Raw genomic sequence first — 72,089 nt, forward strand, 5'->3', positions numbered from 1 at the left:
TGTCAGTTTATTTTCGACTTATGAGTTTGATTGTCCCTCTAGTATCTTTCGCCTCTCTTTTACAGTGTATCTATATTTCAACAGTTAATTTTTTCCATTTGGGCATAAATGAAAACACCTATAGGTCAACGGTTTTTAACCATGAGCAAATCTCATACCGAAAGCTTTACAAAGCATCGTAATGACATAATGTGAAATTATATAAACGAGAAAACCAGCGCCGCTTTTGTTTTGATGAAAACAATATACGACAGGCAAATATTGTATAAAGAAACCAGGGTACAACTAAATTACAAGTTCCTGGCTTAAAAGACTTATGCGTGGTAAAATATGTTTATGGATTTCATCTGTCCCTTAAAGTTAATCAGTGATGTGACAGCACCACCACAAATCAAAGTGTTAAAATCATTTGGAAAGGGCTTAGATTATAAGATCAACAAGAAACAAAAAGCAACTTCGAAAAACGCAAAAGACAGAACGTTCTAATATGAAAGTACGCAATGTTACTGGAAGTAATATATTAAAAAATTAAATTCACAGACAATTAACAATCTTAATGAGCGAGGCTGTCTTTTAATAGCATTTCTCACATTCGATGTTTTTGTGGAGTTAATACATCACTAGAAAATGAAACAACATCTGCTAGGTTATCAGCTCGAAATTTGTTGTTCAGAATACGAGTATAGAAGTGAAAATTTATCGTCATTCTAAATACTTATCAAAGGGGGTACATATTAAAAATAGTGAGACGAGATATAACACAAAATAAGTAAACATTGAATTAGAGAAATGCATTACAAATTGTGTCAACAGGTCAAATTAACACGAAAGTACGATTTGAGAGTACTCGCAGTTACTGAAAGCTAGTTAAAAGCCAAAAACAATTAAGGGGGCATTAGCTACGAGATATAAAAAAAATTAAGATATGATTTTGTTTTGTTCAATCATTAATGAACGTGAAATAGTGAAATAATAATTCACTTTAAGATGCCAGTTTAAGTCAATTTTGTCAAAATAAGCTCAAAAACATCGCTGATGAATTATTCACTTGCAAGTAAATAACTCGACCTCATTGAATCCGTATTCATGTTACTTTCGATTTAACCCCTTAGCTAGATATGGATTACGCATGAATAAGGCGTGTTCAGTTATTAAAAGGAAAAGAATATCAACTTTGAAAGTGAAACAAGGGTAAACCATTTGATTGACTGATTTTGATCGACAAAAACTCTTTCTTATACAGGTAAACACGATGATTAACATACATTTTTAATCTATAGTATGAAATCAAACAGACATAGAAAAATCCAATTGCACGAGTTCGCTATCTATTTATATCTATATTTATGTTTATATCGGGTTATATTACCGTCGGAAGTCTTCGGATGTCCCTTCGACGATTAGTTAGATGGCGTCTAGACTAAAATACCAAAGAAATGCTGATACATATTATCGATCCCATGCATTGTACATTGTTTATTTTAGACTTTTATAATTTGGATGTTATAAATCAAATATGAGAATTTGAGTCAAATCGATGAACACGAATTTGACAGCTAATGCCCCTTTAACAATAAAAAAAATCATGCATCAGAGACTAAACCAATTAAAACTCACCCCAGGGATTTAGTGTGTTAACGCCATGGACAGTCAAAGAAGATATTACTTGTGCAATGCCAAAATAAAAGTATCGACAGGCAGTAGGATCGTTAGGATTTAACCTTATAGTAAATATGTATCATGTTGTATATGAATAAAACAATCTCTAAATAGAAAATAAACGTGGATGTGTATTTATAAATCCCAAAAACCATTCGAAAAGAATACAAATGTCGTCGTTTTAATTTGTTGATGACAAAATCGATGTTAGTGCCAATGTAAACAATATTTAAAGATCTTATTACAACATTCATAAAATAAACTTTACTAATAAGTTTGTTTAAAGTTTCGATGAGTTTACACGGATCACAGAGTAATTTCCGCGCTTTTAGTTCAATATTACAGTAAAATTTAGGATGTGAAATACTGTTTTTAATAAGTTTTCTACAGGTACAGCCAAATTTGCTAATCAAATCTTTGTATCTATGAAAGAATTTAGTAAATGTTTCAAGTAATTTATGGTAACGAAATCCCTGACTTAATAATTTACCAGTGATGCATTGATTACGTTCGATAAAATCTATAACATCACTACACACACGGGCATATCGAACGAGTTGGGATATATAAACACCGTATGATGGAGCCAAAGGAACATCGCCGTCTAAAAAAGGAAAATTAACAATAGGGAATGAAAAATCGTCTGTTTTGTCGTAAATTTTAGTATGGAGTTTCCATTTAGAAATTGAAATGTCTAAATATAGAAAAGGACAACTACTGCTGTTTATGTTAGATTTATTTAAAGTAAGATCCTTTGGGTAAATGTCGGTAGTATATTTAGAGAACTCTGGATTATTTAACGAAAAAATATCAAGATAACGGTAGATATTGTTGAATGTGTCAACCAAATGTAATAATGACGTGTCTTTTGTCGGAATTTTTAAATTTTCGTCAATTTGTCTGAATCTAAAACCATGTTTATCTGGTTTGCGCTTCCTCAAATATGCTGTTCAAAATTTGTTAACGATATAATGTTTATATCATATTTTTTATCAACTGACAGGTGAATTATTTGGATTAGAATTTTGTCAATCGTTTTTAACATTGAATCAAATATGCAGCAGTGCATGATCGGGAAATTCTTAACCAATAAAGTAAAATGCCAATAGCCGATATTGAAAATAGTTCTGCCAAGTGCTAGAGGGTGTTGTCTTGCTTTTAATATGTTTATCGTCAGGTTAATTCTATTTATTATTCGCTCACTAGAGGTTTCTCAACATCTTACGAACGAACGAAAATCGCCCTAACTTGACGCAATTTGCCGTAACGAAAAGAGGGGGCGTTTATTTATTCACTAATTATGGACTAGCGGCTGTGCACTTCCTTTAGAAATGTCTTTTACATGAAAAAAAAAACAGACATGCAGGGTTCTTTTAAACCATTCTGAGTTTTAGACATATTCTATTGACTACAAGTAATCTCAGATCTGTACTTAGTGTATTTTTGTTGGGATGGGAGAGGCAATAAATATTTTTGAAAACTTATTTTGGGTCAAATTAAAGGTAAAAAGTCAAGCGTAAAAAAGAGGTAAAATAGATCTTGGAGTGAACGCCTCTAGGGATAAGCCGTTTTTTTTTAATTTGAAAAAAAAAACATCCTCGCATCCGAAATAACTTTGTTGCCCCAAACCTTTTAAATCTTATCGTGAGATAAACGGTTATACCCGTATATAAATAACATGAAAAGCTATATGTACACACACCTTATTTATCAAAATAAATTTAAAAAAATCATATAGACATTTAGGAAATCAATGTTTTTTCCATTTATCTTATTTTCATATTTTCTTTAATGAATCACTCTCACAAGTGACTGCTGTGTTTTCATAAACTGGAACACTGGTTTTCATTTTCATGGAAAATCAGCTTAAATAAGAAAAATACCGGAAAGATCAAGTGTCATTTTGTGTAAACCATCTTTAAAGCAGGTAAAAATGTAAATTACAGATGGCTTGTCGTTTTTTATTCTGTTGTCCGAATACAAACGAGAAAAATCTAATATTTTTCGTGTTGACAGGTAACATACTAATGTTTTTTTTTCGAGTATTCCTCCTATTTTTGGGTACTTATAAGTATATAAAATATAACAATGCTATACCATTTGGAAGAGGAAAGTTAGGGCTTTGGGATGACATGTATGTTAGACGTAACTAACGCAATTTTCGCACCGAGTAGACCTCTAAAGAAGCCATTACTGATTGCAAACACCAGGGAAAAATATCACTGCCTTACGGCACAACAGTTCAGAATCCATGTATAGCGAGAGTATTATGTTATAAAATTGATGATAGCGCATATCATTTTATAAAAAAAGTTTGGAAAACCCATTGAAAGCAAAGAAATCCAATGTAAAAGACCTAATCCCATGAAAACTTCGACATCATTACCAAAAAACCTAGCCCAAATTAAGTGCATTGTCACAACAACGTTTAAAAAAAACTGTTCTATAAAGAAATTATCAATATTCAGTAAAACTTTGCAAAACATTTCATGGAGTCAGAAAATGTAACATGCCTCCTAATCTATAACATTTGAACGGCATTTATGCGGACAGCGATCTCATTTTTAGCATTAAACAAAAAAATACTAAGGAAAAATTCCAAAAGGTCTCCCGTCTCAAAACTTTTGACCACCGTTTTACTTTAGTAATTCCGGAGTGGGTTACAGAAAACAATGAAAAAAGATATGTTATGCATTTTAGAACGGAGAAATAAAGCCAGTATAATAAACTCCAAATAAAACAAAAAATATTCTATGCATTCAATTATATTTTTTTCGATTAGTATCGAATATCAATGCGTTGAAAGGGTGTCTACCAAAATGTCACAATGTTAGCGTCTTCATTATTTCTTTGAATTATTAGGGACAAGTTGTTACAAATCTTCAAAAAAGAGTGAAAACAACATCAGTTGTTTGAAAAAGATAATTATTACATCAAATTCCTTTGCAAAAGGAACATTTCGATATTATTAAAATAAGGATTTATGCACAAATCATCAAAATAAAGCGGTCCCTTGGTGGTCTACCAAAATGTCACAGCATCTCTAATTTAATGTAAACTATATAGACAACGTATGCTTGCATTGTGGTGTTTTAGTAACGTATCTATTTTAATAAAAGAATACCTAACATATGAATTTACAATATGTTTTTTTTATTTCACCTTGGTAAAATGCGTTCCTCTTTTTCATATAACATTTTTTTTTCATAAAACGTGATTTGGGTACATCTCAATGAGACAGCAACTCAACAACAAAAATAATACATATTTACTAAAATATTCCGAAGACCAAACTTTAAGTAAGAATTCAAATATTACTTACATCAAACAAGTATAATATTAGTATCAATTAAAATGTTGATAGTTTTTTACTTATGATAAATTAACAAAAATTTGGGTACAACTGCAATAAATCAAATTCGAAATTTATTTTTCAACTATACCAAGGTGACCTATAATTGTTAACTTCTATGGCATTTAGTCTCTGGTAGAGAGTTTTCGCATTGGCAATCTTACCACATCTTTTTATTTTTCTGTTTAAAGAATTTCCGAGGCCTCGTTTGCCGAGCGATCTAAGAAGTTTATCTACAGTAATCACTAGCCTGTCAACATTGACGTTGTTAATTCGATGAACCACGCTCGTAGCAAGGGCCTTCCACTCCGGTCCTTATTTACTATGATTGCCAGTCGGTTTCCTATCGAAGGTCGGTTGTTTGCTTCCTCCACCAATAAAAAAAAAAAAGGCGCCAATTTTTATTGTGTTTTTTGGTTGATTAAAATTATGTCTTATATTGTAATACAATTGATGCTATTTGTGGGCCCATTTGATGGAAATAAGACACCTTCTTCTCCTTCTATAGTAAATAGTGCTGAAAGTGGCGTTAAACACTAACAATCAATCAATCAATCTTCAAAGATTTTCCATTTTATCTCGTGTTACCGCACAAGCTGGGATACTTATACATTATTCCTAGCAATACTTGTTATTAGTTTAAAAAGATTTTTCAATATGTAACTCATCCGTTTACTATTCAAGAAACATGAGGAAGCGATTAAGCAGTGCGTGTCTTGTGTTGATCTTTTTTACGTTTTGTAAAGCTTGGAATTTAAAGAAAAACTAAGTTATATTTTGTTAAACATAGTTTGCACTATATAACCTTCACTTATTTGAATCATACATGTACTTCTTTGCTTATTCCGCACTCCCTTATCTAAAACATACTTATTGCGCACTGTGTACAATTTTTTTGTTTTCGATATTCTTTATGGAAACACATGAGTTGTTTAACTTGGTGACATCGCAACTGCATTCATTAATCGAAAACTAAATATTTTTATTTGAATCACCTCAACTAAAAAACAGACGTCCTTGGAAATCTGAACTAAAATAACAAATTTCAGTTCAAAGTTCAGCAAAATGTGTCTCTTATATATTTCACCGGTTGTAACTGTGACCAAAATAAAATCAATATTTAGGATGACATATTTGAAATGCGCGACATATTCCCTTTAAGTATTCATGGTGAAGAAAACACAATATTATGTTTTTTTTTAATTTTTTTGTGCAAGACGAGCATGCTGACATTTTCTGAAAGTGTCCATTATTAGTTACGCATATCTTTAAATTTAGATTGCCGACATACACAAACTACCTGGATATATTTTGTTATAAATAGAATACAATGGTTGTTTCTGTGTGAACAGACGAAAAAAGGTAAATCTGTTTTATATATAAAATGCTTTATTTGATATGCCTTACCACTTTTAAAACGCTGTATTGCACTGCTCAAATAATTGCACAAACGTATAATATATAGTCTATAAATATCAATTAAATACATTATGTGGTGTGGATACAGGTCAGCCATACATTTGAGAAAACACATTTATCAATTTTCGTATTATTAACCTTGACAGATAATATTGTTTATGGAATAAGAGTAAACAAAGAAAAAAAATACTGAGGCGTATACTAATTATAACACTTGTATTGTCTGTTATTGTTGGCAAGAAATGCAAAGTGCGTCGGCCTGGCCTCATGCCAAGTAACAACATGAACAAGTTGAAAATCAATAATTATCATTACTGGTAATTTAAAACAAACAAATCGTAAGATAAAAATTAAGCCTTTGTTTAATTTTTTTTTTTTATCTAATTGTATTTTAACCTACTGTTTGCCATTTTGTATTAATCTTGATGTTTCGGTTCAGGTATATGTTGTAAAAAAACACCTATCCATATTATCAAAATGCAGTACAGGTAAATGAAAATGTCCCTTTTAAGTGTTAATTTCATTTATGATATGTTACACTCAAAGTATGATGTTAAAGGTCGGTTATTTTATCCGTTTATGTATTATTCAATATTCAAACGAGGCCGTCTACGGCAAAGGAGCATAAGTACACGATTTCGATATTGGATTTTTTTACTATTTTCACAGAACTTTCAACTTACTATTTTCAAACCACACACTTAACCCACTCTAGAAAATAAATTACTTTGAATAAGTGAAAAAAAGTCATTCAAATACTCACATTTAGTAAATGAATTGTCAAAATTATTGATCAAAGGTATAAATGTTTAGTAAAGACTACGCCATACTAGTAATTCATTACAATGTACTTAGTAATGCATGAAAATTCTAAGTTCTCAATTTAATTAATTTTAGAATCAATACAAGAAATTGCAAGCAGTGCTTTTAGTAGTTCCAAATAATGATTTCAGTAATTCTAAGTAATATTTTGAGTAATTCCAAGTAATGTTTTAAGTAAAACTTATTATTGTTTTAGTAATTCCAAATAATGTTTCTCGTAATTCTGAGTAATGTGTCTAGTAATTCAAAGTATAAAATACTTCCTGTTTGATAATACTTGCAAGTAATGTTCAAACGTTAACTTTTTAATTTAAACAAGTAATGATACAAGTATTGATAAGCTATAACTGGTAATATTACAAATTATTCCCAAATAAGAACCAAAGTAAAGTGGTGTAGTTCTAGCGGATTGTATTTTCATATTGGTCAATACATGTGTTTATCAACCAAAAGTAATATTGAATGAAGATGCTTTACGTAGATAATACAGTTTCATTGATTTATAAAGATATGTATATATAAAGAAGGTTCCAGCCTCGGTCGGGGGGATGGTGGGGGGGGGGAGGGGGGGGGAGGAGTCGGATTAAAGAATCAGATCTACTCTAACATGGTTAGGTTGATTTTTCTAGGTTATTTATAAATATTCTAAAGCGTGGTAGATCTTAATCGTAAGAAATCCGATTGACAAGGTCACTACATATAGGCAGACATATCTAATTATAAATTCATAGTGATTGTATGCTTCTAAAAATAGATTAGCATCCTGTAATTATACCGAAGAGATGAGAAGATGATCATTTTTGTACACTTAAAATACTTCACGTATTGTGATTATATATCCTTGTTTTTACCAACTCTGAGACAACCCCCATTTTACTATCCACACTAAGAAATAAAAAGGCAACTAACTCGACGCCATCTTGCGTGCTATAAATAAATAATAAAATTGACCTACCTGGATTCCCCATCGATTTTTATGGAAAACGTGCCTTTCTCGCAGTCTGATCTCATACGTCGTTTCTATTTATCAAATTGGTATTGTTCGTAACAATTTTAGTCTTAAAATGAAAAGAATTAAAAAAATAAGCCATGGACCATTTGATCTGATAATGTTTTTTATTTTTTTTTTAGTTTCTTAGTGTAGATATTGGAATAGGGGTTGTCTCAGAGTTGGTAAAATCACTCGAAACTAGGTGAGACATGCGCAGTAGCGATAGATACATGTATAGAAAATTGAATATTTTAATCAACAACAAAAAAATCCAAAAAAAATATCTGTATCATATACCCAAGCGCCTGTGACATTGTTAAGTTGATTTTCAAGGCACTTTATAAATATTATATAGCCTGATATTTCTTATTCGTAAGAACCCGATAGACAAGGTATAATTTAAAGTTGTCAATACATGTAATTAACCGTTTATTTAGATTTTGGATTTTGGGCCCTGTTTTAAATTGGTCCACATTGATGTCCTGAAGGGTTAAAAATTAAACTGTATAAATAAGAAGATGTGGTATGAGTTCCAATGAGACAACTCTCCATCCAAGTCACAATATGTAAAGAGAAAACAATTATAGGTCAAAGTACGGCCTTCAACACGGAGCCTTGGCTCACCCCGAACAGTAAGCTATAAATGGCTCCAAAATTACTATTGTAAAACAATTCAAACAGGAAAACCAACGGTTTAATCCATATAAAAAACGAGAAACGAGAAACACTTATGAACCACATCTGTCAACAAACGACAACCACTGAAAAACAGGTTTCTGACTTGGGACAAGTGCATACAAATGCAGCGGGATTAAACGTTTTAACAGGGGACAACCTGAAACAGTAGAGTAACAATACAAAATAAAAAGACACACTATAAAATATCAATTGAAATGGCTTAAGTCGATCAAAAAGACATATAAACAAACACAAGTAAACATACACTGAACGAATGAGTTTGATCTATGACACAATATAAATACAAAATTAATAAAAAAAAAAGTTGTAGAACAATGTCAAATAGACAGCTCTAACCTGGGACAAAACGACGATAAATAAAATAAAGTACACAAGTACATTTAAATATAATAATTTAGGTTCATTTTCTAGGCGCTTTATATATATCTATACTACTAAAATAACGAGGTCCAATTTGTTAGCCGGCATGCATTAGACAAACATTAAAATGACCAATAAGTTAACTCTGAGCATATCTAAATTTGCGAGCTCGGTAAACAACACCACCGTAAATATCAGGATGTGCCATCCCGTTTGAAATTTTTTTTTTCTAGGGACAGCCAAACCTCCAAACAAATATTTATATCTATGGCATAATTTAAGTTTTAACTGTTTTGTGGTAACAAGATCCTTGACTTAAAAATTTACCAGAAATACATAGAGTACGCTCCTTGAAATCCAACTCGCCACTCCACCACGGGAATAGCAAACGAGTTGCGTTAGATGGTGTCAAAGAAACACAGCGTAGTAAATACACAACCTGTCTTGTAAAACAGGCATACTAATTCAAACAAATCATTCTCTGTAACTGATATTATTAATTTGATTTCTTGATTGAGAACATATGTGTTGCGTCTGGAGGACAGGGTTTTCAGCAAAAAATCGGCATTCCCATGGCAACAAGTTGTGTTCCCCTTCGACTTGTTCCTTTATTCAAACGAGGATTACTTAATACAGGAGCGTCTTTGGAAGAATAAAAAGTAGCTAGCATTATCTTTTAACTTCACTTTCAACTACATAGTTGAAGTCCCCTAACTATACAATTTCGAGTTTGGTGACTATGTTGATCGCATCTATCCAACCGAACTTGAAATAAAGGAAACAACAGATACCATGGATACAGTAAAAAAAAAAACATATCTTGACTGACATCTAGAACAACAGTTGTAGGTTGAATAACTTTACGACAACAAAGATGATTTCAGCTTCGAAATTGTGAATTTTTCATTTCTACATAGCAACATTCCAGCAGCGCCTGCATGTGGACTTTATATCTCCAAGTTGATAAGATATTCCGGAGACTGCATTCCCTATCATGATTTTCGTGATAGAGGGTTGCTGCCAACATCGAAGCTATTAAACAAAGATTTCCGAGTGGTGATGTTGACATTTTACGGATGCCATCACCAGTTGGTTGACCGTTATATTATAACACAGACGACGACGGATATGTTCAAAATGTCATTATCACAATCCCATCCTCTTTTCAACGAAATTGACTGATCAAATTAGACGTATCATTGGGTTTTAGTTTGCATGAGCAACACGACGGGTGCTACTAGTAGCACAGGATCTGCTTATCCTTCCGGAGCACTCACTTTTTTTTGGTTCGGTTTGTGCTGCGCAGTCTCAATTTTGTTATATATTGTGTTTTGTAAACTGTTGTTTATAATTTGCTTTTTTGTTTCTTACCAAGACGTTATCGGTTTATTTCAACATTTGAGTTTGAATGTCCCTTTGGTATCTTGCACATCTTTTTGGTCCTTTTTTGAGCGCCCAACCCTCCCGTTAGCCTGGGACAGTGGTGTAACAGCACACCATAAGAACAAGCTAAAGTTTATTTGTGTTTTGGGAATATTATAACAGCTTCAACAAAGATGTACAGTTATGAAGAAAAAACATACAGTTTCCACGTATATGTAGACCTATTAACTATAAATTAAACAAACACCATTTGTAAAGGCTTACTATTCGGTTTTTTTAAAGTTATTTCCCTTCGGCATTTTTATATACATTTCAGACTAGAAAGAAGTAAAAGATACCAAACGGACATTCAAGACAAAATTATTCGACCCGCAGAACAACAAAATAACAAACAACAGTCTACAAAACTCTATATAGAAAACTTAATTATTAGAAACGCGAACACCTCAACAACAGAGATGATCTCGTGTGCTTCAGATCGGTATGCTGAGTCTACCCTACGTGTAAATTCCGTTGTGTTGCTCAAGTTAAGTAAACATTCTGGCGAAAATAGTTTACAGATATTCAAATCTCGTTTATCGATACGAAAGTGACAAGTTACGGTAACAACCCAAACCGGATGGAATCGCATGCACTCCAGAAGGAGCGTCAGGGGATGTGTTACAATGATATTTCATAACGGCCGGCCAACCTTCCACAAAACCTTTAACTTTTACCACTGGGAACCCTCGGTTTAAAAGCTTTCATATAAGCAACAAATAGCTATCAAGAAAAATATGATAAGAAAGTTTTCATTTGGGAAGTTGAAATCATCTCTTTTGTCGCTTTCTTTTCAACCGACTTCACTGTCAATCTTTAGATGTAAATAAAGACTTCCTTGATTTTAGTAATTTTCGTTTTGTCTGCGTAGATGTGTTGATAAATGAATATTGAAATTTCTATGGTATAATTGTTTGACGAGGCGAACTTAAATAGTAAAGATTGAATGGTTAAACTAATTCGAATGAAATTTGAAGTTTTGTTAACTTCTGATAGAGTGTTGCAAATACGTTTGTTAAAGTTTCATTTCGTTTCACCGACAAATACGGTTTAGTAAAGGTAACAGCTTTAGTTGATAATGAAAATGTTTTTTTGTAAATGTGAAAAGACTTCATAGGTTTTCAAAATTAATTAAGTAATATGGTATATTTGTTTTAACAGGGGGAATTATCAGAAATCGGCAGAAAGGACAAACCAGCCAATAGTACCCCAAAAGGACGTTCTTGGTGAGTTTGATATAAAGTCAAATTTAAAAGTAAGTGACACAAAGTAGCACATGTTCTAGACCTTTGATACCGGAATTCGTAAATAAAATTGATTTACACATATACATCTTTTGCATTTTGAAAGAAGTCAATCGGTGATATCACTAAGTGTAATACCACCATTGTTTTTCTCCTATTAGTCTTTCTTAAATTTACACTTTTCAAAAAATTAAGCAGAATTAATATTTGTTTCAAATAAAGAAATACTTGGCATGAGTAAAGTTTTATCATGTCCTGTGTACTTTTATAGATAAAAGATGGTGCTTTGAAACACCCAAAATATGACTCAGAAATTTTTAACTGCAATGAAATGTAGGATTAATTTCCTACAACTGTCAAATTCAAGGGAATATTTTTTCGACCCTTTTCCGTATGCAACCGGATATGACGTACTGTGATTTGGTGGTATAACACCTAAAGACGACTTTTTTTGTTGAATTAACTGAGTGAGTTTTTTCCTTTGTAATACTGGTTATTTCAAGCATTACTGTCAAGTTTGTCATAATCAGTTCAGTAGTTTGAGAAAAATCTAATATAATGTAAGACGACATCTTCAGCGATTCGAGGAAAATTTCTTCGAAAAATCCAAACCGAGCAGCAACATGATAAAATATAGTGTGGACAAATAAATGGCCAAATATTTATCTCATCTGCCTACAAACAGTTGAATATGATACAAAAGGTGATTCTTGGATGATAAATAGCATTAATGGACCTCTTTGTCTTCATTATAAGGTCCCTTTTGGTCCATTTATACCTCTCATTTCTTAAAAATTTCAACTTTTTAGGCCAATAAATCAAAATTTTGGGGTAACTTTCACACATCTATGCAAGAAATGTGATAATAAATGAGTAAGTAGTCAAGCTTAATGAACTATCCGTATAAAAGGTGACTGACTCCATGGAGGTTTCAATAAGTCCTTACGTAAAACTTTAATTCACGCCGCGCTCCAGAGAGGGACAATAACTGCTTCCCTTTTAGTGAAAAATTTGTTGTTACTGCTTCAAAAATAATTTCATTTACTTATAACTGTATATTTATTAAAGTATTACTGCGGAAATGGTTTTCTATTATAGTAAAATATAAGAAATAAGGAGAAAAAGTCAGAAAAAGCTCCCCAAAACATGTATGGCTTGCTCTGTCTACTAATATTCATGGTATAGTCCTATTTCAAGACAATTTTCTCTTAAAATGTGGTTTTGAGACTCAATCCACTCAGAATATTTCATTTTTGCAATATTTCACTGAAATAGCATGAAATTGTAACAAATGAGAGTACATACAAGGTCAAAGGTGCATGTGCAGCTTTCCATAATAGGTGTAATACCACCATTGGTTTTCCTCTATTAGTCTTTTCAAAAAATTGTGCAGAATTTATCTTTGTTTCCAATAAAGAAATACTTGGCATGAGTAAAGTTTTATCCTGTCCAGTACTACAGACAAAATTTCATATAACATTTCATTGCATATAAGATAATAACCATCATTGGAAGTTAAGCAATCAAATGTCCACTCCTTTATATCCTGTTTACAAGCTTTAGTAACCATGTAACCGTAACCTCAAAATATTCTATGGAAGCACCTAATAAAAAAAGAATGATGCTGTGAAACACCCAATATATATGTTTGTGACTCATAACTTTTTTACTGCAATGAAATGTAGGATTAATTTCCTACAACTGTCAAATTCAAGGGAATATTTTTTCTCGTATGCAACCGGATGTGACGTACTATGATTTGGTGGTATTACACCACTATCGAGCAAATGTGACGGGATTGTTGTTACGACAGGTGAACTATATCCATTGTTGTCTGTAACACAGCCACTTATAAATAAAAATTTAGTTTTCAGCGATTAATGTGATCAAAACACTTTTGAACAGTCTTACAGTATCAGCAGTATGTCTTGATAAGAGGTTTATTTCTTGGGGGGGGGGGGGTACTTTTAGACTACTTGCTTGCAGTCAATCTAATACTGTTCAGTACCTTTTCAAACAATTAGCAATAGCAAATAACAGTCGCGATTCGTCGTTAATAGTTTTTTACCAAAATTTTGTAAGCATGTCTTCGACTTATGAATTTGAATATCCTTTCTTGTATTTTGAAACTCTTTACAAATTGTCGTCACTTTTATGCTTGCACAACATAATGCTTTTCAGACTGTTTGTGTCCTCTCTCCGTGTACTGGGAAATATAAGCAAAAGGTACCTTACTGATGTTTAAATTTAATAAATCGATTAAGAAGACAAATAAAAGTAACAAACATAATCCGAGGGAATCGAATGAACTTGAAAAGGAGTTATATCCGTAACCAGTCCGTCGACAGGGTAAGTGTCGCATGCTCTGTGTTCAACACCGGCTTGCGAATCCAACATCGGTCGAAATGTCACAATTGGAAATAGGACAAAATCGGTCGAATAACAGATCAGACGACTATTTTGATAACTAGAGATCTCAGATTTGAACCAATAGCTAATTGAGATACAAACATATCATATCGAGCAACCAATTCGTTATGTGGACCGTTAAATTTACGTAATGTCGGTGATAGTGGTTTTTCTGCATAATAATTTGGATCAGTTTAGTGTTAGGGGAATAACCCTGTTAATGACAGCCGTATAGTTTGATCAAACATTAAAATTTTATTAAATGTATCAATTGAGATATGTAAACGCCATACGATGGAGCAGAGGTATGTTACTGCTATGAATTGAAAGCTTACTATTTAAAAAGTCAATCATAATTTGTGTCATGGATTCCAATTTGAAGTCATCACGCTGTGTCAATATTGAGGGAAATATCAACACACGAAGCATACCTTCAAAATAGGGAGATCATCGATGTATCTCAGAGTGAAATCAAAAAACCTCGGAAGATGATTTTTATGTCTGTCTTGGAAAGGCTTTCAATGAATTCTTCTTTAAATGAGAACAAAAAAAAGTCGGCCACAATAAATACCGACTGTCTGTTTTAATACCGACCAAACAAACTTAAAAAATATGTTGATGAAAAATTCAAGCGATTTGATTACGTCGTTCTCGGTGTACTTGCTGTACCGAGAGTATTTTCTTCCAGTTGATTGGATGAGTAAGTCGAAATTTGGGACCCGCAGCTAACAAAAATGTCACATCCGGTATCATATGATAGCTTCTCTGGTGTTTATATTGAAAAAAGAGAAATAATTTGCTAGTTCCAGTTTGAGTTAGGTCGTCTCTGTTTTTAAATTATAGGTTTGTGTACTTCGATTTATAAAAAAAAACACATAGGTTCTATGTTTTTCTTCATGAAAGAAGCGAAAAAACTATTATTGATTTACTCAACAACATTTCCGGTCGATATGTTTCAAGGTCATATGTCACCAAACAAGACCACATAAGTTAAATATGTACCAGATTGAAGTCATAAGCAATTGACATGAAATTTAAATGTAACATATCTAAATCGCAATTAAAAAAATATTGTGCACTTGTTGTTTTTATATCTATCTTAAAAAGTTTCAGAGGAGATACAGGCACTAGGAAAGTCTAAATCAAAGAACATGATCGAAATCTGACCTTGAAATAATTTTCGTTTTGGCGGATCCAAGGATTTAAAATCAAAATTCCTTAGCTTTCTATCACTTACGGTTCATGATTTACATTTTTGTTTAGCTAGATAACTCTAACAAAATAAAGCTCGGTTAAACAGGGTAAGTTACAAAAGCGCAATAACTGTCCGATATCATATGTCAAATATTGAAAACAAAACATTGTCCAAGAATAAACAGTGGAAGCAGAAGAAAAAAGTAATCGGAACAAATCTGAAAGGCTTTCCCACGAAAATGGAAGTACCAAATAATAATAAAAAAGGCCTTCTTACGTAAAGTTGAAAAAAGCTAATATTATTATTCAGAACAAAATAAAAAGAAAGGTGGGAAGACCTAATAGAAACAGACTATTCACAGAAAACAAATAAAGGTCTTCCAACCTCAATGCAAATATTGGATGCTAAACTATGAGGTTGTAAATCAATTTCTATGTCAGATCCGTTGATATAAGTATCGTGGCCTATCGTGCTGTACGCTGTAAGGATATCTTTGTCTTATGCGCTTAACGTAGTTATTCATAACCGAACATTTAGCATCAATATTCTTATTTTCTATAGAATAACTCCCACGTACTTTAAAATTGGGGAGGGGTATAATATTTAATCCTGATTCTGAATTTTATCTAAAAAAGTTGTATTGCCAGACAAAAGAAAAAAAAGAAAACAATTATTGTGAGTAGCTCGTTTGAAAAAAATGTTGAAAAATTAATCTGCTTTTCCTCGATAAAAATGTCATGAAAACAAAAACAAAAAAACTTGGCATTCGACTTTCATAAACAAAGTTGATACAATAAATTACTTACAAAGTGACATGCATTTTTCATACACCGTAACAATTCATGTATATCTTGCTTCGTGCAGTTACAGTAATATTTCTATTCATACTGGAAAATGATTTATATCTAGATTAATTAGTGATTTTTATTACAAATTATAAATGAGCCGTAGGGCGTATTAAAACCTGAACGCACCAGAAAAGAATACCCCACCTTATTGCGGTCGGTAAAATAGGATGGAAATACTGAAAATCTTTTCAGAAAATAATATTTGATGGGTTATAGAACTACTAATTTGGGTCCGGACGGAAAGAACATACAAGAAAGTAGTACATATTATAAACAAAATAATTCCTACGCATAGCTGTAACTTTGTCAATAGGTGAAATATTTGGGTAGTTTTTGGTATCAAATGAAAGCTTGGGGACTTGGGGTAACTGTAGAACCCTTTTTGAAAAATAAAAAAGTTTATAACATTATAATAGAAGGACACATTTGCCCTGTTGTTCAGATCAGAAGTACCTATTTTTGTACTATTACACTTCCGGGAACCAGTACGCTTTAATATGCAATTAAAGGTATGTTGAATTTTTCAGCACAAGCCAGGATAAGGTATAGTTTGACATGAAATGACTGCCACTTTATTTGAACTTAAGACAAAGTAGCCATTGATGCTTGCAATTGCAGAATTTATCATAGAAAGCAATGGGGCTATGAATTAGTTGTTGTATACCTATTTCTGAAAAGCATGTGAAATTCAAATTTTAGAAATCATACCCATTACAATGACAATTGGTCACATTTGTTGTTAGAAACCATGTTACATTATTTTTTTTTACCTAACAATTATGTTAGTGTCAAATTACAGCCCTCAAATTGCTACAATAGGGTATTTCAGCCTTTTTTGGTCATTTAGCATGCATACAAAATTTTTGCATTATCTAAGACTGAAACCATTGAAACATGTATATTATGACTGGTTTATAGTATAACTATATCTTTTGGTCAAATTATCTAGTGATTCTTCATGTTTCATTGGGTTTCATAGTGTATCATTTATTTCAAAGGAAATTGATGTATACTTATATAGGAATTCCAAAATCTCACTTGAAATGCAATTTATAATTAGTTTAGCAAGTTGTCTAGCTTGGAGATAAATAAATTGCTATTTTTGATCCATGTTTTCACATAAAAGTATGTTTTTATCAGATCTCTCTCCCTTTTCAACATGTAGAAAAAGGGGGGGGGCAAAATTATTAATTATATTTTTTGTTTGGACCACTATATTTATATTCAAAGAACAATCTCTGATAAAAATACATATAGGTAAGAACATTATTATTTGAGTAGATATTAACAAATAAGAACTTGTAAAAATTGAAAAAGTCTCATATTTGTCATTATTAGTATCCATATGGAGTTTGCTTTGAATAACGCATATGTTACTACTAGTCCAATTTGAGCTTGAATTCAGTGATACAGTGTTTTGACAAAATCTGTATGTGTTTTTCTATGCTATAAATAGATCATAGAAGGATATTAATTAAAGCAGAAGTCAGTATAACACGTTTGGTGCTGTTTTAGGTATAGAACTACTAATTGGGGCTTGGACGAAATGAACATACAAGAAAGTAGTACATATTATAAACAAAATAGTTCCTACGCATAGCTGTATCTTTGTCAATAGGTGTAATATTTGGGAAGTTTTGGTATCAAATGAAAGCTTTGGGACTTGGGACCACTGTAGAACCCTTGTTGAAAGTTTCTTTTGAATAATAAAAAAAGTATATAAAATTATAATAGGAAGGCTTTCGGAACCAGTCCTAATATGCAATTCAAGGTATATTGAATTTTTCAGTAAGAGTCAGGATAAGGTATAGTTTTGACATGAAAAGACTGCCACTTTATTTGAACTTAAAACATAGTAGCTATTAATGCATGAAATTGCAGAATTTATCATAGAGAGCAATGGGGCTATGATTTAGTGGTTTTATACCTTGACGGTAAATAAGTCAAATAATGCATATTTTAAGGTTTTTCTTTTTACCAATCCTGATACCCCTCAGTGGGTTATACTTCAAGAAAAACCTTAAAATATGCATTATCTTTAATAGAAATTTACCTGTGATAATATAAACGTCACAACCAATACGTCGCTTTTTGTGACGTTGATCCATTCATGTGAGACACAGTTTATATTTCGTTTGTGGTGTCCTAGTGTGCTGTCGTATATTCATGGGAGGTGTCCGTTGTTATTCTGCGGTTTACATGCTATAATATATTATTATATTATGTATTTATGTATTTCTCTTTGCTGAGTGTTCTTGCGTTTGATTGTACTGTATTCATGTCACTTAATGTTGTCATATAAGCGGTATGTCCTCTGATAGTTGAAGTATTTCTCTCGATTTTAGTTTGTTTCCCGGATTTGTTTTGCTTAATCGAATTATGGCTATTGCACAGCGGTATACTACCTTTGCCTTTATTACTCATAATAATCGGAAAATTATCAATTGACCTTGTGTCAACATTCTGCAATACAATAGACTATTTATTTTCATAGCGTATTGGAACATTTGTTACCCCTGATAATTGTGTGTCTATTATTCTATTTTTCATAACACATATTAAAGGTATATACAATAAAGACTGTAAAGGTTTGATGAAATCTAGCACTGAGAACGTTTGATGATGGAAAATGAAAAGAACTCTTTGGAAAACGGTCATAGTTCATTTCATGATAGTTATCTCATTTAGGAAGTTTTAAAAGCCTAAACAAGACAAACTGTAAAAGAATCAAACAAGAAAAGCAACAGCTTGATTTGTGGTAAAACGATTAAAAAAAACATATGACAAAAATCAACTAACGACAACCACGTATTTTACAGGATAAGATAGAATGCAGTGAACTGACAACGCCATGGATGTAAACGAAAATTGACGAAAAGATAAACAATACTAAAACACAATATAGAATACTAAAGATTGAGAAACTCAAACCCACCAAAAATCAGGGGTGGTATCAGGTGCTCCGAAAGTGTAAGCAGATGCTGCCCATGAACATACAACCCCGGTGATAAGTCTTATTCGGCAAGTCACATTCGATTTAAAGAGTGAAACAAATATTCCAGAACAGTCAACCAACTCGTGATGGCGTCATTAAAACTTCGGAAAGAACAATTTTAACTCAACCACTTAGAACTCTTGGTTTGATAGCCTCCTTGAAAACAGCTATCGATGTATTCTGCGCTGCTGGAATGTTGATACATGGAACGCTTAAAATTATGTAGCTGACGTCATTCATTTTGTTGTAAAGTGTTTTTCTCAAAAGATCCTCAATGTCAATAACTACATGTCAGTCAAGATCTAGTCATTACATAATTATCTTCACTACTATTTGTTTTAAACTTTAGGGAAGGCATGGCTATTCCAATAGAGAATAATAATGGCATCCGAATTATAAGTGTTGGACAAACAGGCAGAGGGAAAAGTGAAATGTGTAAAGCAATATTAGGCATTCGGAAATTAAACAACGATTGCTCAATACCTGGTATGGATGCATGCAAGCATCATTCACGATTACAAAATGCAAATCGATACGGGACGGCCATTACCATAGTAGATACTCCTGGAATTAGAGACATGGCAGATGTATCAGAGACAAGTAAAAAGATTAAAACAGAGCTAAAGTTGTGTCAACAGCATGTTGCAGTTTTCTACACAGTATATAAAACAATGACTGAAATCGACAAAATTTGTGTGGAACGAATTAGGCGAAACATGGATTGTATTACACGCAGAAAAATGTTTCTTGTGTTGACTGACTTCATAGACATCAACGATGATGAAAACAGCAGATACACTAAGTCAAAAGTAGCCGTTCTTCGGTTAAACAGCAAGCTTCAAGATAACGAAGATGCTGAACTCCAAATTAAAACCATAATAAGGAAGATACAAATTCGAGAAAATTTGATGAAAAGGTACTCTGCAGTAGTCGTCGTGTAAGTAAACATTCCGTTAACAATTAAAACCATCATTTTTTTTCGGAACGCATTGCATAAGATTAATATAGATATTAATAATTTTATATTTAAATTTGTGTACTGATTGGGTCACTGTCAGTTCAAAGGAACAAGATGAGTTTCGAATGATGATGCGTTAAGTTAAAAAAACTTTTACATATTTTCTTTCAAATGCATGTCATAAATGAATGATAAGTATTACATAAGAATAACTCGAAAAGTCCCTAATCAAACATTCAAAAGGCAAAATCAAAAGCTCAAACACATCAAACGAATGGATAATAATTGTCATATTCCTGACTTGGTACAGGCATTTTCTTTTGTGAAAGTGGTGGATTTATACTATACAAACAATTGATTCTTATTCAGTAGAATTTAAAAACATGATGTGCTGTACAGGTGTAGTAGGAACAGCTTACCCTTTCCGATGCACTTGAATCAATATTAGATTTTTGGTAGAGTTGATGTTGCACATCCTTTTATCTATGTAGTGTTCTACAGGCTGTTGCTTTTCCTTTCGCCGTTTTTGTTTTACATTTGCTAGGGTTTTTGTCTGTCTCTATAGGACTTATGAGTTTTGATTTATTTCGGAATTTTCCATCTTCTCCATATACGTCTCTTCATAACCAGAGAGCTATTTGTGTTGAGATAAAAACCATCTCATTGTCTCTGTGTGCATTCAACGAAATTAGGGTGGTCTTATTGTGAAATCAAAGCCTTTGATCGGATATGGCATAACGGACTTTACTGAAAATTGAATTTCTGGATATTATAAATTGGATTAAAAGGACTCAACAAGTGGTTGGAGCATTTCAACATCGAAACAGATAAATGCAGATGTCTCGCAGAGCTAAATTTTAGGTCCGCTACTTTTTCTAATCTTTATGTAAAACATGATAACTGCTATTAAACAACTATCAAACTATTTGCAGACGACAAAAGTATTTATTTACCAACAGAAACGCCTAGAATTGCTGCTGAAATGCCGAATACATTCAGTGGATTGTAATATTTGATTTACCGAAAATCAAAATCAAAGATGATTTCAAGAAAATCCATAAAACCTAGTCATCTAATCTTAAAAATGAATGGCAATGATCTTCAAGAAGTTGGTAAACATAATTATTTAGGGATTTTTTTTCTAAATAATGGGTTGTGGAATAATCACATTGAATATATAGCTAAACGAGCATACACTATGATGAATATCCTTTGGAAGATGTGTTTTATCCTCAACAGGTCCACTAAAGACAAAAATGTATTTGTCATTTATTCGACCAATTCTTTAATAGAGGGATCTCCTAACCAAACACAATATTTGATAAATAAAGTGAAAAAATATTCAAATTTAGGCAACAGCAAAAAGGTTGGGAATCACTTTTATAAAGAGGGGGAAAACACAAACCCTCTATGTTTTATAAAATGGTATATACAAATTATTTGCAATAAATGGCACTGAATCAAAAAGAAAATTTATATAACCATTTCTTTTTTCAGACTCACAATACTTCGGATCTGATCCCTACTCCTATTTCCTTCCTTTGAAATTTTGGAATAAGTATTGCAATGTATAGCAAGAAAAGTCCAACTCTATTTTTAGAATATAACACACAACGTAAACTCATTCGCGTTTTTTTTTTAATCATCCGTATGTAATCCAATAATAGTACTTCCGGTTAGTGCTTCGAATACGGTATATCATTAAGCCATTATTAAATCTGTTTCACTAATTAGCATCTGGTGATTAGATATTCCTCTTCAGTTTGCTTATCTGATACTGGGTCATAGTACAATGAGAGTCATGATCAATTACTGGCTGAAAAAATAATGAAATAATATCAGAAGAAACGGAAAGACGCTGTAGTGTTCATATTTAAATGATTACTTACAAATATTATAAGTTTATATATTGGTTGTTTGATGATACAAATGTCAAAATATTGACAAAGTTATGTACAATGTGTATAACATTATTAATGTAGACTGTCTGTGCATGTTGTAAACAAATGTTGTGTATATAATGTATTAGAAAACTTTACATTTTCAATTTGATATTTATGGCAAACAATGGATGTACCAATACATATACATGTATGTCCATTGTCAGGGTCTTTGTACAAAAGATGAAAGACAAAGGCTTCATATATGAATGAAGTATCAACATTGTAACATTTGTTTTGTACGAGAAAGTCTTTTCACTTTTGATTTAGAGACAGATTTATAAAGAATTCAGTACATAAAAACAGTTTATGGGTGGTCATAGTTGGGAGAGATATAAATGATACGCTATCGTATATTAGCAGCAAAAAATACAGCACAAATCAATTAAAACAACAACCGTTCAACAGTTTCAAAAAGTCATTCAAAACACATAAGTTGTTAGAGATTTGAAGAGATCAACAATGTAGCAATATACAAAATAAATTAAAAGAAGCTACTCGCATAGATAATCTTCTTATTTGCTCAGAAATAAGGTCACATAATATTCAGTAGATATCATACCCGCAATTATATCGCACCAAGGTCATCAATGTATATCACTGAAGTTAAACAGATCAAAAACAGAAGGCATTTGGTTGAGAAACATAAACACTGCAAATATAAATGTAAAAACACCAAAATGGAATGACTAGCAGACTAGTGAAATGTGTTTTTGTTTTGGTTTAAGTGAAAATTGTGTCAAAACCTCAATGCTGAAATAAAAAATGAAAAAAATCGGAGAAGATTATAAAACAATTGGAAGAAAAAAAATCATCTCAGCGTTTAATAAGAATTATCATAACATAGAAAAACTAGCGAATGTAGACACTAAGAACATTTATAACATATTAATTCAGAATGAGATTGAAATACCTGTTGGTGTTAACCGAATAAAAACAAGGTTAGACATTGAGTACATTAAAAGTTCAAAGTGTAATATATCAAAATTTGTTAATCATTTTTTGAAAGAAAACAAGTTGTAAATTGTTACACTTTATTAAAACTTGTAAAACTTAATTTAAAGAGTGGAATATTTGCAATACTTTAAGCTGTCATTATTGCAATACTTTAAGCTGTCATTATTGCAATACTTTAAGCTGTCATTATTGCAATACCACTGAGGATTATGATCAATTTTTTCGGAGATGTTATTTTTTTGGTGACATATATATGTTTATTACATTTGATGATAATGATATAATTAAGTTGTAATTGTGACTAATGTTATTTGAATATAATGAAGACTACCAGAAAATCACCTTGGATTTCTGGTATTAACAAACAGGGACTCCTCACTGGAATTCTCGACTAGTGAAGAACATTGTGGACAGCAGAATTGCAATTTTTTGTTTACAAAAATAAAATTGTGTTGTTTTTAAATGTACTTATTTTTCTCTTCTTATGTTGTAATTTCGTGATTTTCCTTATTTTATTACTTTCTTACTGTTCTTTCGTTGTAATGTAATTATCTATGTATTCCAGTTCCATATGATAGTTTCATTGCATGCTATGTTTATGAATACATATAAGAAGATGTGGTATGAGTGCCAATGAGACAACTCTCCATCCAAGTCACAACTTGTTAAAGTAAACCATTATAGGTCAAAGTGCGGTCTTCAAGACGGAGCCTTGGCTCACACCGAACAGCAAGCTCACACCGAAACAGAAGCCTTGGCTCACACCGAAACAGAAGTTTGAAATTCAAAGCTAAGAAACGGATGCATATAAGCTACGTACAGCTAGTGTCCGAATCCTGTTGTTAAAGCGTATTTTTCTATGATTACACCCTTTAAATGATGACGAATAAATATGTTTACACTAAATTCTGTGGAAACATTGGTATTATAATTGAACACTTTTATCGACTTATTCTTAGTATGAACCATTTTTTGATGATCTGTTTTTTTTTTTTTTTTTTGGTTTACTCTTAGACTTTTTGTGTAATTGTCTCATTATGTTTTTTTTAATATGCTGAACAACTTCTGCATGAACAGCAACACGTACCTTGATTCAATGTACTGATATCTTAAATTTAAAATCCTGTGGGTTAAAAGTTTAGATCAATGTTTTGAGAATAGCAAGTCTATTTTGAAGAGAAAATTATGTTTCATGATTGAGAAAAATTAAGTAGGTTCAATGCGTTTCATATCAGTTTGTTCTTGGGTGTTTTTGTGTTTCAAAAGTAATTTAACAAGTGTTATCTCAGTTACAAGTATTCATAAAGAATAAAAATAAAATTAAATCTTAATGCTTTGCAAATTACAGACGAAATTAAAATTTGGGACATGCCCTTGACTTTTGACCTTATGAACTTTGTCAAGGTCATTGGTCCACGATGTCATAACAAAAGACCCCATAAGTCTAGGACCTTTGGTTCATGAGTTAAAGCTTATTTTGTCTTTTCTAAAACAGTTAACAGGGGTTATGCCCCTTACGGATAGGTCAAATCTCTTCGGTCATAATGTAAAAAAGTTGCGCCTTTATGTCCCAATTATTTTTCACTATTTACTCTTTTTGTTAGTATAATCGTTTTTGAGATATCCAATAAAAAGTTGTAAGGTCAAAGGTCAAGGTCAACCTTAAAAAGCTTGAAAACACACTAAAAATCCTTTATATAAGGTTAAAAACACTTTAATTCGCTTTCTGGGACATGACCTTGACCTTTGACCTTGTGACCTTTCTCAAGGTCATTGGTCCCTTATGTCATTGCTGTTGACCCCATGGGGCTAAGACCTTTGGTTATATACTAAAATCTAATTTTGTCTTTTCAGAAACCAAAAACAGGGGTTATGCCCCTTACAGAAAGGTCAAATCTCTTTGGTCAAATGTAAAAAAGTTGCGCCTTAATGACCCAAACATTTTCCACTATTCAAAACTTCTGTAAGTATAATGGTTTTTGAGATGATCCCATAACAAGGTGTAAGGTCAAAGGTCAAGGTCAACATACAAATTTGACCTTGAGGCATTTTGAAAGTCACTTGAATTGATGATCATTGGTGAAGATCCTAGGTGGCTACGACTTACGGTTTTTGAGTTTTGATGGCCAACCGACACCGGTTAATTTTCAAAGGGGCATAACCCTACCAATGAGTCGTTGAATCTTTTCGATCCAAATGTAACGAAGAACCGGGGTCTGGTCCTGAACAAATTTCACCCTTTGCTTTGATATATTTTGATAGGTCAACATACAGTAGCTCTAATATTCGTTTCAAAGATTTTTGTACACTTACACGAACAATCGTGTAATCTATGTTACCTGTGGTCCCTTAAAAGTCATAATCAAACACTCAATAAGTCTATGTGTGACGCGTAAACTTAGGCGTTGAAAGTACTATTTCAATTTCGATCGGCACAATCTTTACTTGTAACATTTTGTCTTCCCGTATATCTACTTTTCTCTGTGTCTGTATTTGTATTAGATAATCATTATTAAAGGGGTGTTAGTTACGAAATATGTAAAAACATAAAATATGATTTTTTTTTTCAATCATTAATGAAAATGGAATATTGAAATAATAATTCGCTTTTAGCAGCCAGTTAGTTTCAGTTTGTCAGAATAGGCAAGGAAACATCGCTTCTGATTATTATTAAATCCGTATTCATGTGAACTTCATTTGAAACCTTACCTTAATAGATGACGTCTAGACTAAAATACACACGCATAGCTGATAAATACTATCGAGTTGCTCATAAATTGTGTATTTTAGACTTTTTTAATTTTGAATATACGTTTTATAAAAAAGAAGATGTGGAATGATTGCCAATGAGACAACTCTCTACCAGAGGCCTGTCTTTTTCATAAAAATTCAAATACTTTATATAGGTTCCAATCATAATTTCTCACTAAAGCATTTGACATAAGTTTCAGGTTTTTAGTGGAATAAAGTGGTGGTTCTGGTGTTCTGTTGTTGTGTTTGTGCGTATGTGTATTTTGTATGTGTTCGTGTTAGGGGGTTCACAGCATACATGCATTTGTCTTTTAGGAATCAAGTAATTCAACTATATTAAGGCAATTTGTCTGCTTCATTTGAATTCTGACATAATTATATACCCCATATTAAAACAATAAATGCTTTTACAAGCAGCAGGAGCAATGCTGTTGTAGGTTAGATGGTGCAGACAACAAATTAAAACAGATGACAACAGAATGACTACAGTTGTCAAATAACACGTGTGCTGTTCATCTGATTAATTTATTTCAAATTATAAATTGACAGAAAACTTTATATATAATAAATTACGATAATGCGGCTTTCAAAAGTTGAGGCAATTGCACTATCTGCGCTTGCACAATAGGTTGCCTTAATAAACAAAGTATTGTGTTGATAAGGGTTTTTAAAGACATTGACTGCCCAAGTGGGCCTTATACGGTCGGTGAGTTTCTTACTTGAATGTAGCTAAATGATACTGAAAAATTATGACAGGTTATTGATATTGGTATATAATGCTTTAAAATGTTTCAAAACAAATTGAACATTAGAAAGTTAGAATCACCACGTTGTCATAATTTATAGTAATAGTTCGTACATGTTCATCTGCGTCAATGTTTATGAAGGTTGCAATTCTGTAAATATAGACAATGCAATTTCCAATAGGAACTCCCTTTATGGCTACAACTGTATCACTTTTACTATAAAAAAATATAGCCTAGAATGAAAAGCTCATATAAACTACTTTTTTTTTCAAAGGTTCAAATATATTACTGTGCGTAATATTTTAAACGTTAATATGCTTCACACTTCTAAGAGTTTAAACTTATATTAAAATTATGTACTTCCCTTCCCTTCACTTTGGATCTTCCACAGATTTCAATTTGACCGCTATGCTTTGTGAATTTATACTGGTAACATTCCCAAGTTATGTCTCTACGAAATGAAACATAGATATCATATCTGGAAACCAACAGGTAAACAAAAATATCTATGAATATTATATATCTCCCCAAAAAGGCGTGGTTTGTAAAACATCTGTATTTACAAAGTGCAACCTCTAATGTAAAGACATGAATCAGACCACCTTGCTTAATTAGCAAACTTTCACAAAGCATTCACTGAAATATGGTCTATTGGTTGGGTAATAAGGCAGTATCAGTATATCTTGAAACATCACAAAAAAGTATTAACTTATCATCCGTATTCTTGCAATGCAAATAAATTTTGTAATAGATGTATATACAATGTATATAAATAAGTCTTAATTGAAAACAACGTTCAAACCTATGATTACGTTGGATAAATACTGCAATTTTTATACGTGTGCATGCAAAACAAATTTCTTGGTAGAGGGATCTAAATACAGCACAAACAACATTTTCCAAAAGACCGAAAAAGTAAAAAAGTATATTTCAACAAACCGCATTTAACTTACAGGTCGAACAACTGATGTTCTTAAACCCTGCTGACTGCTATGGCGATTGCCAAATAAACGTATCACAAGACGAAATAAAATGGATCTAATTATTAATTTAATACCAAACAGAAAACAATAAACTTGCGGAAAAGATGGTATGCCGCAAACATGAGGTGCAAAAATTTGTACACCATATCCGGATTTCGACAATTAATGTCTCTTCAGTGATGTTAGGAATCTAAACAGTATTTAGAAGGCCATATGATTAACCTCAATTTTGGATAGACTCTTGAATTTTGAAGAGTCGAAATAGGATGAACGAATCATATAAACCCGAAGGAAAATATAATACAAGCCTAAACGAAAAAATATAAACAAGTCTAAATTGAAAACAACGTCCAAACCTATGCTTTCGTTGGATAAAAACCGCAATTTTTATACGTGTGCATGCAAAACAAATTTCTTGGTAGAGGGGTCTAAATACAGCATAAACAACATTTTCCAAAAGACCAAAAAGTGAAAACGTATCTTTCAACAAAACGCATTTGACTATGTATATAAATTGTATACACACTTTCTTTTTAGTGTGTGTGTATTGTGTATAATGCCTGAAAAGAAGGGCGAAAGAAACCAAAGGGACATTCAAACTCATAAATCGAAAATAAACTGACAATGGCATGGATAGAAAAGAAAAAAACAAATAGAAAAACAATAGTACAAAAAACACAACATAGAAAAATAAAGACTAAGCAACACGAATCCCATCAAAACTGAAATGTATTACAAACTGTATTGGTAGGTTATATTTTACAGACCCGTATTTAAATCTACGACATTTCTATTGATTCTTTGTATGGTATTATTGCAAGAAGCGAGAGCCAACAACACAACCAAACCTCGTAAGTAAGGCAATATAAATAGTATGAAAGACGAAAAATACGTTTAATATTAATATAGATAAAACACAATTTCCTATATACTTTGCTTAACAATAAATATAAGTGGTCGGTAGATTGTCGCATTTCAAGTGACCTTGTTGACGTATGTATTTGTGCATGTTCATGCGAAGGTTCATTATACCAATATGTTGGTAAAGGTATCGTTTATGTTTAAAGATTGACGAAAGTTTTGCTTCCGCTATAAATAGCAGACCCGGAGAAATTATTTGAAATATTGTTGTTACTTGAACACGAAAAAATAGCTTATCGGTCGTTATGATAAGTTCTTTTGACGTTGCTGCACTGGTACATGGCGTCATTGACTTATATTTTCAAGTTTCAAGTCTTGTCCATGATTTTAAAAATGTTAGACATTAAGATCAACGGCAAAATGTACAAACTGCCGATAAATAAAGGCAACAGTAGTATACCGCTATTCAAAAGTCATAACAAAAATCCGGTTACAAACTAAAACCGAGGGAACAACATCAACTATAAGAGGAAAACAACGAAACAACTGAAACACTGATTATGAAGTAAAACAAAAAACAGGCGACAACATACATAGAAACGAATGTTTATATAACAACTGCCATGTTCCTGACATTGGACAGCACATTTTAAGAAAAAATGGTGGGTTGGACCTGGTTTTGTGGCTAGCCAAACCTCGCGCTTTGTGGCAATGTTAAATATACCGCTAAAATGACATTACATGACAGGAATACAGTACAAATAAATGCAAGAACACTCAGGACAGAGAAATCATATATAAATAAAGGCAACAGTAGTATATTGCTGTTCAAATCTGTATATGAATAAAATGAGACTGTTACTTGTCAGATTGTTCTACATATATAGATATGTTTTAATCATACATGCACATGCATAATTCTCCAATAACTGACTTGAAATTAATGAAAATAATTTAGATTATACACACATATGGTGCAATAAAATCAATTGTACTATTGAAGGAATAATTTTATATGAAACAGAACTGATTCAGTGGAAACTAATGACTAAACCTGTATACTTTGGGGGAAATGTTGATCTTGAGTGCACAATTAAGACAGAGGACACTTCTGCACCTATGGCATGGGTTAGAATACCAAATGGTGAAGCAATTGCATACAATAAAATTCCTGCAAACAGACAAAAGTATGGAATAACTGTCAAATATATCGAAAAAACAATGATATACAATCTTACAATCAAACAGTTTGATTCAACAGACATAAATCGAGTTTACAGATGTGACTTCGGATTCCAATCTTACGCTGATGAACTTTTGCTCAACGACAAAAATTTCATTTGTAAGTAACACAAGATGTGATGTGCATAACAATAAGAGGTGGTATGATTGTCAATGAGACAACTATTCATCAAAGTGCAAATGAAGCGGATAATTATAGGCAACCAGATCATATTACTGGTTTGTTACAAATATATAAACAAAGACTACACAAATGATTTTTGACATTTTCGTGAATAAAACACATGACTCCGAGACATTGTGAACATAACCAGCATATTATCGTGAAACTTATGTTTTACACATTAACACGACTTTGCCTTAAAACTGTTGTAATTACATAAAATAGTATCGATATAGTATGGTGAATAGATGAACGACGTAATTAATGTTTCATTGCCATTTCAAAACATTGTACAACAAAAAACTAGAGCTGAAACATGACAAACCAAAATAGAACATATTATATGCAGACAATGTAGTTTACCGTTTTATTGTGGAAAAAAACTACATAATGTTATGCAAAAGTTTCACATTAAACCATTAATCTTCACCGAAATGATCAAATCAACCACAGCTAGAATATTTGTCGTCATATAGGGATGCTGACTAGCATTCTGATTTATTATTCTTTTACGATACACGTCTTGAAATAAAAGATGGTATTGGAAGTCAGATTTACGTGAAAAATAGAATGGTTTCTCAAGATTGCTCAAGGCTCGATGATGTTGCAGAAGAATTAATATAATATTATATTCCCGAATAGGAAGGAATTGAGACACATATTCTTACAATATAGTTTGATTGAAAAGTATCTTACCACATCTTCCTATTCTATAATAGTTGTTTACCAATGTCCAACGAACTAAATTGAGAAAACTCCGGACAGAGCGAGGTTTTGTCGACATAGTAAGCAATGTAAACATACTAAAAGATAACTAGATATTTATAATTATTACTTTACTCAGGCAGATATTTTTATCTATTTTATCTATTTTAGCAAAACCCACAGAAAAAGATGTTGAGTATAATTTCAATTTAGTGGGTAAAATATTGGTTGGACTAGTGATGATTTATAATGGATATCCTAAACCTGTCTGCACGATACTATTTGAGGTATAATATTCTAATATCTTTATACACATTCTTTTATCTAAAGTATTTGTTTTGCGTTGATGAAATCATTATGCAAGTTTCTAAAGACGCCAAACCACTTCTCGATCGATTTTCAGAGTAAAAGTATTGCAACATCACCTGTCGTGATCTTTGACTCAAACATGTTTCGCAATGCAATAATCTATAACCTAAAAACTAGGTATCTCGTTTTTTATATAGATTAGACCGTTGGTTTTCCCGTTTGAATGGTTTTACACTAGTAATTTTTGGGGCCCTTTATAGCTTGCTGTTCGGTGTGAGCCAAGGCTCCGTGTTGAAGACAGTACTTTGACCTATAATGATTTACTTTTATTAATTTTGACTTGGATGGAGAGTTGTCTCATTGGCACTCATACCACACCTTCTTATATCTATATAGTTTGCATTTGAACTTATAAATTTAATGACTGCATACATTTTTTCAAAGACCACGGATATATATAACAAATATAAAACATTATCATAAAATACAGGCAAGTCATGCAAAGAGACAAAACAATACACAAAAACAAATATTGTACAGGAAAAAAACAAACTTTATCTTGTTTTAGCGAAAAACATGCACACATGTCTTGATTAACTCGCTATATTTCTTTTTCAGGGAGAACACATTTTGGACAGTGTGATCATCAATGATAAAAACACTTCAATATTCTATGATACACGAATAAAAGTCAAATACAATACCAATTTGTGTAGAGGCAATGTCAACGTATCATGCAGTTATGTGGATAAAAAAGTGAATATCGAACAACACGTGGATGCTTGCTCAGGTAAGTTATTTTGTTAAAATATCACCTCTTATACAGACATGTACCACAAAATGACCAAGCTACATCTGTTGGTTAGAAACTGGTGGACATGAACCTAACAATATCAGACACAACGTTAATACTTTGCAATATCATAATTGAATTAACATACTTTTACTAGTCTATGTATTTGTAGCCCTGTAAAATGCACTATTGTGTTAATATAACACTAAGTTCAATAAATTCGTTAGGTTTATACGAACAACTCATAATTTATTAAATCTTTTCTGCTATTTACCCATCATAACAAACTTGTGGAAAAACATTGCAGTCCAAACACTAAATATATTAATTTGAAAGTTGAAATGGTCTCTTTTGTGGTATGAACAAACGCCCGAATACATCAACCACATGAACAACTTTTTATCTAATTGTCATATTTCCAAAAAAAAAAAAATAAAAAAGTAAATTAAAGAGTTTGCATGATTTCACTTTTGAATCGAGTGACAGGGGAGGTAACCATTGATCGAATTCCGTTAATGATTTCTACAACGCACAAAATGAAACATTTTTAAGAACATATTTAAGTACAAGCCATGTCAAAACTCATGCGACCACAATGGATGTTATTGTACAGAAAAAAGCTGCAATAGTTAATAAGCTGATACACAACGTCAGCACCAAGTATCTACAATGCAAGACCATCCTGTAATATTTGTGAAGTCGACACTGAAGAATTGTCTATCAGGTCTTAATACCTTTCGATAAACATTTTGGGGAAATATACAAGACTTTCACTGAGAAGATCCTAGTACCTGGTATATTTTTCATTTGAGAACAAATACGCATATGAACAATGAAATCACTGGAACAATTATAAATACTGATGGAATTATTAGAATTTTCTATTTGACTTACTAATAATATACTATTATAATTCCAGACTTATCATTATCTTCGATGCGTAATTAAAACTTCTACAGTGTTCGATACCTTTCCGTGGTAACTATATATACAAACATCAATATTAAACTTGGAAAGACATATGCAAGTATTCTCAAAGGATCTCTGGAAATGTTTATTTCTAAATTCTACATCTTCATACTATTTTGTGATTTTATTGGCCATAATACTTCGTTCAAATTCAGCAACAGTTAAGAAATCCGGACAAAGAAAATACTACGATCTGACATTCAGATAATCAAATAGTTAAGTTGACATTTCAGTTTTGGTAATATTCCTTGCAAAATTAATTATAATTCTTGTTGAATTTATTATTGTTTTTTTTTGTCTTTTGATGGCTACAATTAAAATGTGATTTCTGGCAGTAACAGAAATTGGGGGCTCGTCCGGGAAAATGTAAATATTAGATCAAATTTTCTCAATATAAAAAGATTTCAGATATTGCATTGATTTATAATTATCCAACACAATTCAACAAAATGGCAAAACACCAGACCTGGAAGGGTTGGATAAATTAAAGAATGAGGAATTAATGTAGTTAAATAACATCAAAATCAAGAGTATTTTTTTGATTTTTTTTTTGTATTTTTCATGCTGAAACATGTGAAAGTACATACTACAGTATTAGACACAAATTATAAAAAAACAATTTACACTTTTAAGATCGACCAAGTCATAATGGTATAGTAAGATGTAAATATTACAATTGATTTTGTTAATTATATTAGTTTAAAGCTGCTTCTATCAATTGCCATAACTGATCCATTTTAATTTTTTATCCAGGGGTTAAGAAACATACGGAGTATTTTTTTTTATATTAATCCAATATTTTAAATATTCTATCCCACCATATTTTGTGGGCAATATGTTCTTACGTCTACATTTGTATATATAGTATTTAAATAACAACAAGATGATGTGATATGTTTATTCTTTTACATTTTTCTCCGCTGATACACATAATTCATATGGCTTCTACTAACGAAATCTCCATTAGGAGCTAATGTGTTTAGAGACCTCTTATGTCAGTTCACCATTACAATATTACTTATCTAATTTTTCACTGACATAAGATTTCTAAGCGTCAGCCTAGCTATTACCTGAAATTTATGTATATATGTAATACCTGCCTTACAAACTTAAGATGTTGAAAATTCTTTAACGCTGATGATTAATATTCTTCTACCCTTCACCTAAACACGGAGTATTAAAAGCTTAAATAACGCTTTCTTTAATAAGAATCCCCCCCAACCAAATTTCGGGGGAGGGGGTAAATAGTTTTTTCAAGACTTGATATTTAGGTGTATCATTAGCAAAAGATCAAGACTGCATGACTACCATGAAAAACTATTTCGAGACTTGATATTTAGGCGTATCATAAGCCTCAGATCAAGACTCAATGACTACCATGTACTCCAATTAAAATTATAACTCCCTATACCCAATGCTCAAAGCCCAAACTCGAGTTATATTATCAGGTTAAATGTCTACCGTATCATGTAAAAATATTTACTGTAACATGTCTAAATGTTTGGCGTAACATGCCAAAAGGTTTACCGTAACATGTCAAAATGTTTACCGTAACATGCCCAAATTTTTATCGTAACATGTCAAAATGTTAACTATATGTACATTAGCTTCATAAAGTTTACTTTAACCAAGGATAATCCCTCTGGGAACTGAACCACCGGTTAAATTTGAACCGACTATTACCTCTGGACCACCGGTTAAACGAACTGCCGGATCACTTTGATCCGCTGGTTACCATGGATACCGTATCTATATAAATATGGAACTAACACTAATCCATAATTCTGCCTCTGAGGTAGCAATACACAGTTAGAAGTTAAGTTTCGCATTTTGGCATTGGTGAATTTTTTAAATTTGAAATCTTTTGTACAATAAAATTGATATTTAGATAGTTGAAGAATAATACAGACTGCCAAGTGGGTTTATATGAACATTGTCTGCTCTATGGTCGTGTTGTTGTCTCTTTGACACATTCCCCATTTCCATTCTAAATTTTATTTAGATTGTTTTATCATGTTTTATAGGCCATTTTGCTGTTTTACAGTCCGTATATTCACATCCGTACCGCCCATAGGTCCAGAAATTATTTAGTATTTTCAACAAAGATTTTGACCATCGATCTTTTCAATTCAATTTTATGGAAAACGAGCAGAAATGCATATGATTTTTTTGGACTTCTTGATAGATAAATGTCTATGGTTTCATGAAAGGTATCACCCTTATGGATTGAAATTCTCCTTTTGACTAAATTTTTGAGGCTTTTGTGACATTTTCAACCCCCTTTTTGCAATATTTTGTATCAAATAAATGCAGATTGTTACCATGGTTACACCAGAAAGAGATAATATTTCACCATTATAACTATTGGAAATCCAATCGTTTGAATTTGCTCTTTTGTATAGATATACATAAATATAAAGCCTTATTTGTTAGAAAGGAAGGAAAAGATGGTGGTTACAAATTATGAGTGTCAATTTAAATTCTTTTCCTAACTGTGTATTACTACCTGATGAAGGTTCCTTATGGACCGAAACCGGTCTATGAAACATCACCAGGCGCTGTTAACTATGTGTTTTGACATATACTATATTTTTATGCTTTCACAACGCCACCCCCACGTTTTAGACTTAAATGAAACAATGAAAAAGATAGTAAACCAAAGTCCAGTGCTTATACGACACCACTTGTTGCCAATAAATTACAATATCCTTAATAAGTCTTATAAGTCCAGTTTTTGTTATTACATGAAGGATTAACTCTTTATGTCGGATTGGTTTGTTTCTGTTGTTTTAAATAAATAACATGACACTGGAGAGTCTCACACATTTTTGTTTTAGAAGGTGTGTTCATTTGAGGAGATTTCTGTCGTTTCCTCCGTTTTATTACAGGATGTGGAGTTAAGTTGAATTTATGTTCTACTTCATCGTATTTATTTGAAGTGGGATTTAATAACTGGACCATTTCCATGAGTTTTCGTCCTAATCTTCCTGTTAAGGATGTTTCACTGTTGCTAGGTAATGATCTAGCTATGATTGCTGAAGCAATGAATACCAATGAAACAATGATGGATGTTAAATGACCTGAAGTTGATGCTGAACTGTATCCAGCTAATTTTGTTACTAAGACAAAGGCAAGAAAACATAAAAATGAGGATTGACAAAAAGACCATGATGATTTTATGGACCTTTCTGACACGTTCGAAAATAATCTGACAACAGAAAAAGACAAACAGACAAACAAAAGTACACAAAACACCACATAGAAAACTAAAGACTAAACAACACGAACCCCACCAAAAATTAAAAACCAATTATTCAAAGAACAATTGAAGGTCTTTCCACAAAAAAAAACATGTATTTTAATATTAAAATAGTAAAATTCGTTTTAAAATGTCATTTCCAGCTTCAAATGATAGCTTATTGTACGCTGATTCCAAAAATATATGGTTTCTATACAATACTTTTTAAATAAGGGAGATAATTTGTTACTTTCGGTTTGAAAAATGATACTTCCGGTATTATTCAAACGTTTAATTGACACTGATACCAAAAAATATCTGGTTCTATAAACTTTTACATTAATTAAGTACAAAAAAAGCTACTCCCGGTTTACACAAGGTCACTTCCGGTTGGCTTTTATAAGGTTAAAGATTTGAAACCTAATGCAAAAAGTCCCATGGATTTATCATGTATACATATGAGGTAACAGCAAAGGTCAAAATCTAGAACGTCAATTTAACCTATGACCTTGAGCTCAATTTCAAGGTCATCAACCAAGGACCTAAAATCAAAAGACCCTAGGACTTAATTATATTTGGTTCATGAGTTATATCACCATATGCATATTTTTAAATAAAAGAGGGGAGAAAACTCTAATTTGATGTAAGCGTACCCTTTAAACCGATATGTATGTGTTACAACATGTCACAACTTACAATTAAGTAAAAATATGTTGTCCTATCTTATATCGTGTTTGAAAAGAGGTGAAATTAAGCCAAAATCCAAATTTAAAAATGACCTTGACCTTTGACCTTGACCCTATTTTCTTTTTTTTTGGACCAAGGACCTCAAATCAAGAGACCCTAGGTCCCTATCACTCATGGTTTACCAATTACAATTACATTTTACTTAGTTTAAATACAAAAGGGGAAATAACTCTCATATGGAGTTTCTAGACCGCTTCGGTCAAAATTATTCTTAAGATCCTGAGGATATAACGAACAAATTGGAGACATAAATTTGTCATAATCTTTTACGGTTGCGAAGGAGATGCGTACACAAGAAAAACAGTGTTTGGGGAGATAACTCTTACAATTAAAAGTATTCGGCTAAACAGGGTCAGTTTCAAAATCGCAATTACTGTTCGATATCATACACAAAAAATCTAAGCGACATCTTGCCAAACAAAAAAGCACCGTCAGAAAAAAGTGGCGGAAGAAGAAAAAAATTATAATCAGAAGAAAACCAATAGGTCTTTCCACAAAAAGTGGAAAGACCTAATTATCAGAACAAATACAATAGGTCTTTCCACAAAAAAGTGGAAAGACCTAATTAGGGTGATCTAAGGTGCTCCATAGGGGTAAGCAAATCCTGCTCCACATGTGGCACCCGTCGTGTGCTCATATTAATACAAACCCGGTCAACCAACTCGTGATGGCGTCCGTAAAATTTACGAAGAGATGATTTCAACTTCACACCATTTTGAACTCTTAGTTTTTATAGCTTCCTTGTGAGCATCTACCCTCTATCATGAAAATTATGATAGGAAATACAAGCCCGGGGATATCGTATGAACTGGGATATATATACTCCGTAAGCAGACGCTGCTGGAATTTTGCTACACAGAAATGGAAAGTTAACAATTGGGAAGCTAAACTCATCTCTATTGTCGTAAAGTTATGTTTTCAACCAACCCTCATTGTCAATTTCTAGATGTAAGTCAAGATATGCGGCAGACTTAACTGTATCTGTAGTATCCTTTATCCCAAATTCGATTGGATAGATGCGTTCAACACAGTCACCAATTTTTGAATTATTTAGTGAGAGAACATCATCTACATTGCGGAAAGAAAAGTCTTTACCGACCTGGGTTCAAATTTCAAGTCAGGTTTATTCATAGTCATGATAATTATTTGGACTAGTATTGTGAAAAGTAAAATCACAAAAATACTGAACTCCGAGGAAAATTCAAAAAGGAAAGTCCCTAATCAATTGGCAAAATCAAAAGCTCAAACATCTTACGAATGGATAACAACTGTCTTATTCCTGACTTATTACAGCATTATCTTATGTAGAAAATGGTGGATTGAACCTGGTGTTATAGCTAGCTAAAACTCTCACTTGTATGACAGTCGCATATTGTGAATTTTTAAATCTCATTCCATAATAAAATTGAGAATGGAAATGGGGAATGTGTCAAAGAGACAACAACCCGACCAAAGAGCAGAAAACAGCCGAAGGCCACCAATGGGTCTTCAATACAGCGCGAAAATCTCGCCCCCGGAGGCGTGCTTCAGCTGGCCCCTAAACAAAAATGTGTACTAGTTCAGTGAAAATGGACGTCATACTAAACTCCGAAATATATGAAAGAAACTTAAAATTAAAAATCATACAAGACTTGCAAAGGCCAGAGGCTCCTCACTTGGGACAGGCGCAAAAATGCGGCGGGTTTAAACATGTTTTTTGATATCTCAATCTTTCCCCTGTACCTCTAGCCAATGTAGAACGAACAAACACACAGCAATACGCACAGTAAAACTCGTTTTAAAAGAAGTCCGAGTCCGATGTCAGAATAGGTAACAATAGAAACTAAACAAAATGACAATGATACATAAATTAACAAAGGACTTCTAGCAGTTACTGTTATTGTATGAATTTCAAAATTACCATTGATAATATATATGTCACAAAATTATGTCAAGTTTTGTGGCGATAATCAATTTATGTGATGCACAGTTTGTGGTGACCTGTGCTGTCGTTAATTCATAGGCAATGTCTGTTGTTATTCTGCGGTTTACATGATGGAATGTCCATGATGTCATGAATGTGCTATTCTATTATTTATCTAAGTATTTCTCTGTTCTTAGTGTTTTTGCGTTTGTATGTTTGTATTCCTGTCACGTAGTGTTGTAATTTTATCGGCATTTTTTAACATTGCCATATAAGCAGGAGGTTTTGCTAGCCATAAAACCAGGTTCTACCTACCATTTTTCTAAACATGTCATGTACCAAGTCAGGAATAAGGCAGTTGTTATCAAATAGTCCGTTTCTATGTATGTTGGCGTTTGTTTGTGTTGCAGTTCAGTATTTCCGTTGTTCCGTTGTGTTCCTCTTATAGTTGTTGTGTTGCCTTCGGTTTAAATTTTTAACCCGTATTTGTTTTCTCTTTATTGATTTATGACTTTTGAACAGCGGTATACTACTGTTGCCTTTATTCTTTTCAACTGTTTGTTTACCAGATAGGGATTGCTGAGTATAGGTCAAGTGCTCATCGTCAAGAATCTAAAGGTGGTCGTCCCCGAGGTTATCACCAGCCCAGTAGTCAGCACTTCGGTGTTGACATGAATATCAATTATATGGTCATTTTTATAAATTAACTGTTTGTAAAAGTATGAATTATTCGAAATACTAAGGATTTTCTTATCCCAGGCATAGATTACCTAAGCCGTATTTGGCACAACTTGGTAGAAATTTCTTTATACTTGTTTGGCTTTCTAACTATTTTGATCTGACCCTCACTGATGAGTCTTATGTAGACGAAACACGCATCTGGCGTATCAAATTATCAGTCTGATAACTATTAGAACGTTTTCATCAAACATTGAAGAATATGATTATAACTGTGCGTATTGAATTTGACTATGATGATAGTGTTCACTCTCTACTTTTTGCGATTTGGGTTGCTGTTCAATGATCTCTTAGCTTTATGACCTTTTGATGGTATTTGGTCACACTGTGAGGAGAACTTTGCAATTGGTTAAGAATAAAATGGCTTACTGAACACACTGGCTTGAATTTTCTAGACGATGTATCTAGATTTAAAAAAAAATGTATACAGCTTGTCAAATTGCTCAGAAAAAAAAAAAAAAAAAAACATGTTTAGAATTAGATTAAATATGGTATTATTCGGATGCCTGGGACAGAGTTTTTGGACCTGATAATATAGTACTTGTATATTGCCAGTACCTAGAAATCCTTTCCAGACTAAATACTTTGGTCCCAATGAAATAGACAGCAAGATAAAGGATTTCAACTCTATTGTAAAAACTCCAGGAAGGCGTAAACACATCACTATGGATTCATTTATTTTCGAATGTACTAATTTTCGTGGAATGAAGAATCTTTATATTTTCGTGATATTTTATTTCGTGGTTTTGTCAAGATCTGTATACAAGCCTGTAGAAAATTTGTTTTTTATTGACCATTCAAATTCGTGGGTTACCTGTAACCACGAAATCCATGAAAAGTGGTATCCAAAGAATAATAATGAATCCACAGTAATATGCTAAAACCATATTTTGAACGTACTGATACAGATAAGAGTAAACTAGTTGCCACTTTTGCCTTTGTTAAATTGGAAAACGATCATATCAAATCAGATATAATTGAAAAAAGTAAAATCACTAAAATACCGAACGCGGAGGAAAATTCAATACGAAAAGTCCCTTATCAAATGGAAAAATCAAAAGCTCAAACACATCAAACGAATGGATAACAACTGTCATATTTCTGACTTAATCGCATCAAATTCCATTATATTGACAACAAAACAAACAGACATAATAGGCAAAGATGTCAAAAATTGGGATACAGCAGTCAGCATTGTGTTATAATGTTAATCGCTATAAAAACAAACAAATATATAACAAAGAAAAAGGCATAAGACAAAGAACATTAGTAAAAAATGAAAGACAAGAATACAAAAATTTACCATAGCACAATAACATAATCATGATATTGATGGGATGTATAAGTACAGAGCCACGTCATAAGTAACAAAGAAACACACAAAGGCATATAGACAAAGCACATTATCAAAAATGAAAAACAAAAATACAAAAATGTACCATAGCACAATAACACAATGATGGGTTGTATTGTTGATTCTAAGACTATAATGACTATGGAAAAACAGTTAGATTGTAAACTTTGTCAAATTTAGACTCAAAACTAGAACATCTGACCTTTGGTCGCAGAGCAAACATCTTCTTGTATATATTATGATGGTATGAAACTAAACCCCTTACGGTAGGAATTGTGCTTGATTTTCATATGATGAAGAATCTTTCAATCAGTTTAATTGAGGTCTGGAGCTTGTATGTCAGTAACTGCTAGTAGTCATTTGTTAATTCATGTATCATTGTCATTTTGCTAGGTTTCTTTTGTTACCTATTCAGACATCGGACTTTTTTTCAACTGAGTTTTACTGTGCATATTGATGTGTGTTTCTTTATTCGACATTGGCTAGACGTATAGGGGAGGGTTGCGATCTCACGAAACATGTTTAACCTCGCCGCATTGTTGCACCTGTCCCGAGTCAAGAGCTTCTGGTCTTTGTTAGTCTTGTATTTTTTTTTATTTTAGTTCAGTTATATGTTTTAGAGTTTAGTGTGACGTCCATTTTCACTGAACTAGTACACATTTTTATTTAGGGGCCAGCTGAGGACCACCTCCGGGTGCGGGATTTTCTTGTTGCGTTGATGACCCATTGGTGGCCTTCGGCTGTTTTCTGCTCTTTGGTCAGATTGTTTTCTCTTTGACATATTAACCATTTGCATTCTCAATATTATTGTCGAGCCTTCGACTTTTGTCGAAAAAGCGAGACATAGCGATCCTACATTCCGTCGGCGTCGTCGGCGTCGTCGTCGTCGTCGTCGTCGGCGGCATCCACAAATATTCACTCTGTGGTTAAAGTTTTTGAAATTTTAATAACTTTCTTAAACTATCCTGGATTTCTACCAAACTTGGACAGAGGGTTGTTTCTGATCATAAGATAGTACCCAGTAGTAAATTTTGTAAAAAAAAAATCCAGTTTTTCCGTATTTTACTTATAAATGGACTTAGTTTTTCTGCCAGTTAACATAACATTCACTCTGTGGTTAATGTTTTTAAAATTTTAATAACTTTCTTAAACTATCCTGGATTTGTACCAAACTTGGACAGAAGCTTGTTTATGATCATAAGATAGTATCCAGAAGTACATTTTGTAAAACAAAATCCTGTTTTTCCGTATTTTACTTATAAATGGACTTAGTTTTTCTGCCAGTTAACATAACATTCACTCTGTGGTTAATGTTTTTAAAATTTTAATAACTTTCTTAAACTATCCAGGAATTTTACCAAACTTGGATAGAAGCTTGTTTATGATCAAAAGCTAGTATCTAGAAGGAAATTTTGTAAAAATTTATTTCCTGTTTTTTCCGTATATTACTTATAAATGGACTTAGTTTTTCTTATAGTTAACATTACATACAGTCTGCAGTTAAAGTTTTTAAAACATTTATTACATTCATAAACCATCCTGGATTTTTACCAAACTTGGACAGAAGCTTCTTATAATCAAACGATAGTATCAAGAGGAAAATTTTTAATAATTTTTCCCCATTTTTGTTAACATAGCGATCCCACATTCCGTCGTAGTCTGAATTAAGGGATAAATCATCAAACAATGTAAAAATTATCTTCTTTATCATTTGTTCATTCAATAAATTTATGTTTCAACTCTTTTATAAATCTATAGATTTGATTGCATACAGTATTCATTTTTACGAACATATTTTTTTTCATACATTTCAAACGTTTTATTTCATTAACTGTAAATATATAATGTGCATTCCCCTATCACACTGAAAACATAGATAACAGCAAAAGTAGGCGAAACACTGGGTTCTGCGGAACCCTTACGAATTGTTTGGTATTTTCTTTTAAAAATCATGTTCCAGACGTGCCAAACAAAACCATTGCTGTTTGTCAAAATGTCGATGTGATGCTTCTCCAATTAAGTAACATCCTTATCGGCTCAATCCGCTTAAACTTGATTTTAAGAGACAAAAAACTACAAAAATGCTTTACAATGATATCATTAAACCGAGTAACACTGAATGGAGCTCTCCTTGTCTCCTTGTGCCAAAATCCGATAAAACTTTCCGTTTAGTAAATGATTTCAAAAAAGTTAAAAAAAAAGTTCATTCAGTTTCGAAATCCGATTTATAAAATAGAGAATGGAAATGGGGAATGTGTCAAAAAGACTACAACGCGACCAAAGAGCAGAAAACAGCCGGAGGCCACCAATGGGTCCTCAACACAGATTCTAATTCCAAGAATAGACGACTGCATTGACAGTTGGCAAGGAAAATCTGTGAGCAAATTTGATTAATCAAAAGTTTACTGGCACGCGCCCTTGACAACAAGAGATCGTGAAATATAAGCTTTTGTCAAACAAGACGGCTTATGTTTGTATCCTGTCATGACGTTTGGTTTGCAAAGTGTGCTCCAACGACATTTTAAAGAATGATCAATTATGTTATAAAAGAATTAGACTGTAGTTATTTTTATATTGATGATCTTAATGTACATGTTGAATGTAGTGATAGCTAGGGAGAGCATTTAACACATGTATAAGCTATCAGGCCACTGTAACTTATTGGGGGCATATTTTGGCCAAGGTCAAGTGAAACCTTATATATCTGAAGTGGATGCAATTACAAATAATAAACAACTTATGAGACATTTAGGCATGATTGAAATTTACAGGAAATTCTATTCAAATTTTGTAACTGTAGTTCATTCATTGACTCATCTTTTACGGAAAGATTCTTTATTCATCTGGATTGATTATTGTCAAAACGCTATTGAAAATAGCAAACCACTTTTTTCATATTTTTTCCAAGAAATCATACCGCATCTTCTTTTTTATATTAACATCAGAAAATTAAATCAACTATTGAACAAAGAAAAAGAATTTTTGACACTGTTGTCTGCGCTTCAACATTTTGATGATTATCTAAATCCTACTATGCAGCTTGTTCTTGTTTATACTGATCATAATTATATTACTTTCATACAAAAAATGAGAAATAGTCACTGAGTTTGACAAGGTGGAGTTTACTGTTACAGGAATAAAAGTTAAATTGACATTTGTATAAAATTTCTTGTTAAATTATATAATAAATCTTGTTTAATTTATTATAGATTCTTGTCTTTTGTTGGCTACAATTTGAAAGTGTTTTTGGCCGTAACAGGTTTTTCTCATTTTGAAAGACGTACGGATGCTTATGATTGCTTACATCAATTCCTTGTGAATTTTAGTGGATATTTTTATTCGAAATCATACCACATCTCTTGGCTTTTACTTTGTAATATAAATTGATATATTACATATGACTTAAACCGTTGTCAGAACCTTAGTAACCTGTTTGGCAGTAAATTTCTACAATATTTGAAAGAACAAACGTATAGCTTGACATATAATATCTTTTTATCATGACATCAAATGTCTGCTGGTTTGTATTTAGCCTATAAGAGTTTTGTAGCAACTAGTTCGGTGTTGTTTGTGATTTATTCTTTCCCTCTCTTCGTTTCATTTATTTTATTGTCCAGTAGTTGCATTACTTAAATACTCAATTTTACCTCTAAATTGACTAGATCAAATCTTGTTGTTATACTATAGAAAACTATAGTTTATGTACATGTACCTCAATATGTTTCATTTTCTAGCGCTTTTGCTGAATATCGTAACCACTTTTGGTATACTATCAATCGTTTTAAACTACCATATGTCGTTTTGATTTATTTGTCATTGAAGTGTTATTTCCAAAATTGATCTTTAAGAATTTTTCTTTGTAGATTCATCCATTCAACGCCACAAAGGGTTCAATGCAACTATTCCAGCAATTTCAGCAGGAGTACTGCTCCCAGTCGTTGTTTGTGTTGTCCTCTTCCTTTTGTATAGATCCAGACGATCACAAAATAATGGCAATCAACAATGTAGGTTTTTATTTATATTCTTATTGAACTGTTGTGTAGGAGCAGGACGATATAATCAAACCCTATCAAGAGATGCGTTATAGATCAAATCAAGAATTACATTATTTTTGTTGATAGGGATATGTTCGATAGTGTGTTTGTTGTATTCTAAAAAGTCGTTTATTGTTCGTCAAAACTTGTTCCCTAAAACAAACAGGTCTAGGTGGAAACGTTTTTGGCAATACATAATTAATATTGTAAGCAGTTGTTCTTTGTATTCCATTGTTCATCTACTTTGTACAAGGAAGAGCTCCAAATGATCTTGGTTACTTTGATCGACATAAGAGACATACACATTTTGAAATAATAATAACTTATCAATTCCAAATACAAAGCCGTGTTTCATTAAAATATCGGCGAAGAACCAATCTTTAAGATAAAAAAGACAATTTACGTAGGAAGGTCTAGATCTTATTCTGTAAGGAGAAAAATACTCTTAATCTTTAAGTCGAAAAGTCTGAAGAATTGCTCATCGATTATGATAAACTAAATGATCAAATATATGTAAATGGTACCTTATATTTATAGACATAATTGTATCAACATCGTATATCATTATATAACAGTGTCCAAGTGAATTATCAATACTAATTCATTTATTAGGCAGTTTATGTAGTGTAATTTACACATAAATACTAAGTTATTTGGCACTTTACCTGCGGGGACATATCAACATCATAAAACGTTACGCTGGTTTCCGTCCCAAAAAACTACAATGTAGACTTTAAATTGAATGTGTTGATAGTCTGTCACTATATTAGAACGATCTTTGAGCAAGGTTTCCTGTTATTATAAGCTTGTTTTATGATGAATATGCAGATCATTTCTTCAAGAAAAGTGCCGTTTATATTTGATAACCAAAGCCATACAGTTATGTACAGCCCACCAACCGATAGCTTAGCACTAATACCGTATAACCTCTTTATTCAATCGATTTTGTTTCCAATTCAATTTTTCCTAAACTTTTCACGATTTTATCTAAATGATGTCAAGAGTAATTCCAAGCACTCCTCAATACAAAGCTTGTTGCATGTATGAATATTCATTTTCTAACGTCTAAGCTTCTGATGTTTTAACTTAAAAAATGTAAGTCCTTAATGAAATGCTTAGTGTTGTTTAACCTGTCCAATTGTAGTTCACCCATGCTGGATCTATGTGATCACTCTGGTTTCGGAGTTGGTGGTAAATTCTACGTTGAAGACATGTTAGGAAAATAATTATGTGTTTCTTTGACTTGCAAAAAATTTAATAAAAAACTGCCAACTTTCAATATGTTGTTTGTTCTTAAATTAAGAAAAAGTCGGATAAACATCTTCTTTATTTCAAATATACACTTGCATATAGTTCCTTTGTGAATCATAATTTATATGAAATCGCCTTTTATTTATTGATGTGGAAAATGTGCTTCATCAATATTAAGCAGTTGCTAAGAATAATGAAAATGTTTTATCAGTATTTTATGTTCCTGTAAAATATTGAATACAATATAGGTCAAGATGTGTATTGATATATGAGTTGATGCCCACATTTTTTTGAAATGCTACTATTCTCATTCTTGCAATAGGGAACTGCGATTATTGATAAAATACCGGTATTATGGACAGCTGCTACGATTTAAAAAAAAAAAAAACATTCAAAGACGTTATTATATTAAAATGATTGGATTAAACTTCACTCATATGCAGTATCACAGTTATATCAAAATATCATGACAGTTGTTAATCATACTGTAATTGAGGTAAAGAATTTGTGTATTCAATTTATAAAACATCTAACTGCATACACGAAATCTTGACCTCGATAGTTGTAAAATAAGTGTTATAACTGTCTATATAAGTTACAATTATCAGTAATTTATATGAAGTAAAAAACACAATCGCAATACTCTTACCTGTGCATTTTCTGGAATAAATGTATTTGTATATTCCCTATCATATTGCTTTTTAACAGTATTAGATTTATCTAAGCATTAAGTATTAGCACATGTATATTTGAAAACAGGAAATGTATTTTTCTGTAATGAAGAAGGAACACCAATTTCATATTTTTTTTCTTTTTTTTTTCTTTTTGAGAAAGAGCTTTTTTAATGCCTCTTTCTAGAAATTATAAAACAAATTATTATTAATTGCATATACAAAAAAAAAATGATACACATTTGAAGATTTCCCTTACTATTCTTGTCAAATTCATTGAATTTCATATGGTTTTTTTTAAAGAAAAAGATGTAAAAAATCTGACAGTGTCATCAATTGAAAAAGCTAAATAATTTGCACAAGTACTGCAAAATTCTTCATCTCAGCAATAGCTTACCAATTATACAGTGATAATATGGAAATAAAGATAACAATTCTTGAAAGTATGGTAACAAAAGATGTCAGACTAGTTTACCAAATTGACTGATTGACAACATCATTGATGCTTTGATTTTACATGTTCCTGTATCATTCTAATAACAACATAAACAACAATACATGATTGATCACTGTTTAAATTATCGATAGGTTAAAACGCACACATGACTTCAAATACGTTTGTAAGAGTTGTCTTTCATACTCCAGGTCTACCATCTTAAAATTGTTATTTTGCTGTAATTTCAGTCGACGTAGAACCTAGAATAAGGTAAGCTAATATTTCATTTTGCAACTCCTTCAAATTATATTTTGTTTGCAAAGTATATATGTTTTAGAACTTTCTACGAAAAACACTATGTGTTTATCTAAAATTGACTTGAATTTCTAAAGTTTAAACAGTAGTGTAGTATGAACGGTTCTGGTTTCTTATTTTGCTGGCAGGTAAGTCTGTATTATCGTTGATTGTTTTATTACGGCGACAGTACTTTACAGATAAAAAAAATAGAATACCATAACAAAACACTGGACAAGTAGACTGTCTGAACTACGGTAGATATAGTACATGACAGAACGTGATGTGACAAATCTCTGTATTTTGGAGATCATTCAACCCGGTATTATACAAACAAAATTAATTGAAATAAATAATATAAATGACCAAACGCGGGCTTCAAACACTTAGTCACAACTTTTTAGGCCACTATTTTCTAAGGAAAATGCCTGTATCAAGTCAGGAGTATGTCAGTTGTTTCACTTGTTTCGTAGATTGACAGATTTTTGTTGTTCAAGTCTCATGGGCTTCCCTTTATTAATTTTCCGTGTAGCTCGGTATATTTGCATGGTAGTGTTCGAACCTTGGCTTTTTTTAATTTATAAATAAATCATTTAACGGAATACTATGTGATGAATTATGTCATTAGCGATGGTAATTGTATCGCCGGGAACTACAGTCCAGACCAATAATGCATGCACACATAATATTAAACCAATAACAAGAGGAAAGCACTTTTACTTGTTACATTCAAAATCAAGATACACGTTAAAAAATATCAATTTTCTACTGTCCATTTATGTGCAGGTAAATATAAATAGCATTTTTGGATCGTTGATAGCCCTGTCATGAACATAAGCATGAACATCTGTTTGAATATTTTTCAGACAGCCTGTTTCCGAAGAAAGCCACCATATGTTGGAACTATGAAGCTAAAAACGTTTTCTGTTTGATTATATTTTATGATTAACTATACTGTCTGTAACTATGACTTGTTTACGTGAAAATAAATAAAACGGAAGATCTGTTAAAATGGAAGAAGGGAATAACTATGAACAATTTTTCATGGATAATGATCTATTCCTCAAAAAATATCTGAAATGCCGGTTTATCAGGTTATTTTTTTTCAAATCTTCAATATACTTTTGCCTATATAAATAAATTGCGGTTCTAATATATAGACGAGTATCGTACTAGTCCTGATTAAATCTTCCTATAGTACTAACAAAATAATCAACAAATGTACACATGTATTAGATACAATGTTTCATTTACACAATGATGTCAAAAACAAATAAGTATTTAATTCAAAAAAATAATTTAAACAAAAACAGACGAACATCACACATAAAAGTACAACAAATAAACAAATTAATTCCTTTCACCCCTATTAGTATGTATACAAAGTAAAAGAACAAAAATACCGAACTCAAAGGGAAATTCAAAACGGAAATTATTTTACCAAATGGCAAAATCAAAAGCTTAAACACAACAAAATAATACAAAACACATTTTCCCTACCGTTCGAATCTTAGTAGAAACAGAGCGTGCTATTTCAGTATGCAACATTCAAACTGATTTGATTTTTCAATTTTACAATAAACAAGCATTTTACACTCTAAACTAAATAATCTGATCTTGTTTTCATTGTAACCATTTTCAATCTATAACCATGTCCAGAGTGTGTTAAATACACAGTTAAATAGCAAATGTGTATTTGTTTCACTATTGTCATATCTATCATCATATCTATAAAAATTATCAATATAATCTAACAGTTCTCATGGTACTCTGACTTCAGACTCTTAACTGCTTTAACACATGTTATCTGTATTAGTAACGTTTACTGTTGTAATATAATATCTTGATGTGTAGCTTGAAATACAGTGTAGTTTGAAATATGTATTAGATAAATACAGACCTATGTATGCATCATAATAAAATATAATATGGTGTCAATTAAAAAACGAATGATTTAACTACCAAAATTGATCAACTGAAACCACCCATAGCCTTAAGTCTAGAGGGAAATGTATTCGAGATGGAGAAAATGGAAACAAAAATTCCAGTTTTATCTAGACATTTTTGAGTGCTACGCAAAAGCAGAAAAATTGCTATGTTCACTGTTACTCTGCATTGGACAGTTATGGGGCAGTTTAGTAAGATATAGAATAGTATGTGGTATACTAAGTCACAATATTTGCGAAAGATTACTAAGAATTTCAGACTTGACACTCGCAAAGTCAATTGACATATGCCGCTCATCGGAAGTTTCATAACAACGATTAAAATCCATAACTGAAGGTGAAAAACAGTACACGCAAAGAGGAAAGACTAATCAGGACACAAACAAAAAGTGAAACAGCAACATAAAGATTCTCTCAAAGACAACCCGAAAACCAGAAAAACGAATTCAGGAAATGCAGAACGGAACATCTACCGAGAAGTTGTGCAGATTACGGAAAAACGTGTATACATCATCCATTATAAGATGTGCAAAAGCAGAAGAATACATGGTATTAAGAAGAAATCGACAACAGGGACGAATTCTACATTGGATGTATCGAAAATCAGAAGAAAAATGAAAATTCTTGGATGGTGAATTTGAACTTGAATGGAAAAAAGCAGAAGTTCAAATTGGATACGGGTTCACAAGCAAATGTATTTCCGTACAAAGTATTGCAATTAGTGAAAAGAGATAAAAAGATTATTCCGACCAAAACAAGATAAGGAATATGTTAAGGTGAGAGAAAAAATAAGCTAGAAAAATGTATGTTGTATTTGAATTGTGTCATAGATTAAATTTATTCGTTCAGTGTATGTTCACTTGTTTGTGTTAAAATGTCTTTTGATTTAGTTAAGCCATTTCAATTGATATTTTTTACTGTGTCTTTCTATGTTGTGATGTTAGACTATTGTTTCAGGTTAGGGTGGTGGTTGGTACCTTAAAAACGTTTAAATCTTTTAAACCTGCTGCATTTGTTTGCACCTGTCCTAAATCAGGAACCTGATGTTCAGTGGTTGTCGTTTGTTGATGTGGTTCATAAGTGTTTCTCGTTTTTCTTATATAGATTAGGCCGTTGGTTTTTCCTGTTTGAATGGTTGTACATTAGTCATTTATGGAGCCCTTTATAGCTTGCTGTTCGGTGTGAGCCAAGGCTCCGTGATGAAGATCGTACTTTGACAAACAATGGTTTACTTTTACAAATTGTGATTTGGATGGAGAGTTGTCTCAATGACTCTCATATCACATCTTCTTATATCTACTCATAAACATAAAATTTAAAAAAAAATGAAATTCGCGGTTGTAAATTTCAATGCTTAATGTATATTAGGATTAAGTGCTTGCAAAAAATAAATCTAATTAATAGAGATATGTCAGTTAAGAAAAGTGCCGAATCTTTTTTGAAGCAAAATAGTGATTTATTTGAAGGAATATGTGAATGAGAATGATACCATCATATTGAATAAGATACTTCAATCAATCCTGTTATTCATCCACCGCGAAGAGTACCGATTGCTCGGCAAGAAAGATTAAAATCTGAAATAGAGAGAATGGAAAAATTAGGCATATTGGAAAAAGTGGAACATCCTGTTGAAGGGGTTAGTTCAATAGTTATTGGAGAGAAGGCAGATGGTCAATTGAGGATATGTTTGGAACCTAAAGATCTTAATCGAGCAATAAAGAGAGGGCATTTCACATTGCCATGTTTGATAAACATTTTGGTACAAATTTGGCTATATACGTCACCATTCCAAGAAATCGTTCAGGTTCTTTTTTGCTTGTTGGTGATTTCATCTCGGTTATCGCTTTCACTTTGTTGTCGTCGATTTTCAATATGATGATATCCTTCAAAGCAATGTTTTAGCGGAAAGGACAGTTTAAAACATTAAACAACTATTAAAGAAAGCCGAACATGAAGGAAAGGATCCGTATATGAGTGTCTTGAATTTCCGAACTACTCCGTTAGACTATTGATGGGTCGCCGTTGTAAAACAAAATTGCCGATTACGAAGAAGTTACTTCGTAACTTCGAATCACGTTTGTTAAAAAAACAAGAGTAACAAAAACTGTATTATGATAAGAAAACCAAAGAACTATCAAAATTGAACGTTAATGACAATGTATATGTTCAGATCAATCCCCAAGCAACATCGTTTTTGTGTGTAAATCTCATAACATAAACTGCCTGTTACATGTAAATGAATTAGGTTATGACAATTCACCTGAAAACTCAACATATACCCCCACGACACTTACCAAATAGGAGATCTTGGATAATCATAGGTCTGTTCTATGTTCCTTTGGAATTTCAACCAACGATGAAGAACTGGATCTTCCATCACTGTATTGGATAATATTGCTGGGTCTTCCAAGTGCGCCACGAAACCTCTTTCTAAATTAATAACATCAATTTTATCAGCAACCAAATCCGGGCTTCAAAGTTATTGTGAAACTGCCTATTTTAGAGGTGACGTGAATCAGATGTGATTACTAAAAAAATCCGTGGATTATGTTTAGTACATATAATCTAAGACTCCTTCATCTTGCGATAGTATTAAAACAATTGATTTTTCTTCACTTTACACAAGTATTCCCAATACCAAACTAAAATACAAATTGCAAGAGTTGGTACTGCTTTGTTCCATTAAAAAGAATAACCAACGTAGATACTAGTATCTTGTCTTATGGAGGGATAAATCCTACTTTGTAAAAAATCACTCTGATTCAAACAAAAATTCTCTAAAAATGACAGTATGAAGATGCTTGATTTCTTGATTGACAACATACAATGTATTTGTTACGTTTAGAGGACGTGTTTTTCAACAAACTATCGGCATTCCCATGGGAACCAATTGTGCCCCTCGTCTTGCCGACTTACTTTTTTATTCTTATGAGGCTGACTTCATACAGGAACTTCTTAGGAAGAAAGAAAAGAAGTTAGCAATATTCTTTTACTTTACTTTCGCTATATAGATGATGTACTCTCACTAAATAATTCAAAATTTGGTGACTATGTTGCAAGCATCTATCCCATCGAACTAGAGATAAAGGATACAACAGATACAGTCAAGTCTGCCTCATATCTTGACTAACATCTAGAAATTGACAATGAGGGTTGGTTGAAAACAAAACTTTACGACAAAAGAGATGATTTCAGCTTCCCAATTGAGAACTTGTTTGTTGACCGTTATGAAATATCCATTTTACAGATGATATTGGATATGTTCCTTATGTTGTTACTACAATCCCGTTTTTATTTCACGATTGTGACCTACCGAATTAGACTATTTACCTGGTTTGTAATAAAAATAAGCAGCACGACGGGTTCAACATGTGGAGCAGGCTCTGCTTACCCTTCCGGAGCACCCGAGATTACCCCCAATTATTGCTTAGTCTTTAGTTTTCTATGTGTGTCTTATGTATTATTATTTGTCTGTTTGTCTTTTTCTTTTTTAGCCATGGCGTTATCGGTTTGTTTTCGATCTATGGATTTGAATGTCCCTCTGGTATCTTTCGCCCCTCTTGCAAAGAGAAAAGAGTTGGGAACCAGCAGTCGTTATTCAAAACACAGTTTGCATTCGTGTATTGTAAAAACAGAATATGCAAAATGTACAGAAGAAATAGAAAACATTTGATGGACAACAAAAACAATGACGTATTTGAGCATGCCGATTTAGACATTGAGCCAATAGTGCAACCAAATTCTGTACACAATGAAGTGAAAGATAATTATCGTAGGTGAAGTGGTAGAATGATGGGAAACCAGAGAGGCTAACTGAAAACATGAATTGATTTGTAGGTTAATATTTAGATTATGACAATTTAGCTTAAGAGACAATATTTTTATTGTTTACATGTACATACACATCATCTCTGCATTTCATTAATAACATTTATTTGTTAAGTAATGCGGCTTTCACACAGCGCCAATTATGGCTCCCGTTTGAGATCAGACAGAGCTGGTACACGAAAAGTGAAAGAGTCGGATTACTATCCTGATTGATCTGGAATGTCCTTTCATTGTCTAAACGCAGTCGTATACGTTCGTTACAGAGTCCTACGGATCGGGCATTGTCCATCGAGGTTGGTCAAGCACCCGACAGTTCGGTCCTCCCCGTAACATTCCGGGAAACTCAGTCGATTTTGTCTAGTCGGATTACAATGGTGACTATATCGTGACACATTCTGCTATATCGGATCAAAATCGGAATCTGTGTTTTGTGGACGGTTTCCCGTGGAACAGGCATGATTTTGAGAAATTTGTTATGGCTGATCTTTGCCGATTTAGTCATGATAGCATACAATTCTTACCGAATGCAAACAGTCTTTGCCGAAACCATCCCGGAACAGTCCAGTTAATAATATGAAACACTTATGTCAGAGTCCCAACAATTACAGAACAAAATACGACTTAGTCCAGACAAAGCAGTTTGCAAAGCGGTACAGCAGACTGTGATAGAATTGCGTTTCGGTAGTACCCGATCATCCCGAATATGTCGACTGGTTTCTAACAATTATCTTCCGTCATCGTCAGTTCACTGTCTATTCAATCTCTGTTGGATCACATTTGCTAGAATCTGGATGCTTTCAAAACAGATTCAGCCGTTTTTAGCTCACCTGGCCCAAAGGGCCAAGTGAGCTTTTCTAATCACTTGGCGTCCGTCGTCCGTCGTCGTCCGTCGTCCGTCGTCCGTTAACTTTTACAAAAATCTTCTCCTCTGAAACTACTCGGCCAAATTTAACCAAACTTGGTCACAATCATTATTGGGGTATCTAGTTTATAAAATGTGTCCGGTGACCAGGCCAACCAACGAAGATGGCCGCCATGGCTGAAAATAGAACATAGTGTAAAATGTAGATTTTGGCTTATATCTCTGAAACCAAAGCATAAAGAGCAAATCTGACATAATTAAAATTGTTTATCATGTCAAGATCTATCTGCCCTGAAAATTTCAGATGAATCGGACAACCCGTTGTTGGGTTGCTGCCCCTGAATTGGTAATTTTAAGGAAATTTTGCCGTTTTTGGTTATTATCTTGAATATTATTATAGATAGAGATAAACTGTAAACAGCAATAATGTTCAACAAAGTAAGATCTACAAATAAGTCAACTTGACCAAAATGGTCAGTTGACCCCTTAAGGAGTTATTGCCCGTTATAGTAAATTTTTAACCATTTTTCGTAAATTTTTGTAATCTTTTACAAAAATCTTTTCCTCTGAAACTACTTGGCCAAATTTAACCAAACTTGGCCACAATCATCATTGGGGTATCTAGTTTAAAAAATGTGTCCGATGACCCGGCCAACCAATCAAGATGGCCGCCATGGCTAAAAATAGGACATAAGAGTAAAATGTAGATTTTGGCTTATATCTCTAAAACCAAAGCATTTAGAGCAAATATGACGGGGTAAAATTGTTTATTAGGTCAAGATCTATCTGCCCTTATATTTTCAGACCAATCAGGCAACACGTTGTTGGGTTGCTGCCCCTGAATTGGTAATTTTAAGAAAATTTTGCAGCTTTTGGTTATTATCTTGAATATTATTATAGATAGAGATAAACTGTTAACAGCAATAATGTACAGCAAAGTAAGATCTACAAATAAGTCAACTTGACCAAAATTGTCAATTGACCCCTTAAGGAGTTATTGCCCTTTATAGTCAATTTTTTACAATTTTCATAAATTTTGTAAATTTTTGTAAATTTTTACAAAATATTTTCCACTGTTACTACTGGGCCAAGTTGATTATAGATAGAGACAATAGTAAGGAGCAAGAATGTTCAGTAAAGTAAGATCTACAAACACATCACGATCACCAAAACACAATTTTGTCATGAATCCATCTGTGTCCTTTGTTTAATATGCACATAGATCTAGGTGAGCGACACAGGCTCTTTAGAGCCTCTAGTTTTTTATCGTGATCAGAATTTTGACAAATTTTAATCGGAAATGTCCTGTTAAGGGCGTCATTAAATACAGTGAATGTATGACCCCGGCTTATCCCCGATACAAATGAATCTGGACGTTGACACGTTAGAAGCGATAATCTGGACAGCATTTCGGGTGACAACAATTTGGAATGGCTTTCTAGAACTTACATCACTATTTCCATGAACATGGTAGTTTGTCTAATCAATTATACAGTTGTTGGAAGTTTCAGATTTTGTATAGAACGTTTGATAAAACTGCTAGATGCAAAACGTACAGACAAGGTGCGATTTTCTACGTTTTGTGAGTTAAACAATGTTGAATATATTTTCTTACATACAATTTTGCCTCGCGATACGTTAAGCAATTATAAATAACTACACATTGAATTACTACGTGCATTCAAATGATCCCTTTAACTCAAATTAAACATGTTGTGTATTATACTAAATAAGTTTTCTCTTACCATGCTTACTGTACAGTTGGTTTCAGCAAATGTTTCGAGATCGTTGCTGTCTTACAAATAATTACTGTACAATTCGTTGACAAAAACCGCCACAAATCTTTTGTTTCAAGGTATTCGAGATGGCATCAGCAACTCTTTCTTTTCGTTATTATAATCTTAAATCCGAAAATTCATACTTCCTGTCGATACTTTTATTTTGGCATTGTACAAGTCATGTCTTCTTTGACTGTCCATGTGGTTAATACACCAAATCCCTGGGATGTGTTTTGACTGATTTATTTCTCTGATGCATGTATTTTTTTCGGGGGGGGGGAGGGGGGAGGGGAAAGGGCTTTTACTAGCTTTCAGTAACTGCGAGTACTCTCAAATCGCACTTTCGGGTATATTTGACATGTTGACACAATTTGCAATGCATTTGTATTATTCAATGTTTGCTTGTTTTGTGTTATATCTCGTCTCGCTATTTCTTATATGCACCACCTTTGATAATTGTTAAGTATCACTATAAACGTTCACCTCTGTTATCGTACTATGAACAATAAAAATATTTTTTACAATATTTTCGTACTTCGCGCCCGTTAAAAGGCTTGTTAAAACGTTAAAAACCGATGCATTTGTTTTGTGCAATACCCGGATACATTATTAAGATATTTAGGCATCACTGCGGTATATTAGTACAAAATAATACCCTTTGCAAACAATGAATTTAACTTGTAAAACCTAACTACGTACAGTCTTTTTGTTTGCTATAAATATGCATGAAATATTTTCCACTTGACATTCACAAATCAACCGTATAGAGCTTATGTATGTTTTACAAATTGAATTTGCATTTGCATGTATGCGTAATATAAAAATCGACTTCGAACAAACTTAATCTAATAAATGACCACTTAATCAATTGTTGAAGCACTAATACAACTCGCACTAGTCTAGTGGAAACCTGCGAAATAAAATCAAATGCACTAGATTTTTTTCTTGTGATATACCTTCATCTCAAGGTATAATAATAATTATCATTGTTGAAGAACTAATAAAAGCTCTCGCAAGTGGAGATAATCCTTTAGTGTCATATTCTTTTTCTTATATGTTTTCTATTTATTTGAGAGCAGAATTACATATTCAGTAATTTCTACTTTCTCTGTGCATAATGTAAAACATGCTTGACTATACAGACTACATCTTTCCTTAAGATATCCTTGGATAGCGGCTTTAATTGTTTTTTTAGAAATGACCAATTCCGAAGTCTTCAGTCGTGCCGTTCCTATTATTGAATGTTATAAACGTTGTTAGTTAGGCATATGTAAGCTAGAAATGTTTATAAAGTTGATAATGTGTTTTGCGAAAAACAGTTAGAGGACATGGTAAATATAGCAGAGAAAAAATTCAGACACATTTTGGCGGAGAAAATGATTAAATCAATTTGGGATGTGAAATTTGACATGTTTTGGTACATTTGTGGTTTAAAGGACACCTTAGGGCAAAGTGGGCACATCTGAGAGTGTCATATATACGAGAAATCAATTGTCACAAAATTTGTGTAATTGTTTTTGTTACAGCGAATCCAATGATATGATGGCCATGAGGGTTAAAAGAAACATTCATGATCAGTCAGCATATCTATTTTAACATATACAATATTAGGTCAATGTCAGAAAAATATAAACCTTTTTGTATGAGGCTGAGAAACTGGAGAAGCCGAGCCCTTCCTTAGTTTTATGCCGAAAACAAAAAAGTTTATATTTTTCTGACATTGACCTAATATTGTTTTTATACTGCATCTTAAATTAATACTTTGATAGCTATTTAAATTGTTAAATTAATTTCAACTTTATTATCATCCCTTAATGAACCTCTGATTGTAGAAAAAGTGATCCATGATGAAATTGACATTGCACAAATATAGCTCTGTTACTATATTTTAGAAATAAACACAACTAGTTGCAGTATAAAAATATTTACACAACCTCGCACTTGGTAGCATTTGCCTAACTTTAGGATAAGACTAAAGGTTGATGGAAAAAAAAGCTAGGGGGGTCTTTTCACAAAAAAAAAAAAAACTTTCAACAAAAATGTATCGTAAGTTATACTGAAACGGTCATGATTTTTTTTTTTTAGGAACATGCAAAAGGAAACACACTCCATTCATTCGGGCAAGTGGGCGGGCATCCATCGGGCATCCGGGCGGGCGGATGTCTGCCAAACAGTGTTCCTCCGTGCATTTACTCATGAACCGTTCAATCAAAGCTTTTCAAAATTTAGTATGTTGTTACTAATTACGAAGATGGAGGTTAAGTTAAATATTGACGATTTTCACTTTCACCGTTCAGGAGTTATGGTTTCTTGAAAGATCGAGAAAATGTTCCTTTCAGTCGTGTTCTTGCTTTTATTCATGAACCGTTCAAACAAAGCTTTTCAAATTTTAGTGTATTGTTAATGATTACAAAACTTGAGGTAAAGTTCAATATTGACGATTTTCACTTTCACCGTTCAGGAGTTATGGTTGTTGAAAGATTTAAAAAAAATGTCTTTCCGGTCGTGTCCGTGCTTTAACTAATGAACTGTTCAACCTAAGATTTTGAAATTTTAGTATGTTGTTCCTGATGACAAAATGAAGGTCCAGTTTAATATTGACGATTTTCACTTTATACATTCGGGAGTTATGGTCCTTGTGATATTGAAAAATAACAGGAGACACATTTATATTAAAAATGACGGTTTGCTGTCGTTCTGAAAGCCATTTGTTTTGTCTTGTCTCGCCGCAACAAAGTCTTCAATGCATAACTAAGGTACAAAACAAATTTATGCTGTTTTTGGCAAAGCGAAGGACTTTAAGAAGGAATAGCCCGGTAAGACCCCATTTTAGCCCCAAAATACAGCATTTTTACAAATTTGTTGAAAATGTAAACTTTAGCTATACATTAAAAAGTAAAATACTTGTGTTTCATAAACATGAGATGTTTTTGACAATACAATACACATACATCAGGTACTAGCATCATTTATTCATGAAAAAAATACTTAAATCTTCACAATTTTAGCTTTTGTGCAAATTTTTGACGGTTTTTGTCTCAAATGGAAGTGGCCGCACTTGTATTCAGTCTTAATTTTTCAATATATGTTGTATTTGATGATAATACATAACATATATAAAGGTTAAGACTGAACACGAATGCGGCCACTTCTATTTTTGACAAAAACCATCTGAAAAGTGCCGTTTTATGGCAGATTTGATAGATTTTTCATATCTAAGCTTGGATTTGAGCGTCTTTAATGACCAAATCAGTTCTAATATTTTACATAAACTAATTGAATCGACTAAAGTAGACACTAAAGTGTTTAAAAAATGTCAAAAATCTTTCATCAGATGTACTTTAAATTTTAGGCCAAAATAAGCCCTTACCGGACCTTCTCCTTTGTTACAGATTATAATTTCAATTTTTGACTCTGATCTAAATAAATCGTAATTGACTATGATGGTCTGTCTTTAAAACGACGGTTGGTCGATTTCTCCGGTTACTCCTTTAACCTTTAAAATCTGACCACTAAAAATGGCCGATAGTGCAACAGCAACTGTTTATAAAATTGCTTTACAACACCAATCAATTATTAAAATTACAGTATACAAGTACATGTAGGTTAGTTAAAAATGCAAATACTTAAGGGAAGTAAATGATATGTGATATGTACTATAATGCAGTTGAAGGAGCACTTGCATATCTCATTGTATTGATATCAAAGAGCCTCTCCCTACAAAATCATTGTATACTGACTTTGAAAAAATTGGCTTAGTTTATGCGCTTAATCTGATTAGTTCAGTTTGAGGAGAAATAGTAATTGTAAGTCAATGACATTTGGTGTGTTGTTGTACATGTATCAGAATTATAACATATAATCCATGAAGATAAGTCGGCCAACCTACCTTTGTCACGGTATATTGACATTAAAAATAAAAGGTCAAACATCAGAAAATAACAATAAGACAACAATCGACATCATCTTACATGTACATGCATATTAATACTTTGGTGAAAGAGGTTAACTCTCTTGATCTACGTTGTCATATTTTGTTCATATTCATATAAATAAATACCACTTGAATATATTCAACAACTCAATGCCAAAGATTATTGAAAGATATCTAGAGGTCAACATACAGTCTCACAATAGACAAAATAAAAAAGTACAATCGAATTGTTGAAATGTATTATTTATAAATCAGATTTCTTCTTTTTCTTCTGTAGGTACAGACAACCATCAACCTTTTGAAGATAACTTTCTGGCGCATGCATGAGTGAGGTTGATTTAAAATTAATTACATTTTTTTATTTATAAACTTTACAATTTTATTTAAGTTTTAATTTTTCATATATATTTGTTCATATTTAGATAAAAGCAATAAGCACAGTTAGCCAAGTTGAGAGACTTCATGAGTAAGTGCATCCTTAAAGTTGTCTGTGGAGGTCTGGTTTGATATTTCAGGTGGTTATTTATTCCAATATTCGATTGTTTGGCTAAATCATGAGAATTTAAAACTGTCTTTGTCTTTCATTGTGGCTAGTCTGTGAAAGGGACATCATTTAGAGAAGTCAATACTATTAGGACATCGAGTTGAGAAAAACAAAACATAAGTCTATTACATGGGTATATAATTGGTCATATATGCAGATTTGGAATCGTATTTATAATGACGTCAGATATGGACGCCGACATGAGGAATTGAGGTTGATTAGAGACTGGACGTCCATCTGAGTCTAGCATATTTATATATATATAGATATATTGAAAATACACTTCTAAGTCTGATAACCTTTTATAGTTTTGAATGTTTATTCACCTGTTTACTGTGATTACATGGAAGTATGTTCTTATTTCAAAAAGAGGGGTACTAATCATATATTATTAATTTGTGCATAAAGTAACAACGGCTTGCTAGGAACCAAATGTTGTAACCATCGGTTTTAAGTTTTTTCTCAGTTACATACTATATAATAATATATAAAAGATTACATGTCTTTTCAGGATTCATGTAACTTGGCATATTAGTAAGACCATAGATGTGGTTATAAAGGGCAAATGTTTATGATGGGTCTGAGTTACAAAGTATTGCATTGGAATGAGCTCCTTGTCTAAGTTTATTATTAAAGGGCTTTGCTTTGAGTTCAGTTCATTGTTATGCAAATGCATTCTTTTTGAAATAAAGTTTTGACAGACAACTCACAACATCTACACATGGTCTGCAAGGTAAGATGACTAAAACTGTCAGTACAAGGAATTGTTGAAGTAGCATCCATTCAGTGTAAGTATTTAAGAGAAGATTATAGCGTTTCAATTACATTTGAACCAAACATTTTTAATCCATAAGCAACATACAAAAAAGCACAAATTTACCAAACAATGCCACTCGTGGTACTAGCAATATGAAGCTAGGTGGTTTTGTAACACTTTTTCCCAACATCTCTACTGCCTACTGACGAGTCCTGAGTGTAAATGGTCATTCACTTATACATTATGTTTATTTAAGTAAAAAAAAAGGATAAATTCATAAGGATTTCTAAAATTATATTTTATTGTTTGATTTCCTAATTTGTGTAAGAGTTAATTACAGCACTGATTACTTTATATCACAGCAAAACTACATCTAACTGTACCGGTTGCACTTATTTTTATCAATGTAACAAAAATCTTGAAACAAGAATAATGTTGCTGTTCCTTTTTCATGGTTCATATCTCTATAAGTCTACAGTATTTGCTTAACTTATTTCCTGAAATTAAAAATCATAAACAAACAAGTTCATTAGAGATACCAATACAACAAGGTAAATAAGTATAATGTGTTTGACCCGTCAGTTCATTTGTCCATCAGTCCTATTCTTTTCAATGCAACACATCTGAAACAATACAACAGAAATTCAGGAAACTGTGAAGATATTTAGAATATATTAATAATGTAGATCTTGATATACAGGAGAATTTTCATCAGTTGACTTTTGTAGGAGCTATTAACAACTTTATTGGTATATTGTCATTACCAAATCCAAGTAAGAAATTACCACAAAAAATAAACATAAAAACATAAAAAAAATACAATTGGCACAATCATGCAGGTTCTCAGATACCATTTTGCATATTAAGATTACATTATGCAATACAATACAATACAATACAATACAATACAAAGTCTTTTACTGTCAATTATGACGCCCAATAATTTGAGCAGTACGATTAGGTTAAATTTCATACATGTGATTACCTATTGATTACATTGATTATTTTAACAATTAAACAAAATCAATTCTTTCTTTGCAGAACAATTTATAATATAATATAAAGTTGTATTATATAATATAGATTGACAAACTACCGGTGACTAAACTGTATCTATATTTTACAGAGAATTAAATTTCTCTCTTTAAATAAAGTACACAATAATAAACTTATTTTTTTAATGATAACATTATCCTCAGATAACATTTACCATATTAATTTTGATTTGTTTGGGAGGCTGGTAAAGTTTTTGTTATCCTTATTTAAGTAATTTATGTAATCAGATCTTATATTTTCTAAAACAGGACACTGAAGAAGAAAAATCCTCAACTTCAGTGTTGCATAATGTACGTATTTTATCCTCCACTGAAAGCCCTGCATATCTGCCTCTTTCTATTTCCAATTTATGTGCACTGACTCTGAACTTAGTGAGCAGTCGCCTTTCATCCTCATTTAAAATTAATAAGTATTTTTCCATAAAAATATTTTCTTCAAATAATCTGTAAGTTCTTAATTTATTTCCATGCTGTTTATTATGTCTATCATTGAAAAGATCTGATTTCCAAATACAAGAATATTTTTGTTTTAATTTCCGGTAAATTAGTGATTTTAAATCCATCTTTGAATTTTTAACAATTTTTATATCTATATGAAGATATTTCATTAGATTATCAATACAACTATACCAGCTGTTTTTGTTTAAGCTATTTAGTGAAACAGAAACATTCAGAGCTTCAGAGAGAAGGATATCATCAGACTTTAATATATATTTATATTATCTAAACATATTAAAAATTATTCAAGAAATAAGGGGATATCTTCTTATTTCACACAGTACAGCTATATTTGTAGATTTCTTGCCTAATCCCATAGAAAATTTACAGAATTTGACATGAATACTTTCTTGTTTCATGTCCTTGCATAGTTTAAGTAGATTATATTCATTTTTATTTAGTTTATTTATCACTGAAGCTCCCCATTTTTCACTCCCATATAACTACACAGGTTTCACAGTATGATCAAATGTATGTGAAAGTGCGTTAATTTTAGGTTTACATAAGTTAAAACTTTGTTTATATTTAGATAAAGCTTTCAATCCCCGTATATATAAATCTTCTCTAGCTTCTGTACAGCTCCACTTGCACTCACATAAATTCCTAAATACTTATAACCCCTAGCCCTTTCAATGGCTACATTATTAACATGAAATATTTTTTCATACAGTTTTCCTGTTGTATTAAATATTACTGATTTAGTTTTCTTTATATTTATTTGGAGCCCCCATTTATCACAGTAGTTATATAGTTTATCAATACACTTCTGTAATCCATCAGCTGTTTCTGACATCAATACTAAGTCGTCTGCATACAATAAGCAATTAAGCTGTAAGGAATTTAATATAGCAGGTTTTCAGGTCTCTTCAAATGAGTCAAGAATATCATTGATAAAATTTTTAATAAAGTGGGACTTAAATGATCTCCTTGTTTGACTCCTATTTTAGATGTGAAATTTCCAGTCATAGAATATTTGTCTACCTTTAAACAAAGTTTAATATTATTGTACATATAGTTTAGAGTGTTATAAGATAAATCACTGACTCCAATATTAATCAGTTTATAAACTTACTGTGTCAAAAGCTCTTCGTAGGTCAACAAAACATGTAAAGAATTTTTTATCGTCTTGTTGAGTATACTTTTCAATGAGAGTTCTTAAACTAAATGGAGATCACTAGTGCGCTTGCCTTTAAAGAAACCAATTTGTTCAGGTTTAATTATATTTTTACTTGCCAAACAATTCTCTAAACGAATATTTAAAATTTTCACAAATAATTTGCCTAAGCAACTTCCAATAGTAATTCCTCTATGATTTGAAGGGTCATCTTTTGAACCACTTTTAAATAAAGGAACAATATCCTTTTGCCAAAAGTTTGGGAAAATTTCCTGAGTTTAAGATACTATAAAATAATTTTTGCAAAATACACATAGGTGTTGTGTTTCAATTGACATTCAGTATATTTCAGCATTTTTAATATATCTTGAGGAAAAAAATGACGATACTTCAAATTTATGTGTGTTATTTTGAAGGGCATAGTATTAATTTCTTCTACATATTTTTCTTCAAAACTTGAACTATGTACAAATTGCAATCACTATTCACGCAAAGCAAATGCAAAATATTAACATTATTATTATTGAATATGTGGGTTCATTAAGTACTTTAAAACCTCTAGTCATATATATACTGTATATATATCATTATGCAAATTGTGTTGTCCCATTTTCTCAGTACAAATAAACTCATCAAAATAAGATTTTTTGAATTTTGCCTATGAGGGGTCCATAAAATATGTCCAAAATTTTCACATCTTATTTTAACAAACATTAAACCCCAAATCTTTGATCTAAAAATTAACTTCTTTTTTTTTTACCTTTATACATGTTATAGTTAATACAAAGAAGATAACAGGACATGCCAACAACGACAGACCATACAACAATAGGAAAAACAAACCAATATTCACAAATTGTACACATATAATGAACAAAAACAAACATAAAAATCACAGAGAGTCAGGATAGCCTGTTAATGGATAAGTTTACTGTGGTTTATGTTTTTAAAAGCTCAGTTATCATTTGATATAAGTAAACATTTTTTCTATGCAGTGTTTGATGAACAGTGACAACCTTGGTGAAACATGTAGCTATCAATATGACGAACAGTATAATCTCAGACCTCATCGACTTACTAGTGGTTATAATGTAGGTATCATTGAAAATTTCATTTTTATCAAAATTTGCAGTATTAAATCTAGATACGATAACGTAGCCCCACTCACAGCCTTACGCTCGTCGGGTCTTCAAACGCTTTGAGTACACACCCGTGGTAAAATATGAATATATTGTTTGGGCTGTTCCGATCGTACTCCCGCGTCATATGTTTTTTTATGAATGAGCTACCCGACGTCATAGAACGATAACGTAAGAATATAAGCATTTTACGGGAAAATACACGCTTGTGAAACCGAAAATCATCACAACAAGGAAACGTAAACAAATGATGCAAAAATGTGTTATATAAGCCATTTTTTGTATACATATAAGACATATAAGTACAATTATCATTTAGATTCATCCAAACCTATCTAAATATTTTATTGGAAATAGTTTAAGCATGTCATTTATTCAGTTTGCTCCGGTCTTTTACGTCTATTTAATAGTGCGTTTATTTATGGGAACGGCAAATAATGCCTTCATCTAGAGCGCTTCGATCCAAAACAATTGCCGTATTTGTCCTATTAGAATCGAAATAATTCAGGGGGCTTGAATATATCGTGATTTTACCACGGGTTGTCCCTTTATGCCGATATTTTACCCCTCGCTATCGCTCAGGGTAAAATATTTGTCATAAAGGGCCAACCCGTGGTAAAATCACGATATATTCAAGCCCCCATGAATTATTTCTTAATTGTTCCCAGCATAGTGTGCAATGCGGAGGATATGGAAAGCCGGGTCTGTCCGTCCAGATTTGTAAGCGCTCAAGAATTTTTATTTCTTAACCAGTTGACTTCAAATTTATAAACAAGCGTTATAGTGAGAATCTCTTGGCCAAGTTCAAATTTGGGAAAAAATCCCTATTTTTATAGGAGTTATTGCCCTTTGATTGATTTTTTTAATGAATTTCATTTTTAAACATTCTAGCTTTTTTATTTGTAAATTAATTGACTTGAAATTTATATACAAGCTTTATAGTGAGAATCGCTTGCATTTGTGATTTCAGCAGTGGTTTTCCAAATCCCATTAAATAAATATAGCATTTACATTTTTTTGTCGGTAATCAGGGATTCACAATAATAAATGCACACATTAGTTTCTGAATTTTCAGTTATATTTTTAAAATAACATTTATTTTCAGTTTGCTGTACATGCTTCCACATCATCAAGTCAGGAAACAACCAGTTATTTTGAAACTGAAAGTTGCTGCAATACAGAAGCATCCGTTATCAGAATTGATCGACTTGGAAAATTTAATGAACTCTTGGAAACATGTGACATAGGCCCTGTAAAGTGTCTAACTGAAGTCAAGTGAGAGAACAAAGAGACGATATCTAGCAAAAGCAAATACTTGCTCTACTGAACACTATTTGTCCTGATGATTCTGAGTTCATAAAAAAGTCTCTATTTGTAGAGCAAGAAAATGACAAAAAAAAAACACAAGCTCTTTGTTAGATGCTATTGTCAGATCATACATGGTTGCAAACACCTCAACATTGAGGAGACAGTTATTATCAATAGCAACACATGATTACAGTTTTGCAGAAGTCAGTGCTAGTATGTCAGGATTATCTCACTACAAGTTTTATTCTGCTAAGAAACATGCACAAAATATTGGTTTAGGTGTACAAACATCAAAGATTCCTCGTTCGAAAATAAATGATGGACAGCTTGACCATTTTCTAGACTTCATTACTTCAAACCACTTGATCAAAGATTTACCAATTGGAGAAAAAACATTACAGCTTTCAACTTCATACGACTTCAAAATATTTTGTGGTTGTACATTGTTATAAGGTTATGGGTCTGTTATCCATCCATAGAATTAATGGTGTTGTGTCTAATTTGGGTAATTTACAGAGCCTAATTTAATGTTTGTACATTTTATTGGCATATTACTTTGGCTATTTTTTTTAATTTGGGATTCTAGCTTCACATGTTTCTGAAAAAGGGCCAAAAAGGGTCTGATACAGTACTTTCGTTATCCCCCCTCCCCTAAAACAAAGTTTTTGGGGGTATACAGGAATTTGATCTTCAAAACAACCATTATTCTATATATATATATCTTCTCAGTAGCCAATCCAAAGATTGAATCAACTATTTTTTTTTCTTCAGCTACATGTATATAGATCATCATCCATAGCAGACCACTGTTGTTCATATGCTTTGCGTGAAGAAATAGGACCCTTCTGCCAAAAATGTGATGACCATTCACATACTGATGAATGCCAACAGTGTTGTCTTGTTGATGAAACATTATCTTTTATTTTGAAGAGTGCAATTGAAAGACACTGGGATAATTCTGAAGCTGTGCTCTTACAGGTATTTTTAAATTCTGGAAAAATTTTATGTCCTAGTTCATTTCTAAGGTACTGTGTGACGAATACAGATGTGATTTGGTATGGAGATGCATTTTGGATAGAGACAACATCTTATCAAATTTCATTCCTCATCGTTTTTGGTTTCAATGTAGATAGATCCAAGTTCTTTTCTCAAGTACTAAATGAATAACAGTTACATGTATGCGATTTGGTATAGGAGATGCATCACCGAGAGTCTGACAGCATCCTTCCAAAAATGTAAATTTGACCTACATCTCACATTTCACTGGTTTTCTTAAATTCTAGATATAATTGTGAGAATGAGGTGAATATGAACTTGAACATTAGCATAGCTTTTATTGTATTTTGTTCTAATATACAAAAAAAAGTTCAAAAAAGTTTTTTGTTTTAGGTGGAAAAAGCAATAGCCAATATTTATGAATGGAAGAGTCATAGCCTTCGATCAAAAAATCAAGAAAGGGCAAGACAAGCTGTTGTGAACTGTCTCGGGGAAAATGAGGCTTTCATGGTAGCTGACTGGGCCAGGAAATTTTTACCGCGAAAATTTCGAGAGAGCCAGACAGATTGGTTTGGAAAGAGAGGCATTAATTGGCACATCACCATTACTATATTAAAAACAGAGGGAAGAGTGAAATTTCTTACACATGTGCATATATTTGAACAACCCACCCCTCAAGTTGCAACTACAACTGGAGATATAGTTGTCGATGTGGTTCAAGATATTCCATCTGTCAAAAAGGTCAACATATGGTCAGATAATGCTGATTGCTACAAAAGAACCTTGACCATAGCCACTTTACATCATGAGCTAGGCAAGAAAATAAAATTTGTGAGGCTCAGGATGGGAAGGGCCCATGTGACAGGAAGGCATCCCATATCAAGTCAGCAATAAAAAGACATGTAAACGAGGGCAATAATGTGACAACTGCACACCAAATGAAACTGGTATGTTATTTATATTGATGGCAATGAGTTTAAGAATATTTGATATGCAATTATAGTCAAAGTATAATCCTAGAAAACTTGAATTATTCAACTTTTTAATTTTTAGTCCCCTACCAACGAAGTTGAAGGGGACTTTAGGTTTGTACTCTGTCCATCTCTCCGTCCGTCCGTCAGTCCGTCTGTCCGGCAAATCAGCTTTCCACACTTTTTTTTGTCATGCTTGAAGATATTGGTTTGATATTTGGTATATAGTATAACCATGACAAGTTACAGATTAAGTTTCAATTTTGTTCCGGTCAGATGATTTTTTGCAGAGTTATGGCCCTTGGACTTAGAAAAATCACATAAGTAATCTGTTTTCCGAACTTGTTTTCGTCATGCTTGAAAGAATTGACTTTATATTTGCCATATAGTTTAACCATAACAAGTTATAGATCAAGTTTGAATTTTGTTCCTGTCTGATGATTTTTTTGCAGAGTTATGGTCCTTGACTTGAAAAATTCACTCAAATAATTGGTTTTCCACATTTTGTTTTTTAATGCTTCAAGATATTATCTTGAAATTTGGCATATAGTTAAACCATGACAAGTTACAGATCTAGTGCGAATTGTGTTCCGGTCTGATGATTTTTTGCAGACTTATGGCCCTTGGACTTAGAAAATTCATGCAAGAAATACATTTTCCACTATTTTTTTGCCGTACTTTAAGATTTCGATTTGATATTTGGTTTATAGTTTCACCATTACAAGTTACAGATCAAGTTTAAATTTTTTTGCTGATCTGGTGATATTTGGCAGAGTTATATGATCCTTAGACCTAGAAAATCACATAGTTATTCAATTTTCTGCATTTGTTTTTAGTCATGACTACCGTTATATTGATTTGAAATTTGGTATCTACAGTTTTAACATGACAATATACACATACAGTTCGAATTTTGAATGGTAGGGGACTATGTATTGCCATGCAATACTCTCAGAATGCTGGATACTATCCATGCTGGTCTGTGTCCACACTTGTTTTCAATGAGTTTCTCATATGTATTACAGTATACGTATGTACTTGTACTAGTATCTCATTATCTCATCTTGGAAGTGTTTTGATACAAAATGTGCTAAGACAATATTTTTACACAAAAGTGAAAACAAATACAGGTTAGTTTCATTCAATTTGATTCTTTAACAAATAATGACAAAAATACCTAGGGAGCAATCAACAAAAACGTAAGTCGAAGGGACAGACATACACGGGAACACAAACACACAACGACAGAAAATAACGAAAGAAACATTGAAAACTAAAAAAACATGGACAACACGAACTCCTATAAAAACCAGAAGTGAACCCATGTGCTCCGGAAGGGTAAGCAGTTCCTGCTCCGTCAACGGCACCCATAGTGGGGTCCCGAGAAATTTCATAATTGCCAAAAATGTATTTTACCTATCAAGTGCATGCCAAATTATCATCTTATTTTTTTTATCATTTTTTTTTCAGGCAATTGATTCGCAACAAAGAGGCCAGTACAGGGTAAAAGTTATAAGTCCTGTTATTAATGCTGATGATGAAAAGGTCTCACTGAGAAGTATACCATTGATTTCTATGCTACACAATTTTAAGTTTACCGATAATTGATTGCAAGTTTGGAGAGCTTATGATATTGGTCAAGGTGATATAATTTTATGATTTATTTATCAGCTCAACTGTAGCTTGAAGAGCCATTTTAGTCACTTTGGATATCATTGTTAACATTTCTCAAAAATATTTCATTAAACCTGAGAATGGAAGAAAGTTTCCTTCTACTATGATATTCAACTGTATCAATTTCTGCTACCCACATAATTGTTTCTAGATTATAGTTTAAGTGAACGACAATATGTTGCCTCTCCCATCATAATGTTATTTTGTTAATCTGTAATGGTACATGTATCTTGTTACAATGTGATATCTCTTGACCAAATTTACAAAATCATAACCAAAATGGTTTGCATAAATAATATAGGAGAAGAAAGAATATCTATTTTTGATACTCCAGGTGACCAGAAATAAATAAAAACTGAGGGTTATGTCATTTGACCTTCAGCATTTATCTGTTATAAATTCACAACTAATGAATTTTTGCTATATGCATGAATCTTCACGATTAATACAAGAATCAGTTGTAATTCACAGTTCATATATTTATGTACTTCATTTCATGTGGAGGGAGCTACGTTACTAGGTTATACGTATTAGAGTATTGATACGTCACTGGTTGACATAAGTTTATTAAATTTTGTGTCAAGAAATGGGACATCAACGACACTTTTAAATGCACATTTTTTTAACTAAAATACATCTCATGTGTTTGTTCTTTGTTTGTTTGGTGTACATTTAAAATATTTTAACACAATTTACAAACAGACATAATAGGTAAAAATGTCAAAATAGGGGTACAACAGTCAACAGCAATCTTAATCACAATGAAAAAAGATAGTAATTTTATAATACTGATAGATTGTAAAAATCACAAGTATCTCCCCTTGAGTCTGGTTAATCAAATATTTACTTATATCATTATTATGCATATAGAAGTATAAATCTTTAACACTCACTCATAAAAACTGTTGAAATAATTGATATATTACTGTTACCAAAACATTAAGTATAAATCATCTTTTTTCCTTGTGATTAAGATTGATGTTGACTGTTGTACCCCATTAGCAAACATGAAAGACTAGAATACATTTTTTTTACCATAACACAATAACACAATGACGGGATGTAAACAAAAACTTTTCAAGTGATATTCATAAAGACAAATAAAAGAATACTATAACACGTTATTAAGATGATAAACAAATTCAGTACCAAGAATCTATACTTCAAGACCATCGAGAATTATTTGATAAGTTGATACGGAATATTTATCAAAAAGGTCTTGGTACCTTCCGATGAACTTTTTTAGAAAAGGGACGAGACGATTTTAGACATACCACTAGTTCATCAACTTTCTACTCAGACACTGGTGAAGTTTTATAAAATCGGAGTAGCAGGCGCAAGCTTGAATACCGAATAAGTTGGGATATATATATCCCATGTACAGGTGAAGTTGGTATATTGCTCCTAAAGTGGGGAATCCGATAATTTCAAAATTAAAATCGTCTCGTTTGGCACACATTATGGTACTGAGATGACCGTGTATGTCAAAGTCAAGGTATCAGTCTCAAAATGGAGATGAGGAAGCCGTGTCTGTTGCTTCTTTGATTTCTAGTTCTGGGGGAAATATAAATGGGATATCAATACAATATAAAACAATCTGCTTTAAAAGTATTAACTAAATTGCTTACTATTAAATTTGAAGCGTAATTACGTTGTTTTGCTTCGTTTTATTTTATACTTCCGTCGTATTGATCACGATAGGAAAACAAACTATAATTATGAGTTTCCGATAGTTGGATGGGATAATCATTCAATAATGCTAATGATCGAAGCATGAGAAATTTATTGCTGTAACAGTTGAAGTAGGTCAGATAACGAGAGGCGTAACGACGCGACGTCAAAAATTAAATGCAGTGTCAATTACACAAAAAAATGAATGGCGTTACTAAAGAAGCCTTTGTCATCAGTGTAAATTATAGCACAAAAATTATCTACAAATAAAATATTTATTTGGAAGTGTGACTCAACTACATATTTCCTATAAAGGGATTTTGTTACCACAAATCTTAACTTGGAAATATATTGACCTTACATCATATCACAATGTTAAAAGCAAGATGTTTTAAAGCTTCAAATATATTAAAATTTGTAGCTAGTATTGACAAGGGCTGTGACTGCAAAAGAGGGACGAAAGATACCAGAGGGACAGTCAAACTCATAGATCTAAAACAAACTGACAACTCCATGGCCAAAAATAAAAAGACAAACAGACAAATAATAGTACAGA

The 72,089-nt window shown here is 32.3% G+C and overlaps 1 protein-coding gene across 2 annotated transcripts; it reads left to right on the plus strand.

Moving 5' to 3' along the window:
* Positions 1-6,281: 6,281 nt before the first annotated feature.
* On the plus strand, positions 6,282-48,623 carry LOC127712266 (uncharacterized). Of its 2 annotated transcripts, none has more exons than XM_052218632.1 (10): positions 6,282-6,373; positions 11,886-11,950; positions 19,765-20,352; positions 28,516-28,601; positions 29,615-29,953; positions 30,893-31,008; positions 31,649-31,820; positions 44,636-44,776; positions 47,413-47,434; positions 48,325-48,623. In XM_052218632.1, exons 3-10 carry the CDS (start codon positions 19,772-19,774, stop codon positions 48,365-48,367), a joined length of 1,500 nt encoding a protein of 499 aa, XP_052074592.1. In that variant the 5' UTR covers positions 6,282-6,373; positions 11,886-11,950; positions 19,765-19,771; the 3' UTR covers positions 48,368-48,623. The 2 variants fall into 2 exon arrangements, with proteins under 2 accessions (XP_052074592.1, XP_052074593.1); XM_052218633.1 differs by having other exon boundaries at positions 29,636-29,953.
* Positions 48,624-72,089: the final 23,466 nt, after the last annotated feature.

The sequence above is a fragment of the Mytilus californianus genome, unplaced genomic scaffold (genome assembly GCF_021869535.1).
Source record: "Mytilus californianus isolate M0D057914Y unplaced genomic scaffold, xbMytCali1.0.p SCAF_8, whole genome shotgun sequence".
Classification (NCBI taxonomy): domain Eukaryota; kingdom Metazoa; phylum Mollusca; class Bivalvia; order Mytilida; family Mytilidae; genus Mytilus; species Mytilus californianus.

Bases quoted from the DNA above. Each gene is read 5' to 3' on its own strand.
- LOC127712266 (XM_052218632.1), top strand. From the start codon at position 19,772: ATGGCTATTCCAATAGAGAATAATAATGGCATCCGAATTATAAGTGTT. The intron at 28,602-29,614 runs GTAAGTAAGGCA...GTACTATTGAAG, and splicing joins CAACAACACAACCAAACCTC to GAATAATTTTATATGAAACA. The intron at 29,954-30,892 runs GTAAGTAACACA...TATCTATTTTAG, and splicing joins CAACGACAAAAATTTCATTT to CAAAACCCACAGAAAAAGAT.